Raw genomic sequence first — 72,089 nt, 5'->3', positions numbered from 1 at the left:
CATTTCGCTGTTTCACAGCTCATCAATGTGGCTAGAGGAGCAATTACCTCAAGCCAGGATCGACACTCGATCGCCCAAATGACAGCAGGAGCTTCTAACCATTGCACTATATGGCTGCTGCTATGCAGGCAGTATATATATATATATATATATATATATATATATATATATATATATATATATATATATATATACATATATATATATATATGTATATATATATATGTACATATATATGCATATATATACATACATATATACATATACATACATATACATATATATACATATACATATATATATATATGCATATATATATGGTGTTGCATCGTCCTTGTGTGCCACATTATACCAGTACACAGCTTTTGGAATAGAGCACTGTCTCCTGGCCGCAATTCTTTTGATGGTGCGGCGACACCACTCTGCTATATCGTTACCTTTGGGAAAATATGCACATCGGTCATGCACTCTAATCTCCCATTCGTGCATGAATTTCTGAAGTTCTTGACATCGAAATCAGTCAGAATTTCAAGCAGAGCACCACATTCAAAAAAGACATCTCTCAAATGTTGTATAATGCTAGATCCATCCTGTCGTGTCAACAGGCGCCATATCGTGAAACGTGTCGGGCCACAATCTGTCATGGTCAAAAAATGCTTGTCCTCATGATGTGTTACATCCATTCCTACTCGATACCAGTTGTCCTCCACCTCAAGCTTCCCTTTTTTCCATTGGGATAATGTAGGATTAATTCGCTGACACTCTCTGCACGAGCATATGGCTGCCTTGATTGATGCCATTATAGTTGCAGGCCACACTCTTCGGACAAAATATGTTGTCCTCCGAATTCCAGGATGTCCATGCTGCTGATGTATTGTACGGATCTGGTCAGGTGTTAATTGATCTGTTACGGTCGTGCATGTCTGTTGTGGAGGATCAGATCCTTGCCTCATTACATCAATCCACCTCTTTTCAAGCTATCAGCCAAATTCTGCATCAACAAAACTAAAGTAATGACACCTGCAAGCTATATTCGTCAATTAGATACTTTATTATTGCCAGTCTCCTTCATACTAAAATCTCACCTGCCGCTGTAGTCTTAATTCGAGCCTTTCCAGTCAAGATGTCGGTCAACCAGTGGTAAACACACAATGAGTCAGTGTGGAGATACATAACCTTGGCCTGCCATTGGAATGCAAGATTAAGGCCTTTTAACGTGGCATCAAGCTCTGCCAAATTTATATGCTGGGCATCATTTTTCAGATGAAGCCAGCATGCATTTTCCACAACAACACCTAATTGTTCCAACACGAAACCTGTAGCCAGTGAACTTGCATCGACCCATGCATTCAGTTTGTTTCCAGATACATGCCACTCACCCCAGGAAGGGTCGTTCCTGTGTACTCTGGTCAACGTTTCAGCCATCATTTGCTGGAGAGAATCATCATCCACCAGGTCGTCCCATCCTTTGGTTACTGCAGTTACTTGTCTTTTTAATACTCCTGTTGCCGCTCGGAGCCATCCACAGACAAGTAGATGTCCTACTAATTTACTGCAAATAGAAAACACATGTAATGTTATGACCCTTTAGGCTGTGATCATAGCGTAGTATCTGTTAACTGTGGCAAGTGGGGTCAAGGGTCAAAACATTTTTATTATTGTTATTATAGTCTTATTAACTGATTTGAGTGATGGATGGTTGCTGGATCAGTTATTATGATAAGAAGAATAAACAATTAAATTGGGGAAGAAATGATTGACGTGTGAATCGCAAAAGGAATGTGAAAATAGAAAATATTTGTAAACATTATTTTCGGGTTTTGAATAAACAAATAACTAGCTGTGGATATTAGGTTGGTCTGAGACACGTAATTAGGTGACGTAAGAGAATACGTGATGTAGTTAGTTTTGGAGAGATTCAGAGAGCTGAGGATTGACCACCAGAGCGGACAGACGTCTAGACAGGGGTGGACAGGCAGCTAGGGAGCGAGCTGTAAGAATAGAAAATGTAGACAAACTGCAGATCCTGTGAAAACCATTTGAGACAACTGTAATAAATTTATATTATAAAAATATAAAGAGTTGTTTTAATAGTTTCACAAATAAGAACAGATGTCTCAATTGGATGGTGCTGATCGTTTCATGGTTCGTCATCGAGCAGCGGGAAGATACAGAAGAACTCTTCAAGAAAACAAAAGGTATGAGGCATATCTTACATATGAACTGTAAAAATATCCCGTGTGATAAGTCTGATACAACATTATTCAGTTTACACGTCAATATCATGTGGTCCTGGCTATACAACATACATGCGATTTATAAGTTTATTATTTGTCTGTTAAAAGAACAATATCTTACATCCACTAGATAACACATGACACGTTTTAATATATCATCCCCTCCAATATAAACCAATATACAACATATATTGATTTTGGTATCCGTTGACCAGTTCGGATCGATATCGAACCTGGGTTGTGAAAAATACAATGTGGAAGCAGGTCCTGAAAATGGAATGGAGATTTCGTGTCAAGAAGAAAAAGATAAGAAAAACAATGCGCCTTGTCAATAACTCTAGAATCGGGCTCCCACACCTCCATCGCAAAGTATTACCCTCCTCCCAGACCTCTAGGCCTAACACGGGCACCCCATCTTTTAGGCGCTTATTAACCCAAACGATTCCAGTTTTATTCAAACCGCATATGCAGGCATTATATCCTCATTAATGTAGATGTTGTCAATGTAAGCTGAAGCAGCTTTTGCTGTGGTCTCATCCTGCATCAAAACAGTTTTAAGAATAGTTGTCATTATTAAGGGTGCTATGTTTAGGCCAAAACCAAAACGTGTCAAACAATATCGTTTTCCCTTGATTATCACTGTCTGAAATGGACACGTATCTGTAGGTAGGCTCTCTTCAAATCCAGCCGTGCTACATTACTCCCTTTCTGACGCCACTCTCTTAGTTTAGCAGCGCACACATCTGTGTTTCCCGTGAAAGCATCAACATGTTGATTCAATTCTCGGTAATCCATTACGGGCCGACTTTTGTCTTTAGTAGGTTGTTCAACAGCCATGAGCGGAATTAATCCTTTGGGTAGTCCCAGACGTTCCTGTGGGTATGGTATTAACCAACCATTATCAATCCACATCTGAAGTTCTTCTTCATATGCGACCCTATTCTTGGTAGAAACTGCATACTCTGGAATGGTGTTGCACAGCCGATCTGGTGCCTAGCTCATAGTTCATTTCCACTTTGCAGTTCACGCCTTTTCGTTGTCATCAAACATAGCACAGAAGTCCTTTTCTTCAATAGATATGGCTGCACAGACTTCTTTCCCTTCTCCAAGCATTACACCTCCAGTCACTGTGATTATGACGCCTCCTAGTGCTTGTATTGCATCAATTCCAATCAACATGTATTTGCCAAGGGGGTTTTCTTGCATCACCAGAACATCAACTGCGGCTGTGTCACCCTTCTCAGTACAGATCGTGACTGTCCCTTCACCACAACATGCTCGGGATAAGCCATTGATGGTCATAATGCCAACTGGTTGCTTTCGGCACATTTGACAGCAATGTGCACTAACTATAGACCGGGAACACCCCGTGTTTACGAGTCCCAAACACTGCACACCCAATGACCGGCAATTTAACACCCAATGACCAGCAATTCTGTGTTTATTGGATGGCAAAATGATTGGCCTCCCCACATGTTTAGCACACTGGGCTCGCATGCTTATTACTACCTGGGAGAGAATCCACATTGCCTCCATGCGGTTTGAATGCTGCATGTCGAATACTAGCTGCTGCAGTTGGTTCCAGTTCCTTACAGAGGTTTTGTAGCTTGGGTCAATAACTTGTCTGTTGTCAATTCATCAATTCGTAACAATGCCCGCAACAGTTTACTGATCTCCTCACGTAATCCTACTAAAAAGACACAGCTTAATATCTTGTCGTTGATCCCACCAAATGGTACAGATAACTTTCTTAGGTCGGCTAGGTACACGTCAACCGTTTCCTTGGGGTGAAGTCGCCAGCTCATGAACTGTTGCCATGCAACAAACGGATCTGTACCAAACGCTCTATACAGGTTTTGCTTGATTTCATCCTCAAGTTGCTGGTAGATTGCATAGGCCCATCCGGTTAACGTCAGAGGAATTTAATTTTGCACAGTTTACAGATTTTCTCAGCCTTCTCAACCCATTCCACGACAGATGGTAGATCTTTAGGGAGTTGAGTTAGTGCTTTTCCCTAATAAAATAAATAATTTGACACAAGCTATTGAATAAATGAACAAACAACTTCGTAAAACTTAACAAGGAAAAGGTTTATTGAAGCGAGTCAGGGTAAGATAAGTTATATCTTTTGGGCATCTTACCCTGACTCGCTTCAATAAACCTTTTCCTTGTTAAGTTTTACGAAGTTAACTCGGATTAAACTTGTCTGCCTTTGCCCGGTAGTTATTCCCAAATGGGAATCGTCGATACCGATGTAGGCAAAGAGGGAGAGTGAGGAAACAGGTCCGCTCTCTTTGGCGTCTGACTGGAAAAGAAAATAGGAGGAGTTTTTCTCGTCTGGAACGAAAGCAGATAGAGTTCCTTAGGGGGTAAGGACGGTCCCTGTGCTATGCCTCTGATTGGTCAGTATGTGCCATATCGCACAGTTAGGGGAGGCACTGACACACAAGAAAAAGAGTTCTATTTGTTTCTGCTACATAACTCCCTGCTTAGGCTGAAAGCCGACAGAGAAAAATATAGCAGAACAAATAGCAACAAAAAAAACATTAAATAAAAATGTCAATTTATTGAAGTTATTTTTTGTTTTTACGAAAAAAAATGTTCTTTTTTGTAGAAAGGAGAGAAAGAAAAGTTTCTTTTTTAACAGAAATATATAGTTTTACATAGTTTCTTTGGCCAATTGGCCAATGTATCCGTCGGCCATTATGTGTAGTGGTCACATAACTGTTCTCACATGGAGCATTTACCTCAGGTGTATGATGAAGCCGTATGTATGTTGATGGAATGTGTGGTTCATGTATTAATGTGTCCAGAAAGGCTCTTTTTACCCTATCTATGGAAACTGTCTCTTTTTTTACCACTAATGTCAAGGATAAAAGTTTCATCAGTGTGTGAAAACACGCGATAAGGGCCAGTGTAGAGTGGAGTTAGGGGAGCTTTTACTGCGTCCTTTCTAAGGAACACGTGAGTTGATGTTGATATGTCCTTCGGGACCAAAGATTTTATGGTCTGTTCCCCAGGGTGCATCGGTGGTAGCTTACTGAGATAGGCTCATAGTCTGTTGACATACAGAGCTGAGTCAGTTGTTTTATCCTCTATCGGGGTCAGCATCTGACCTGACAATGATAGAGGTGCTCCATAGACTAGTTCAGCTGCAGAATATCCCAAGTCCTCTTTGATTGAGGCACGACAGTCAAGAAGGACGACCGGTAAGTACTCACTCCATTGCTGTTGCTCAGAGTAAGCACATAATGCTGCTTTCAATTGGTGATGGAAGCGTTCTATCATCCCGTTAGAAACTGGGTGATAGCTCGTTGTCCGAATGCGTGTGATCCCTAGGATCCTGGAATAGGTGGGATTCAAATTGTACACCACAATCAAGGGTGATGGAGATGGAACTCCGTAATGTGATATCAAGCCTGATATAAGGGCTCACACTACAGATTCAGCCGAAATGTCATTTAGAGGAATAGCTTCAGGCCATCGTATGAAACGGTCTATGCAGGTCAGGAGATAAGTAAATCCCTGACTGGCCGACCATGGTCCAACCAAGTCTATGTGAACATGGCTAAACCAAGCATCTGGGGTGCTGAATGTTCCAAAGGGTGCACGGATATGCTCGTGTACCTTTGACTTTTGGCAGGATACACAGGAACGTGTCCAGGCAGTGATATCATACATCATATTTGGCCAGAAATTAGCTTCAGTGTGGCTTTGCATCTGGGGTGTGCCAGGTTGTGTAAAGTGTCAAAAACAACTATACGATGAGTCTTTGGAACAAATGGTCGAGGTGAATCCGTTGAGGTGTCGCAAATGATCTGTGTGTCCGAGGTAGGTACAGGCAGGTATGCAAATTTGCAAGTCACAAATTCAGGTGACAATGTGCAATGTGTCTGGACTAGGCTGGTCTAAGGCCATCTGCTGTAAATCGATATCCGATGGTGAGGACAGAGAATTAATGGGAAGGTGAGACAAGGCGTCTGCCGCTGCGTTCTGCTCACCCGAGATATGTCGGATATCGTTGGCAAATTGCGAAACAAAATCCAAGTGGCGTGTTTCGCGGGGAGAATATTTGTCTGGCTTAGAACAAAGTGCATATGTAAGCAGACAGTGATCAGTGTAGATCATAAATTGACGACCCTCGAGTGAATATTGGGAGTGTTTCACTGCAAGGTACATTGCCAGCAGTTCACGGCCAAATGTGCTATAACATTGTTCTGCCAGTTTCAGTTGTCGCGAAAAGTATGCAAGAGGTTGTAACTGTTGTTGGTGCTGCTGTTGCAACACTGCACCTACATCTGTGCCTGATGCGTCAACGACCAGTGAAAACTGGGCATCGGGTACAGGATGTGCAAGTAGAGATGTTGTCGCTAGTTTTGTTTTCACTTCATTGAAAGGTTTGAGCTGGACCTCATTAAGTGAGATTTGCTCATTTTTCTTCTTCCTGTTATGTGACAGGTCGGAAAGAGGAGCTAGAAGATCCGCACAGTGTGGGATAAAGTGTCTGTAGTAGTTCAACAGACTGAGGAAGTGCCTTAGTTGGCGAAGTGAAGTTGGTGGTTGAAGGTTTTGCAGAGCCTTCACCTTTATCGGTAACGAAGATATACCGTCTGGGCTGATAATATGGCCCAGGAAAACTAGTTATTAAGGTGATTTGAAAACTTAATAACGATAATAATAAAAACTCCTCTAATAAATAGAGATATTCAATTTCATAATGAAATAAGAAGTTTTATTTTATGAAATGTATTTTGGCAAGTGTTGCCCAAATCCTACCCCTTTTCAACCAATCACACTACTAATTCGAAAATTGGCCTCCCTCTCATGCGGAGAAAACAAAACAAAACAAAAATAGTAAAGGGGGGCAACTCTGAAAAAAGTTAATAACTATTTTGGATTATCTCACTTGGATGTAATGCGTATTTCTAAGAAAAAAGAAGGCGAAGAAGAAAGTTTGAATGGAATGAAGGAAAAACCATAGACTGAGGAAAATCGATGGAAAATACAACGACTCCAAGAGGCGGCGCATATGCTGGGTAATAACAATCTTTTACAACGCCACAGCATTGAACTCAATAGTATACGCGAACCATTATTAAAAGAAATATAATTTCATAAGTCAACAAATTTACAACATATACGGAGCTTTATTAAATATTCACGACTAATCACAAACATTAAAGTTGAATTTTAAAGACAGGAACCTAACTTCATCACATGTTTAGATTTTTCACCACCCACACTCAAACGATGACGAGGGGAGCTTCTGACACGATTTCTCCATTGCTTATGACCTCACTCAGATTGTTCATGAACCCACCCATGTCCCCGACACTAACGGTCAGTATGTAAGTCTCCTAGACCTTTTTCTTGCAACTTACCCTGAGCTTTGTTCATCTTCCGTTCTGTCTCCACTGGGATCTTTGAACCACTCTGTTGTATCAGTTAAGATAAAAATGAAATGTAATAAGTCCTCAAACGTACCTCTTCATTGTACAGTATATCGATATGCTATGGCTTCCATACATTTATATCAGATCTACCTCTGCATTCTGTGTTTAAAAAGGATGTGTCCTCTATAGTATCAGACCTGACGGAATGGTATAGACCATTTCATAATCTCGAAAAAGTTCCAGCAAAAACCTAACAGCCAACCATGGTTCTCTCCAGAATGTGCTGCTGCCATTGCGCACAGAAATCACTTTTTCCATTGCTTTTAATGTAATACATGTACTGAGACTAAAATCGCTTTCAGGACCGTTAGCAACCATAGTAAAAAAAGTAATAAAGAATGCGAGAGAATTGCATGCTAAGTTTGTCAAGTCCAAGGCAGCTGAGCAGCGGCTTGGTTCCCATCAGTTTTAGCAAACAGAATCATGAACAGAAGTTTGTGTTCTATCCCAAGCATCATCAATGGGGAAATCTCGTCAGCATCAGATAAAGTCAAACTGTTTGCCAAGATCTTTGCAACTAATTCTACCCTTTACGACCGAGGCCACCAACTCCAAGAATTTTCCCGTGTATCTGAAAACATGCTATGCAACATACAAATATCTGTACATGATGTTGCCAAGCTAATCAAAAATCCTGATTCCAGTAAAGCAGTCTACACTCTATAAACTTACATCTATATTGGCACGTCAGATTTTTTTACTTAAGACACACATCTCATCTCACATATATTCTTTTAAAAGAGGTAACAATAATACTCTCACGTCTCCATCTATGCTTGTTAGGAATCTTACATCTAATAATATACTTTTCTCTTTAAAATGGCCTATCTTGTAAAAGACTAATTCTTATTTCTTCGGCTCGAAATTATGCCTTTCAGATGCAGCTTTTCTTCTTCCAATATTGTAAAGTCCGCGAATAACATTATTTTCCTGGCGTAAGAGAAAATTTATGTATGCACATTTTTTAAACTGCCACTGATACCCCCACCACCATATTCTCCTTTATCTTATTAATGTATAATTCTGTTTTCCTTATTTTTCTTTTTTCTTTTTTTTACATAGGCATCACCACTCATCAAGGCCAAGAGGCCACTCGAGGATAAGGGTTAAAGAGTGTACAATATAAATTGGACAATATAGTAATCGTTAGTAATGGAGATTCGGTAAATTTGTTATCTTATATGGAACGGCTTATCACAAACTTGTTTACGTTAGACTTGAAGACAACCATATTGTAGTCAACTGGAAAGCAGCAAAACGGAAGACAATTCCATTTTTTACATTTACCTCCAATGCATTCTATTCTGTCTCCCTATGTACACATAAGAACAGTTTTTTATCACGCCCTTTTTCTGGTACTTGCCGTTACGTAGCATTCAGTGTAATATTATATATTTCTTTTCTTCTTATTTCATGTATCTTCATTTTCTTCTCTCCTGTTTGCTTTTTCTTTAATTTCTTTGTACCATCTTTTCTCTATTTTTTCTTTTTTTGGGGATAGTTTTTGTGTTCTTGTCAGCAGGTATACACCTGTATTTGTATGTATATATCTGTATTGTTGTTGTTGCACACAAACTCTTTTCAAAGGAACAGACTTGCCTGTTAAAGACGGCATTCCAATTATAGTGTTAAAAAAGCTCCACGCAGAACTAGTGCCCATACTTACAAAGTCATTTAAGCGTCGTCTTAAGGAGAAATGCTTCTCAACACCTTGGAAAATCTCATCAGTATGCCCTGTATTTAAGAATTCAGGTGATTGCCCATCTCCCTCTCAGTACAGACCAATAAGTCTCCTATGCGTCATTAGTAAGCTGCTGGAATCTGTGTTAAATATAGAAGTAGTCAACCATCTCAGCAAAAATAATTTTCTTAGTGACATGCAATATGGTTTACGTTCTGCTAGATCTACAGCAGACGTGCTTATATTTATATCATAGGATTAGCGAATCTCTTGACGAAGGCTTCCTTTCTAGTATGTCTAGAAAAGCTAGGGAGTGGTCTTGTTCGGATTCATGTGTAAATTTTATAGATGGTTCTACTGAATTTAATTTATATCTAATTTGTTCTATTTGTGTGTTTTTAGGGAGCAAAATAAGAATGTCATCTATATATCTAAAATATGTGGAGTTGTTAGGAAGTTTGTATTTAAAAGAGTTGGTTTCTAAGATTTCTAAGAATAAGCAGGCTAGTACACCACTACTCCTCATCAGATCAGAAACCGATCTGAGTTTCAAAGTACATAGAAAGACCACACACAAAAACGATTATATTCATTATTACTCGCACCACAATGATAAAATATAGACTGGCATGATTATTGTTTTTTTCTTGCGTGCCTTTAGAATTTGCAGCCCCCAATATCTTAATGATGAATTTCAATACATTACGAATGTTTTAAATAAACTACAGTACCCATCCTATTTCATTTCTTATGCAAAGAAAAAAGCTACAAAAATACACTATAATATAAACAGACAGAAAAAAATAAATAATAAAACAAATACCTCACTATTAAACAGACATCTTTTCATTCCCACCTACACTAAAAAATACAGAAATCTACGACACTCTTAACAAACTTGGTTTTCACTTGATACAAACAACTTCCTCAACAATAAGACAGACATTAAAAACTACCAAGCACTCTCCCAAAACACTCACATCCGACGCCGGTATATATTCCATCCCATGTAACAACTGTCAACAAGCGTACATAGGTGAAACACAGCGTAAATTGAAACTAAGACTTTACGAACACATAAGAGATATAAGGAATGGTAACGCCCTAAATGCACTCTTTTGCCATTGTGCAGAACACGATCACTCATTTAATTTAGATCATACGAAAATTATAAAATACGTGATAGATAGAGCTAAAAGAAGACTTTTAGAATCAGCACTAATATTAAACACTAATACTATTATGCAAAGAAAGGGCTTCTACCATTTAGCCCCTAGCACAGGGAAAATAATAATCAAAGAACAAAATATCAAAACAGATCCTGGTTAACCGTTTTTCCTTAAATATTTCAACAAAACGAATAAGTTTAGAGAAAAAAAAAGTGTACATATTTATTTAACGCATTTTTTAAAAGTGTATATATAGACATCGAACAACCCAACCTTCCCATACGCACACATATGTTTGTCCTTCCCGACATGGGTAGGATTCAAAAACTGTTCTCTTTTTCGTATGATCTATGATTTTTTCTTTTCTTGCATTTTTACTTCAATATCCTGAAGATGTCCTCTGAAATAGGGACGAAACGTTGATTATTTTAATAATTTCATTCGGTTTTTCTATTTTTCTCCAAACATAACGTCAACCACCGCTGGTATTTTTATTTTATATATATATATATATATATATATATATATATATAAATATGCCATTTCACATTGCTATTTTGCAACAAAGGTTCGAACGGTGTTTGGGACGAGAAATGCTTTCACCGCCTTTCGAAAGGATGGTATCCCTACCACTCAATATTGTTGTTTAACGGTCAATGTGAAGTTGACTACATGGGCCATATCATTCAACGTTTGGAGGTTAGAATTTCCCAACATTTTCCCCCTTCGATGCATAGGCACAAAAAAGGTGTTTACCAGCTCATAAGTCGGCCATTGGTGAAGACTTATTACAGTGGCAAATTTGCACTGACGGATATACAGATGAAACTTTCTCGGTTTTAAACAGAGCACGCTGAAGAATTCACTTAAAAATTCTAGAGGCTGTATCCATAAATTTGTGCCAACCATCTCTGTATAAGTAAAGAGAGTATACCCATAATTTAGAACTTATGGATATTTGCTGAGATTGGTTCTTTTTTCTCTCCTATTCCCTATACAATTTGTTTTTAACCCTCGCTATTAATTTTGGTTTTCTTTTCAAAAGTCTCTTTTTAATGGTTTATGTTTAAACTAAAGAAGAAAAAAAAACCTAAACCTTCAGCAATTAATTATGACACTACATTCGGTGTTCTTCAAAAGTGTTATAAAATTATGTACCCATAAACATCTTTATATATATATATATATGTGTGTGTGTGTGTGTGTGTGTGTGTGTTTATGGATATGTTTCTTTGTATTCATTTATATATATATATATATATGTGTGTGTGTGTGTGTGTGTGTGTGTGTGTGTGTGTGTGTGTGTGTGTGTTTATGGATATGTTTCTTTGTATTCATTTATATATATATATGTTCCGATATGTTTACTTGCTTTGATGACATGATGCAAAATTGCACTCATTTCCTAACTGATTTCTGCATCTGACACTTTAATGCATCTGTGTTTATATGTATGTGCATATATGTATAGGCATATATCTATATGCATAGATGCAAAATTAGATAATCACACACATATACGTGTGTCTCTATCTTTGATGCAACATACACGGTATCTTCACTTTGCATGTTTGTCCTTATATATCTGATGACACAATAAAGTTCTATGCAGCTTTTACGCCTCATTATTTTATCTAATTTATGAATTGCTCCACTCAACAAGGTGGAGCTTTATTAAATATATTTTTTCAGGATCATTTATCTCTATTATATAAAAGTCTGCGTGTGTGTGTGTGTGTGTGTGTGTGTGTGTGTGTGTGTGCGTGTGAAAATCCCTTCCTTATAGGTTTCGAAACATTTGACACTATCTTTTGAAAATTTCACACAAAGCTAATTTATATTTCTGGCAGTGTTCTGAGATAGCTTTTGCACAGAAATTCATCCGATAAGTATCGAAAATCGAAAAACTCCGATCTTAAAAATAACCTTTCTCTCTTATAGGTAAAAGAACAATAATTTTTACATAACGCGACGGTAAGGCAGATAAAATTTCAGCAAATCATTCCTTCTTTAGAACAGATTTAGTTTAGTGATAGAGCATTTGACTACAGATAAAATAATGCTCTGTTCAAGTGCGAGTGTACCTCTCCATTTTATTTTATTTTTTTATTTTTTATTAGTTCAGTTTTTAATAAAAGATGAGGTACTATTTAAAATCGCCCCAAATCATTTCTTCATTTGCATATTTAAAAACTAAACATAAATGAGAAGTCAATTTTCCAAGCCATTCTTCGTCAAGCCTAAATATCAGTTAATTTGACATTGTAAAACACAGAGAAAATTTGATGAACATTATCATTATTTTTTATTTGTTTTTTGTTTTTTTTGCGAATTAGTCCACCGAGCAAATTATTCCTCGCAATACATAATAATCAATAATAATATTGGTTAATAGCATATTTGACAAAAAAGATTTCAGAACAAAAAAGAAAAAACACAAGACAAGATAGGTAAAGTTAAGTTCCGGGTTTTAAGTCAATAAGAAAAGAGTTAGCTGTAATAGCACAAAATAGATTTCAAAAAGTTATGGATAGAAACATCTTTTAACCTTAGCTTAGAGTCTGGAAAATGCGATCTATCCTTCTTCAGGTCATATTGAAAAAGGGAAGCAAGCAGACCTAGCTGATTTTAATTCTAGGTACATAAAGATATGGTGGAGGTTGTGTGTGTGTTGGGGAGGGGGGTAATGCTTTTATTTATTTTTTTTACTTATTTGTCTATTTTTATTTTTATTTTTTTGCTTTATCTATCAGGTTTGAATCTTCAAGCTTCACCTTATAATTAAAATCCAATAATGAACTTAGGGTAATCCAAAAAAAAAAAAAAAAACGGGCCCCAACTCTAATTAGGCCCCGTTTCTTAGTGTTTTGTCCGAATGAAATGAAACTTTGGTCATAACTAGTTTATTATATTCAAAACATCACATCAAAATACAAGGATCTTTGGCCTTTTTTCTCCGTTCTACATCATATGTTCTAGATGGCCTCCATTTAGATTTTTTTTGGTCATCCTATATATATATATATATATATATATATATATATATATATATATATATATATATATATATATTTAAATAAGGGAGTAGTCACCAACAATGTGTATTTTTTAACATTATTTTATTATTTCGTGTCTTGGTTTTTCATTGAGAATTATGTTTGGATCATTGTAATAATGTTTTTAAGTCATTGAAATCGTTTACGTACGTTTCAGACGGTCTGATGCGTCCTCGTCAGAAATTATTTTCAAATGTGTAAAAATGGCGATTTTCGTTAGTTTGAAGTTTTTCCAAGGGGTGGAGGCTTGTAAGTGTTTATTATACATTGGTATGCTGAATTTTTATTGCTTTTTTTTTTTTTTGCTTTTTTATTTGGTTTGTCCAGGGAGATTTTGACCTGGCTGTAGTCAGTCATGTGTGGGGAGGGGGGACTGGCTCTTCTGAAGTAAGGGTAGGGGTGCTTTCATTCTATTTTGATATTTATTTTTTGGATTCTTATTTAAAATAGGGGATTTTTTAATGTTTCTATTTATTTGTCTCCCCATGTGGGTATGGCCAGACCCAGGATCGGTTCCTAGTGTGGGGAAGATTTTGTTCCCCAGAGGGGTGGCATTGGGGGGGTGTAGGTATGGGAGGGGGATGATAGAAGGGAAGATAGTCGTTTCAGTCATGAGGGGGTTCTCCTCCCCTGACTGAGGAGGGAGCGAGGTGTTGGAACAGATATTATACTACGGTTCTAGGTGTCTCCTAGTGTTGTTGGTTTCGAGGTTAAGTAGGGTTGGTATTGTTCAGTGTGTTGTATTAGAGATAGGGGTGTTATGTCTGTGTGTGGTTGTATGCACGCACGTGTGTGTGTTTTAATGTGTCGGTTCTGATTTATGTGTGGGTGTGTGTATGTGTATGTGTATGGGTGTGCATGTGAGTGTACCTTGCATTTCATGTTTTTGTGTGATGGTATTAGGTTCTGTTCAGTTCAGGAGTGAATTTGGTGATGAAGTTTTTTTCCTGTGTAAGTAAATAAAAATAATTGTCTGTTTAGAAGATTGGCATTATTTTGAAGCTGTTTCCACTGCATGTGTGTACGTGTTTTGAAACATAGAGGTGTCTGTTATCTGCAATTTTGATGTTGCTCTTATGTAAGGCCACTCTATTGCTGAAAGGAGAACCCCCTCATGACTGAAACGACTATCTTCCCTTCTATCATCCCCCTCCCATACCTACACCCCCCAATGCCACCCCTCTGGGGAACAAAATCTTCCCCACACTAGGAACCGATCCTGGGTCTGGCCATACCCACATGGGGAGACAAATAAATAGAAACATTAAAAAATCCCCTATTTTAAATACACCCCTCTTTCTAAACAAACATAATATAAGACTAAAACGAAAAAAATCACAATACTAAAATCCAAGAATCCAAAACATAAATATCAAAATAGAATGAAAGCACCCCTACCCTTACTTCAGAAGAGCCAGTCCCCCTTCCCCACACATACACATTAGTAACGACCGACCTCGGACAACAGCCGCCTTCCTAAGAAAGCAAATAACCCCAAAATACTATAAAACAATATACACATTCCCAAACCAATAAAAGCAAACACACACACGCGCGCACACACACACACACACATAAACACACACACACACACACACACACACACACACACACACACACACACACACACACACACACACCCTACCCCACCCTAAAGGAAAAGAAAAAACACATTAGCAGAAAGAAATAGCGACTGACTGACTACAGCCAGGTCAAAATCTCCCTGGACAAACCAAATAAAAAAGCAATAAAAAAAAAAAAAAAAAAAAAAAAAAGCAATAAAAATTCAGCATTTTTACACATTTGAAAATAATTTCTGAAGAGGACGCATCAGACCGTCTGAAACGTACTTAAACGATTTCAATGACTTAAAAACATTATTACAATGATCCAAACATAATTCTCAATGAAAAACCAAGACATGGAATAATAAAATAATGTTAAAAAATACACATCGTTGGTGACTACTCCCTTATTTAAATATACATCTTTCTTTCGTTGGAATTTATTAACCCATTTTATATAAATATATATATATATATATATATATATATATATATATATATATATGTACAGTGATGATCATATTTATTGGCACGGTAAAATAAAAGTTAAATTTTGTCTAATAAATTCTAAAAAAGGGATTAAATTAAAGAAAATAACAAAGTATATTATGTATTTTTAACTGGCCTTTCCGATGCAGCAATCGGATTTTAGAAAAAATAAATAACAAAGGAACAACAAACATAATTGCAAAAAACCCTTGTTCAAAATTATTGGCACGATTTATTTAATAATCAATTGTATAGCCTTTGGCCTTGATTACCTTCCTCAGTCGCTTTTCATAGTTTACAACCAAGTTGTTGCACTCTTCAGTAGTAATTTTAGCCCACTCTTCCTGACAATAATCCTCCAATTGAATAAGATTCTTAGGCTTCCTTTGCATTACCCTCAATTTTAATGTTCTCCATAAATTTTCAATTGGATTAAGGTCTGGGCTTTGTGATGGCCACTCCAAAACATTAATATGATTGTCCTCAAGCCATTTCTTAGTCAGTTTAGCCGAATGCTTTGGGTCATTATCTTGCATGAACCACCAACGACGACCAAGTGAGAGCTCTTTAGCAGAGTCTTTCAGGTTTTCATCCAATATTTTAACATAATCTTCCTTTTTTATGCTACCTGTGACCATAACAAGTCGCCCTGGTCCAGAGGCAGCAAAGGATCCCCAAAACATCAAACTGCCTCCACCGTGCTTCACTGTGGGTATGGTGTTCTTAGGCAGGAAAGCTTCGCCAGATTTTCTGTAAATATAAGACACTTTATTATGGCCAAATAACTCTATTTTCGTTTCGTCAGTCCATAGAACACGTTTCCAGAATGCAACATCTTTATCAATATGACGTTTTGCAAAGGCTAGCCTTGCTTTCAGGTGCATAGGCTTCAATAAGGGAGTCTTTCTCGGACGACATGCTTTTAAACCAGCTCTCTTCAAAACTCTACCAACTGTATGTCGAGATACATTCACTCCAGAGGTGCTCTGTTCATCAACAATCTCCCCAACAGAGATCCTTGGGTTTTGTTTTACTTGTCGAACAATTTTCCGTTCATCTCTTGGGGAAAGAATCCTTTTTCTCCCTCTACCCTCTAAACTCATAACATGGCCTTGCGATTTGAACTTGTTTATTATGGCTCTAACAGTGGATTTGGGAAGGTTTAGCTTCTTTGAAATCTTATCATAGCCCTCCCCATTGGTATGGCATGCTACAACAAGCTTCCTGACGTCTTCGCTGTGTTCCTTAGTTTTAACCATGGCGATTGAAAATTATAATTTAGTCACTTATAATAGTTTAAATAAATCGCTATCTAAAAATTATCTGAAAAAAAATTATTCACTGAATTAGCGTTAAACAAGCATAATATGGCTATAAAAAAGTTCAGAAAGCACGTAAACCGGAAATTGATTGATATTATACTGATACTAAAAGAAAAACAAAGCCGTGCCAATAATTTTGAACAAGGGTTTTTTGCAATTATGTTTGTTGTTCCTTTGTTATTTATTTTTTCTAAAATCCGATTGCTGCATCGGAAAGGCCAGTTAAAAATACATAATATACTTTGTTATTTTCTTTAATTTAATCCCTTTTTTAGAATTTATTAGACAAAATTTAACTTTTATTTTACCGTGCCAATAAATATGATCATCACTGTATGTATATGTTCAGTAATGTCCTATTTCAGCATGGAATTTTTTTTAAAATGTTCAATTAGAACAAAAGAATTGAATAGAAAGTTTATTTCCTAGTGAAGTTTTATCAATTACAGATACAAAAGTATCAGTAATAAGTAATAAGGAAAGGCCGATGGTACTGGCCAGAAAAAGCTAATATAATTGCATACCAGCTCGAGAATGTGATTGGAAAACTGAGTCCACCAGTTCCAGTAGGAATGGTAGATATTGGAAGAAATCAGGATGTGCTTTATTATTTTCAAGCTAAAATTTCTCAATAAATAAATCTTTTATAGCATTGTATGAGTATGTTATTTATTATGTTTAAATCCATTGATTATTGAAGGTTTTGAAGTGATATTTTGGCATGTAACACACGTGACGTCACATGTGTTATACAAATTCAAAGTTTTCTTTCAGGAAGAAAAAATATCTAGATTTTTTTTTTTTGCAATTATTTTGTTTGCAGTAATATACTAGTTTATAACCAGAAAGGATTTTTCCTCAGGGGTTTTATTGAAGAATAAAAAAAAAATCGATTAAGCATCATATGTGTTACATGGACATATGGCTAACTTTATGAAAATTTCATGTAAAAATGATTAACAACAGAAACTCAGGGCCTCAATTATTTTGAAATCTATGTCTCAATCATGAAAAATACAATTAAACATAATTCTATGTTATTTGTTAGTAAATCTGAATGCCTGAAAAATAGGCAATTCTTTCATTTTCTGACTATAATAAATAGCTGATGTTTATAGTCTCAGCACAGACAACACAGAATTGAAATTTTTTTTATTTTACTGTAGTTTAGGGTGTTGTTTTCAGAAAAAACATAACCATGCTAGAAAATATTGAATTTAAAATTCTCTAATTTTGGATCACTTTCCATGGAATGAGCCTAAAGTGATTCATTTGAAATTTAGAATAGAAATTCTGAGCATAATGATAGGTTTTACAGTCAATATATAAGAACTAGTTTTTATTAGAATAATGTTGGATTTGGGTTTGTATCAGAAATACATAAACATAAAAATAATGTTTCATTTTATTGTAAAAACTAGTAGTTGCACAAAACACCATGTGAGAAATGTTATATGTGCTAAGTGTGAAAGGTGTGTTTAGGAAGTGTTTATTTATTTTCCTATTAAAACTGTTGACGCAAGAGGAAAAAAACAAGATTACTTTATTACATAGAGGATAAATATAACTTCTTTTGATAAGTCGAAGTTTCAATCTTTTTACTTCTTCAGAACCAAGACACCAACTCTGCTAATAACTACTTTATTATCATGTACTATTGGAATGGAATGAATGTATACCAAACTAGTAGTGGGGCACTCGGTTTTGCCCAAGCATAAAATATGCTTAAATATAATATTTTAATTTATCTAGATTTCATATATATTATTATAGAGTTGTGATTTCAAAAGTAAAATAAAAAGTATTTAGGTGCCATCAGCTAGAATCAAAACTGAAACTGCAGCATTTAAAGCTGGTGACGTTACCACTGTGCCAACGTGACATAACTGACAAAAACCGATTAAAAATTAAAAATAAAGTAATATAAATGTACAAAATGTTTAACGACTTTTTTAATTTTGACTCATTTTTGACCTTTTAAAAACAATTTTAACTGGAAAAAGACACATTAAAGAACAGCCCATGAAAAATCCAACCATTTGAAGCTCCTAGCACCGCTCTGTGACTTTTAGTTTCGGAGGAGACAGAGTTTGAAAATATGGAGACAGACAGACAAACATATAATCGTTTATATATTAGATCTATTATCTAAACTTTCATACACATTTATACATATATATATATATATATATATATACACACAAAATATATCTATATATATTTACACACAAACACATATCTACATATAGACACAAACCTATCTAAATATACTTATGCGCACACATACTATATATATATATATATATATATATATATATATATATTTTTTTTTTTTTTTTTCAGAATCTGTGAGAGAATATATAATTATTTCCACAGCCAGACAACATCGCAGCTCACAAGAGCCATGAAAGCCAACAAACCGGAAGTCTAAGACTCGGGTTTTGCCCTCATTTGGGCTCATCATTTAGACATATCCGAACTCAGGATTCGAAACCCGAGCCTCTTGCATGCAGGGTAAGGTACTCTACCAACTGAGAAAACGCGCTGTACACAAGAAAGTCTTATTAACTATCATAGATCAAGCAAACTGCAACGAAATCCGACAGTGGAATGAACCTACTTTCGTCTCGAACAATGGATGTGATCATCGCAATCAGCCTTAACCCAAGTTGATGTCTCACTAGTAGCAACTTTTATACTCGCTAAGGATGTCATCACAACAAGCCTATCCTAATGAGCAATAATTATTTTCAGAATGTGTGAGAGAACATTTAATTATTTCCACGATTAGAATATATTATTTCTAGATCGTGCATAAAAAATTTTTATCCAATTCTTTTCAAATTTTAAGACAAAAGAAAATATATTTGCTATTAATTAGCGTTTGAACACACTTTATATCTTTACTTATCTTTGTATTACAAAGCATTAACTTTGAGATGTTTTATTTGTGACTCAGAAAACAAAAAAAATTGTTGGTTATTCTTTTTCAAAAAAAATATTCTTTTTGTGTCCATAATTAAAAACTTATGTTTTCTAAATAAAGCAAAATGAATACTTTATTTTCATTGACGAACGATTTGTTTACAGATTTTTTCTCATTGTCATATGCAGTTGTCATTACTTTTATTTACTCATGCATAAAAATTTTTTATCCAATTCTTTTCAAATTTTAGGGCAAAAGAAATTAATATATTTGCTATTAAACAGCGTTTGAACACAGTTTCTATCTTTATTTTTGTACTACAAAGCGTCAACTTTGAGATTATCTATTATCTATCTATATAAAATTCTCTATCTGTATAAAAGCCAAGTACGTCCAATGATGGAGTACTGCTGCCACATCTGGGCTGGAGCTTCTAAAAACAGCCTATCCTGCCTTGACAAAGTACAAAATAGACTTTGTGGCTTAGTGGGGGATGCCCTTTTCTCTTCTCTACAACTTTTCTCCCACAGAAGAGACGTTGTGAGCCTGTTTTTATTTTATCGTTATTTCCATAGGAAGTGCTCGTCCGAGCTCCAATCTCTGGTCCCCCCTCACCAATCTTTCACGAAAAACACCCGTCTAGCTAAAACCACTGTCAATAATTTCCCCCACTCTTTATCTGTGCCTAAATCAAAACGTAGATTCCATGAACAAAGCTTCTTTCTGAGAAGTGCACACCTGTGGAATTCTCTTCTGTTTGCCCGTTTCCCACCTTGTTGCGTTGTTGTATCATTATAAGGGATTAGAAGAGATGACGTATATTATATATTTGTTGTATCATAAAGGGGATCGTGTGTGCGATCGTCTAGTGGTCCAGTCTATTAAATGATATGTTCATATGCCGTTGTGTGTGTGTGTGTGTGTGTGGTACATGTATTTTTCAACATACCTTCTGCGTCGTCGATGTTGGTCCATCTGGAAACGTCTCGTCTGGAAGGGGAGACTGGTACTTGTTTTAGGCGAATATTCATTCACTCCAACACGATGAATTGGTTTTATAGTTTTTATTTCACTTTCCAGATGTCTTGCAGAATGATGGAAAATGAATCTGGCCTGTGTGGTTTCTTGATCTCGTTTCTACACACGTCAGTGTCCCCCCAGTGAAAGGGAAGAGACAACGGTGAAGCCGTCCGTCCTCTTCTAAGCCCAAACCAAATCTCCACGATTCAGCTAACCTGATCACGTGACTCACACGCAATCCGATCAGCTGATCTTGACTTACGGTCAACGTGTCTACAATATAATTTACATACCTCTCTCTCTCTCCGAGTGGCTTCCAGGCCTTGATAAGTTGTGATCCCCCCCTCCCATGTAAAAAAAAAAAAAAAAAAGAAGATATTCTAACTCTTGTCTGGAAAGATGTATGTGTTGTGTTCAAATTCCGTAGCCAAGACAATTCTTTTTTCTAATTAGCTAAAACAATTAGAAACGTTATCGATATGTACAACTTCTGCTTCGAGTGTTTATGTGAACATACTCCAACAGTTTATTTGCAAAAAGTCATTTACCACGAGCGGGCATGCTATACTGGAATGTTTCGTCATTAATAGTCGGATGCAAAATAGCGATTCCTTCAAATATACAAATCACAACAAAAATATAAAAATACCATTTTAAAGTAAGTTTTATTGTGAATCCAGTTATATAAGTTTTATTTTGATGGACGTAGGAGAAATGCACTTATTAATGATTTAAAAATTATGAGTATCAAATTAAGTAACAGTGTGCGCCTTGTCCAGTGTTGAACGTCATCGTGTCTGGTATTGCTAATGATACACATGTATATAATCAAAAAACATTATGAATAACATCCCAAGGCAGGGCAAATACCATAACCAGGGACTGGAAAAACATTGTATTTCACATCATAATCCATATCCATATCCTAGTGCCACCATATCTCGGGGTTCTACTGTGTGTGCAGATATATCGTTGGCGCCCACTCATGTCCGAGTATCGGGGTTCATCATCTGCCCCCTATCTTTTAGGATGCCTATACTTTACATGGCTTGCAGGGCCCAACCGGTGGTAGAAGAGTCGCGGGCAGTATTTGCAAGGGATTGTAGGCGGGGGATTGGGTTGTTCTTCTTCGCTCTCTTAGCCTTTTCATATTGTCTCCTTTTCTCCTCAAAATCCATGGCACCTTTGTGTGCCAGGCTCCTCCATTTTGTCCAGTCCCCAGCAGCCTGTTCCCATGAGGAAGGGTCGATGTTAATCATTGCCAGGGTGCGCTTTAACTGGTCTTTATAGTGCTGTTTAGGTGCTCCGTGTGGTTGAGTCCCATTAGTGAGGTTGTGGGGGACCCGGTGTGCAGTTTATATACTGGTTGTATAGCTGGATCCCTTCTTTGTAGGCTGCATATATGAACCGGTTACGTGAATAGACTGTGCATATGTGAACCGGTTATGGGAATAGGCTGCATGTTCGATAAGCTGGATAGTTGGAGATCGTCGTTACAGTGTAATAAAGAAAACAATAAAAAATCAGGGCACGTATTATGAGTACATTTAAGACATTTAAATGAATCACGCTGAAACAGGATCATATATTTACATATGTACAGAGGATATTTATTTACACAGAAAGGTTACAAACGTTACAGAGTGTTTGTGTGTTTATAACTAGCATGCATATAGATAAACGTTCGTTGCATGTATGCGTGCATGAATGTATGCAAGAGTTCGAAGCATACATTGGAAGTTCATTGTGTAAGAGTTTGTTTATACAAATTTCATACCTGTCTTGAGAAAAGATAAATGCCCTGTTGAGGCGTGAACGTAATTTGCATGTCACTCACATTTGAAGTTTGAATGAGGGCAAACACGTGTTGTCAGTTCCATGTCTCGAGTGGAAAGACAAAGAAGAAAGAGAAAAAAATGGAAGAGGAAATGGAGAGTGCTACCTGTTGGGCAAAGCGGAGTTACCACAGGGGCAATAACTGATGCGTTGGTTAAAAGGTGTATGCATGGATGTGTGAGTGGTTTGCTTAAATTCATGTTACATTAAAAAGGCATGTTTCTATAATACTCTCCCACCAATTAGTCGGAGACTAGAGGAGTAAGTCATAGACTGTATTGCCGTGGAGTTTATGAAGCATAGCACAGTGGGTTGAATTTTTTTATTACATTTTCACCCCAAACAAGGCACATTGCCACTGTGGTGTAGGGGGATACTATCAGGGGCAGAAGCTACTGGGGCACTATGTTAGGATTTGGGCAGCAAGATGTCGGTTCACGTTACATTTGAACTTCTGCATGTCAGTACAGTTGGGGAAGCAGGGACCTGGAATGGAATTCCAGAGTCTAGCGGTTCTGGGGAAGAAACTACTGGAGTAGAAAGATCTTCTACATCTAGGGATCTCTACTGTGTGGGAGTGGGATTTAGCTGCCTGTCGGGTTTGTCGAGGGTGTCTATGCCGTGGGGGCACAAGTGTCTGCTGTTCGTCAGAGCATTCACCATTAAAATACTTGTAGAACAGGCAGAGGGATGCAACGTTTCGTCGATGGGACAGAGGCTGAAGCTTAGATGCCAGTTCAGGGCCTATCAGATTGGCTACTCTCTTTTGAACCTTGTCTAGGAGTGAGAGACTAGCAGCAGATGCACCAGCCCAAATGTGACAGCAATGCTCTATACATGGGCGAATGGTGGCCTTATAGAGGTACAGGATATTTTCAGGTGTCAGTAGTTTTCTAGCATGGTAGAGAGAGCCTACTTTCTTCGCAGCGGCCCTGGCAATGTTTTCAATATAATTGTTCTAACTCATGTTTCCTGTGAACGTTAGGCCAAGCAGTTTGAAAGATGTACTCTCGGACAGGGAGTCACTGGCCATTGCTATTGGTGGCAGAGAAGGTTTCTTGTAATTATTGAAGGAAACCAGTTTAGTCTTGGCAGCATTGAATGTGACCATCCATTTTTGTCCCCATTCCACTACAGTTAGCGGCTGCTCCATCAACAGTTGTATAATATCGGGATGTTTGTAGTGCCATGTTGCGCATTGAAAGGGACCCTGCACTCATCCCCGATGGACTTTCCTGAGGCCACAGTCCTAGTTGAAGAAAGGTCAGCTAATGGTCTACTTGTGTTGCATGTCTGATACCCTGCATAACCGCTTGTTCAGCTCCCCCTTACCTAACTGAAACTCTTTAAAAACATGACAGTACAATAAAAAAAATAAGCTTAAACCAGGCCTAGGGACAAACAAATCCAACTTGCCTCCTCCCTTGAGGCTTGCATTCACTAACATCCGTGGGCTTAGAACTAATTTAGCTGATGTTGAAGGATTTCTCCTAACAAATACCCCGGATATCTTAGCACTAAGCGAGACTAACCTACACTCCTCAATCCCCTCTAACTACTTTAACATGCCTGGATATCTCCCACTCTGCCGCAAAGAGTTAGGGGGCTGTACTACCAGTCGGAAATGCTTCAACATCAGCTAAATTAGTTCTAAGCCCACGGATGTTAGTGAATGCAAGCCTCAAGGGAGGAGGCAAGTTGGATTTGTTTGTTTTATTGTGCTCTTTCTCATTCTCATGTTGAGTAAAATTGATTTTGTATGTAAATTGATTTGTCGTCCTTGATCATGATAATGACCCCACCCTGTTGAAATGCGGATAAATAAAAAAACGTTAGAAGTTTTGAGATACTTTTTTATTTTTTTTCATTTTTCAAATACTTTTTTTCAAACTTTTCCTCAGTTATAATCAAATCAGCAGCCATTTCTTCCAAGCTTAACGGCAAGTTACTCAGCAATTCCCACCGTTTGCGCAATCTTTTGGCGCTAAAGAATAACAAATGGTAATTAGTAAGAAGTATGCTGGGTGGGAAACAAAATTCGTTTAGCAGGATATCCAGAATTTCATTAAGCCGACGTGGAGTTACATTCTTAATCGTCGGTGCACGCGTCAGTAGTGCAACAATATCATCTTCACTACATGCTAACCGACTTTGCAGATATGAAAATTTGTCATCGTGTTCTTTTAGTGCTGCTGCATTTGAAACATGCAGATTAAACATGATTTTATATTGACGATTGCTCTGTGCTAGGGCTTGCAGCATCTTGTTCTTCTCAAACACACCTGTATCGGCCATCTGTGTCAAACGATATTCAAATACAGACTGATCCATCTGAAGAACTTGCAAGTTTGACATAATTTCTTGGTAGCTGAATCCATGTTTGACCAGCAAGTCAATAATCGATTTCAATTTGCTTAATTTGTGCGTTTCAAGATGACGATGACCCAACGCTATGGCTTCATTAACCTCCTTCTCATCACATTTTAATATATCGGCCAGGAAGCTTAGCCGAGTCGGATGAGAGCCCATCACTTTCACCTCATCTGCTAGCATAGATACATGCATTTCGTAATTCCTTTTCGAATAAATAACAGATACAAGTGAGAATTGATACTTTCGGTAAGGGAGCAAACCCTCGATTCTGTGCGTCAGTGTTTGAATATTCCAGCAGAAAACTGACTGGTATCGTACAATGCTGTCTGCGGAAAACCCGTAACCACGTAGGAGCCTGATAATAGCTTCAACTTTAGCAAACGAAAATGTGGTGACGATTCTTGTATCTTTGGAGATCATTTGAATGACTTTGCTGTCCGGGCAGTCAAGAAGGCGAGCAATTTTTTCAACTTTTTTCCATTCACTATCAATTATTTCTTGGATATTGTCCTTGTTTTTACTTAAAACTCTGCCTGAAGACCCAAAAGGTCCTGATCTTGAATGACGATTCTGGAAATATGTTAAACGCAGATTAAAGTTGTGACAGATTGGAAAATAACCTGATTTCACTGGAAATGACGGGAAATAGCAGCTTAAAGAAAAGTAAGAGGATCTCTGGAGTAATTTGATTAAAGATGATGGATGCTGTAGAATAACAGTCAACCATTTGAAACCAGATGGTTTCTGTGGTTTTAGGAAATGTCTTGTTTGCCATTTTGTAGTGCTCAAGATCATACGATGGAACATTCGGAAATAGGATTCCATAAGAAGCAGGCTCAACTCACAGAAGGAAAATTAATCTAGAAAGAGAAGAAATACAAAAACAAATTATATTTGTGGATATGCACAACATTTTCTGGAGGTAAAATCACGTTATGCAAGAAGCAAACTAGTAGGCAATTGACTGAAGAAAATTTGGTTGAAAAAATACACTTGTAGCAATATTGCAAATGTGTTAAGTAAAAGAGATTCAAAGTTTCAATGTGACAAGATGTGATGTCATGAGAGAAAGTATTTGAATGAAAAATGAAAAAACCCAATTTGGTTGAAAAAATACACTTGTAGCAATATTGCAAATGTGTTAAGTAAAAAAGATTCAAAGTTTCAATGTGACAAGATGTGACGTCATGAGAGAAAGTATTTGAATGAAAAATGAAAAAACCCAATTTGGTTGAAAAAATACACTTGTAGCAATATTGCAAATGTGTTAAGTAAAAGAGATTCAAAGTTTCAATGTGACAAGATGTGACGTCATGAGAGAAAGTATTTGAATGAAAAATGAAAAAACCCAATTTGGTTGAAAAAATACACTTGTAGCAATATTGCAAATGTGTTAAGTAAAAGAGATTCAAAGTTTCAATGTGACAAGATGTGACGTCATGAGAGAAAGTATTTGAATGAAAAATGAAAAAATCCAATTTGGTTGAAAAAATACACTTGTAGCAATATTGCAAATGTGTTAAGTAAAAGAGATTCAAAGTTTCAATGTGACAAGATGTGACGTCATGAGAGAAAGTATTTGAATGAAAAATGAAAAAATCAATTTGGTTGAAAAAATACACTTGTAGCAATATTGCAAATGTGTTAAGTAAAAGAGATTCAAAGTTTCAATGTGACAAGATGTGATGTCATGAGAGAAAGTATTTGAATGAAAAATGAAAAAACCCAATTTGGTTGAAAAAATACACTTGTAGCAATATTGCAAATGTGTTAAGTAAAAGAGATTCAAAGTTTCAATGTGACAAGATGTGACGTCATGAGAGAAAGTATTTGAATGAAAAATGAAAAAACCCAATTTGGTTGAAAAAATACACTTGTAGCAATATTGCAAATGTGTTAAGTAAAAGAGATTCAAAGTTTCAATGTGACAAGATGTGACGTCATGAGAGAAAGTATTTGAATGAAAAATGAAAAAACCCAATTTGGTTGAAAAAATACACTTGTAGCAATATTGCAAATGTGTTAAGTAAAAGAGATTCAAAGTTTCAATGTGACAAGATGTGACGTCATGAGAGAAAGTATTTGAATGAAAAATGAAAAAATCCAATTTGGTTGAAAAAATACACTTGTAGCAATATTGCAAATGTGTTAAGTAAAAGAGATTCAAAGTTTCAATGTGACAAGATGTGACGTCATGAGAGAAAGTATTTGAATGAAAAATGAAAAAATCAATTTGGTTGAAAAAATACACTTGTAGCAATATTGCAAATGTGTTAAGTAAAAGAGATTCAAAGTTTCAATGTGACAAGATGTGACGTCATGAGAGAAAGTATTTGAATGAAAAATGAAAAAATCAATTTGGTTGAAAAAATACACTTGTAGCAATATTGCAAATGTGTTAAGTAAAAGAGATTCAAAGTTTCAATGTGACAAGATGTGACGTCATGAGAGAAAGTATTTGAATGAAAAATGAAAAAATCAATTTGGTTGAAAAAATACACTTGTAGCAATATTGCAAATGTGTTAAGTAAAAGAGATTCAAAGTTTCAATGTGACAAGATGTGACGTCATGAGAGAAAGTATTTGAATGAAAAATGAAAACATCCAATTTGGTTGAAAAAATACACTTGTAGCAATATTGCAAATGTGTTAAGTAAAAGAGATTCAAAGTTTCAATGTGACAAGATGTGACGTCATGAGAGAAAGTATTTGAATGAAAAATGAAAAAATCAATTTGGTTGAAAAAATACACTTGTAGCAATATTGCAAATGTGTTAAGTAAAAGAGATTCAAAGTTTCAATGTGACAAGATGTGACGTCATGAGAGAAAGTATTTGAATGAAAAATGAAAAAATCAATTTGGTTGAAAAAATACACTTGTAGCAATATTGCAAATGTGTTAAGTAAAAGAGATTCAAAGTTTCAATGTGACAAGATGTGACGTCATGAGAGAAAGTATTTGAATGAAAAATGAAAACATCCAATTTGGTTGAAAAAATACACTTGTAGCAATATTGCAAATGTGTTAAGTAAAAGAGATTCAAAGTTTCAATGTGACAAGATGTGACGTCATGAGAGAAAGTATTTGAATGAAAAATGAAAAAATCAATTTGGTTGAAAAAATACACTTGTAGCAATATTGCAAATGTGTTAAGTAAAAGAGATTCAAAGTTTCAATGTGACAAGATGTGACGTCATGAGAGAAAGTATTTGAATGAAAAATGAAAACATCCAATTTGGTTGAAAAAATACACTTGTAGCAATATTGCAAATGTGTTAAGTAAAAGAGATTCAAAGTTTCAATGTGACAAGATGTGACGTCATGAGAGAAAGTATTTGAATGAAAAATGAAAAAATCAATTTGGTTGAAAAAATACACTTGTAGCAATATTGCAAATGTGTTAAGTAAAAGAGATTCAAAGTTTCAATGTGACAAGATGTGACGTCATGAGAGAAAGTATTTGAATGAAAAATGAAAAAATCAATTTGGTTGAAAAAATACACTTGTAGCAATATTGCAAATGTGTTAAGTAAAAGAGATTCAAAGTTTCAATGTGACAAGATGTGACGTCATGAGAGAAAGTATTTGAATGAAAAATGAAAACATCCAATTTGGTTGAAAAAATACACTTGTAGCAATATTGCAAATGTGTTAAGTAAAAGAGATTCAAAGTTTCAATGTGACAAGATGTGACGTCATGAGAGAAAGTATTTGAATGAAAAATGAAAAAATCAATTTGGTTGAAAAAATACACTTGTAGCAATATTGCAAATGTGTTAAGTAAAAGAGATTCAAAGTTTCAATGTGACAAGATGTGACGTCATGAGAGAAAGTATTTGAATGAAAAATGAAAAAATCAATTTGGTTGAAAAAATACACTTGTAGCAATATTGCAAATGTGTTAAGTAAAAGAGATTCAAAGTTTCAATGTGACAAGATGTGACGTCATGAGAGAAAGTATTTGAATGAAAAATGAAAAAATCAATTTGGTTGAAAAAATACACTTGTAGCAATATTGCAAATGTGTTAAGTAAAAGAGATTCAAAGTTTCAATGTGACAAGATGTGACGTCATGAGAGAAAGTATTTGAATGAAAAATGAAAACATTCAATTTGGTTGAAAAAATACACTTGTAGCAATATTGCAAATGTGTTAAGTAAAAGAGATTCAAAGTTTCAATGTGACAAGATGTGACGTCATGAGAGAAAGTATTTGAATGAAAAATGAAAAAATCAATTTGGTTGAAAAAATACACTTGTAGCAATATTGCAAATGTGTTAAGTAAAAGAGATTCAAAGTTTCAATGTGACAAGATGTGACGTCATGAGAGAAAGTATTTGAATGAAAAATGAAAACATCCAATTTGGTTGAAAAAATACACTTGTAGCAATATTGCAAATGTGTTAAGTAAAAGAGATTCAAAGTTTCAATGTGACAAGATGTGACGTCATGAGAGAAAGTATTTGAATGAAAAATGAAAAAATCAATTTGGTTGAAAAAATACACTTGTAGCAATATTGCAAATGTGTTAAGTAAAAGAGATTCAAAGTTTCAATGTGACAAGATGTGACGTCATGAGAGAAAGTATTTGAATGAAAAATGAAAAAATCAATTTGGTTGAAAAAATACACTTGTAGCAATATTGCAAATGTGTTAAGTAAAAGAGATTCAAAGTTTCAATGTGACAAGATGTGACGTCATGAGAGAAAGTATTTGAATGAAAAATGAAAACATCCAATTTGGTTGAAAAAATACACTTGTAGCAATATTGCAAATGTGTTAAGTAAAAGAGATTCAAAGTTTCAATGTGACAAGATGTGACGTCATGAGAGAAAGTATTTGAATGAAAAATGAAAAAATCAATTTGGTTGAAAAAATACACTTGTAGCAATATTGCAAATGTGTTAAGTAAAAGAGATTCAAAGTTTCAATGTGACAAGATGTGACGTCATGAGAGAAAGTATTTGAATGAAAAATGAAAACATCCAATTTGGTTGAAAAAATACACTTGTAGCAATTTTGCAAATGTGTTAAGTAAAAGAGATTCAAAGTTTCAATGTGACAAGATGTGACGTCATGAGAGAAAGTATTTGAATGAAAAATGAAAAAATCAATTTGGTTGAAAAAATACACTTGTAGCAATATTGCAAATGTGTTAAGTAAAAGAGATTCAAAGTTTCAATGTGACAAGATGTGACGTCATGAGAGAAAGTATTTGAATGAAAAATGAAAAAATCAATTTGGTTGAAAAAATACACTTGTAGCAATATTGCAAATGTGTTAAGTAAAAGAGATTCAAAGTTTCAATGTGACAAGATGTGACGTCATGAGAGAAAGTATTTGAATGAAAAATGAAAAAATCAATTTGGTTGAAAAAATACACTTGTAGCAATATTGCAAATGTGTTAAGTAAAAGAGATTCAAAGTTTCAATGTGACAAGATGTGACGTCATGAGAGAAAGTATTTGAATGAAAAATGAAAACATCCAATTTGGTTGAAAAAATACACTTGTAGCAATATTGCAAATGTGTTAAGTAAAAGAGATTCAAAGTTTCAATGTGACAAGATGTGACGTCATGAGAGAAAGTATTTGAATGAAAAATGAAAAAATCAATTTGGTTGAAAAAATACACTTGTAGCAATATTGCAAATGTGTTAAGTAAAAGAGATTCAAAGTTTCAATGTGACAAGATGTGACGTCATGAGAGAAAGTATTTGAATGAAAAATGAAAACATCCAATTTGGTTGAAAAAATACACTTGTAGCAATATTGCAAATGTGTTAAGTAAAAGAGATTCAAAGTTTCAATGTGACAAGATGTGACGTCATGAGAGAAAGTATTTGAATGAAAAATGAAAAAATCAATTTGGTTGAAAAAATACACTTGTAGCAATATTGCAAATGTGTTAAGTAAAAGAGATTCAAAGTTTCAATGTGACAAGATGTGACGTCATGAGAGAAAGTATTTGAATGAAAAATGAAAACATCCAATTTGGTTGAAAAAATACACTTGTAGCAATATTGCAAATGTGTTAAGTAAAAGAGATTCAAAGTTTCAATGTGACAAGATGTGACGTCATGAGAGAAAGTATTTGAATGAAAAATGAAAAAATCAATTTGGTTGAAAAAATACACTTGTAGCAATATTGCAAATGTGTTAAGTAAAAGAGATTCAAAGTTTCAATGTGACAAGATGTGACGTCATGAGAGAAAGTATTTGAATGAAAAATGAAAAAATCAATTTGGTTGAAAAAATACACTTGTAGCAATATTGCAAATGTGTTAAGTAAAAGAGATTCAAAGTTTCAATGTGACAAGATGTGACGTCATGAGAGAAAGTATTTGAATGAAAAATGAAAACATCCAATTTGGTTGAAAAAATACACTTGTAGCAATATTGCAAATGTGTTAAGTAAAAGAGATTCAAAGTTTCAATGTGACAAGATGTGACGTCATGAGAGAAAGTATTTGAATGAAAAATGAAAAAATCAATTTGGTTGAAAAAATACACTTGTAGCAATATTGCAAATGTGTTAAGTAAAAGAGATTCAAAGTTTCAATGTGACAAGATGTGACGTCATGAGAGAAAGTATTTGAATGAAAAATGAAAACATCCAATTTGGTTGAAAAAATACACTTGTAGCAATATTGCAAATGTGTTAAGTAAAAGAGATTCAAAGTTTCAATGTGACAAGATGTGACGTCATGAGAGAAAGTATTTGAATGAAAAATGAAAAAATCAATTTGGTTGAAAAAATACACTTGTAGCAATATTGCAAATGTGTTAAGTAAAAGAGATTCAAAGTTTCAATGTGACAAGATGTGACGTCATGAGAGAAAGTATTTGAATGAAAAATGAAAAAACCCAATTTGGTTGAAAAAATACACTTGTAGCAATATTGCAAATGTGTTAAGTAAAAGAGATTCAAAGTTTCAATGTGACAAGATGTGACGTCATGAGAGAAAGTATTTGAATGAAAAATGAAAAAATCAATTTGGTTGAAAAAATACACTTGTAGCAATATTGCAAATGTGTTAAGTAAAAGAGATTCAAAGTTTCAATGTGACAAGATGTGACGTCATGAGAGAAAGTATTTGAATGAAAAATGAAAACATCCAATTTGGTTGAAAAAATACACTTGTAGCAATATTGCAAATGTGTTAAGTAAAAGAGATTCAAAGTTTCAATGTGACAAGATGTGACGTCATGAGAGAAAGTATTTGAATGAAAAATGAAAAAATCAATTTGGTTGAAAAAATACACTTGTAGCAATATTGCAAATGTGTTAAGTAAAAGAGATTCAAAGTTTCAATGTGACAAGATGTGACGTCATGAGAGAAAGTATTTGAATGAAAAATGAAAACATCCAATTTGGTTGAAAAAATACACTTGTAGCAATATTGCAAATGTGTTAAGTAAAAGAGATTCAAAGTTTCAATGTGACAAGATGTGACGTCATGAGAGAAAGTATTTGAATGAAAAATGAAAACATCCAATTTGGTTGAAAAAATACACTTGTAGCAATATTGCAAATGTGTTAAGTAAAAAAGATTCAAAGTTTCAATGTGACAAGATGTGACGTCATGAGAGAAAGTATTTGAATGAAAAATGAAAAAATCAATTTGGTTGAAAAAATACACTTGTAGCAATATTGCAAATGTGTTAAGTAAAAAAGATTCAAAGTTTCAATGTGACAAGATGTGACGTCATGAGAGAAAGTATTTGAATGAAAAATGAAAAAATCAATTTGGTTGAAAAAATACACTTGTAGCAATATTGCAAATGTGTTAAGTAAAAAAGATTCAAAGTTTCAATGTGACAAGATGTGACGTCATGAGAGAAAGTATTTGAATGAAAAATGAAAAAATCAATTTGGTTGAAAAAATACACTTGTAGCAATATTGCAAATGTGTTAAGTAAAAAAGATTCAAAGTTTCAATGTGACAAGATGTGACGTCATGAGAGAAAGTATTTGAATGAAAAATGAAAAAATCAATTTGGTTGAAAAAATACACTTGTAGCAATATTGCAAATGTGTTAAGTAAAAAAGATTCAAAGTTTCAATGTGACAAGATGTGACGTCATGAGAGAAAGTATTTGAATGAAAAATGAAAAAAATCAATTTGTTTTTGACATCAAAATGCCCAACATATCTTTTTATTATATACTCGTGTGTATGTACATGTGTTTTTGAGAAGTAGATGTGTACATAGCTGATCATGTCATCTAGTGTCTCTTTTAATGCATGTGTAACACGTGTCTATGTAACTCTGTTCATTTTATAGACAGTTCTTTAAGCATCCTTGAATAACATCTTTGTCTGCTTGGCTCAGACAAATGGGAACCATATCTTCTGAATAGTTCTTTTTTCCCGGCTGTGATCTTGATGTGAGTTTTGTAATTAAAACACATTTTCTCCAAAGGAAATGCTATAATGTGAAGTTATATATTCATACAGAGTTATTTGATGTCAGTGACTTTCCTTAAAGTTACACGCATTTCTCTTGTTCTACGTCAGATCTAGTTGATCCATAAGTGCTTTCATGGACTGCAGCGACAATATCTCCTTCCGTGTCTGCTGGCCAATTAAGACTGACTGACTTTCTTCCACGGTTTTGTGAATATATGATAACTCGTTGTTCATTATCTTATGTCACCAACAAGGTCATCTTATTGTTTATTGTAAACTGTAGTTTTTACTCTCTGGATTCCGAACTACTCATAGCAATTTTAGTTCATTTAACTTGCATTCTAACAACGAAATGTTAACTGTTATATTTTGTAACATTCTTCTCTATTGAAATATTTCATATTTAGTAACATTAATAAATATATCGCAATGTTATCTTTTGTTTCCTTACATGCCTGGCAACTTGCTGCTGCCCAGGAATCACAATATACAACATTTTCAAATCTATTATACTTACGGAAGTTGCTTGAGAAATCACAGTTCATTTTGATGTCATAAATTGTTTTAAAAAGTAAACTGAAATCCAGAAGCAACTAATAGAGTTATTCGTTGATCTTTTCAGCCGCCAAGAATAGATAAAGAGCAAGAATTTGAGGAGGTTGTTATTCAAAAAAACAAGTACTACAAGTCAATTAGAGAAACAAAAAACATTTTATACCTACAGCACAATGCTAACCAGTTGTTCACAATGGAATTGCAGAACACCACATGCTATGGCATATCTTCGGACATTGCTTTAAGAAATATTGTTATGCTTAAGTTTGAAATTGAATTCACATCAAATTTTAATTTAAATTATGCAAAATTTTTTTGATACTAGACATTTGAACAATTTTGGCGAATTTTTTTAGGTGAAGATTAATAATTTTTTCAAGTGAAGATTAATAATTTTTTTTAAGTGAAGATTAATAAATTTTTTTAAGTGAAGATTAATAAATTTTTTTAAGTGAAGATTAATAAATTTTTTAAGTGAAGATTAATACATTTTTTTAAGTGAAGATTAATAAATTCTTTTAAGTGAAGATTAATAAATTTTTTAGGTGAAGATTAATAAATTTTGTAGGTGAAGATTAATAAATTTTTTAAGTGAAGATTAATAAATTTTTTAGGTGAAGATTAATAAATTTTTTAAGTGAAGATTAATAAATTTTTTAGGTGAAGATTAATAAATTTTGTAGGTGAAGATTAATAAATTTTTTAGGTGAAGATTAATAAATTTTTTAGGTGAAGATTAATAATTTTTTTAGGTGAAGATTAATAATTTTTTTAAAGTGAAGATTAATAAATTCTTTTAAGTGAAGATTAATAAATTTTTTAGGTGAAGATTAATAAATTTTTTTAAGTGAAGATTAATAAATTTTTTAGGTGAAGATTAATAAATTTTTTAGGTGAAGATTAATAAATTTTTTTAGGTGAAGATTAATAAATTCTTTTAAGTGAAGATTAATAAATTTTTTAAGTGAAGATTAATAAATTTTTTAAGTGAAGATTAATAAATTTTTTTAAGTGAAGATTAATAAATTTTTTTAAGTGAAGATTAATAAATTTTTTAGGTGAAGATTAATAAATTTTTTTTAAGTGAAGATTAATAAATTTTTTTAAGTGAAGATTAATAAATTTTTTAGGTGAAGATTAATAAATTTTTTTAAGTGAAGATTAATAAATTTTTTAGGTGAAGATTAATAAATTTTTTTAGGTGAAGATTAATAAATTTTTTAGGTGAAGATTAATAAATTCTTTTAGGTGAAGATTAATAAATTTTTTAGGTGAAGATTAATAAATTTTTTTAGGTGAAGATTAATAAATTTTTTTAGGTGAAGATTAATAAATTTTTTAGGTGAAGATTAATAAATTTTTTTAGGTGAAGATTAATAAATTTTTTTTAAGTGAAGATTAATAAATTTTTTCAAGTGAAGATTAATAAATTTTTTAAAGTGAAGATTAATAAATTCTTTTAAGTGAAGATTAATAAATTTTTTAGGTGAAGATTAATAAATTTTTTAAAGTGAAGATTAATAAGTTCTTTTAAGTGAAGATTAATAAATTTTTTAGGTGAAGATTAATAAATTTTTTAGGTGAAGATTAATAAATTTTTTAGGTGAAGATTAATAAATTTTTTAAAGTGAAGATTAATAAATTTTTTTAAGTGAAGATTAATAAATTTTTTCAAGTGAAGATTAATAAATTTTTTAAGTGAAGATTAATAAATTTTTTAAGTAAAGATTAATTTTTTTTAAGTGAAGATTAATAAATTTTTTAAAGTGAAGAATAATAAATTTTTTAGGTGAAGATTAATAAATTTTTTAGGTGAAGATTAATAAATTTTTTAAGTGAAGATTAATAAATTTTTTAAGTAAAGATTAATAAATTTTTTTAAGTGAAGATTAATAAATTTTTTAAGTAAAGATTAATAAATTTTTTAAGTAAAGATTAATAAATTCTTTTAAGTGAAGATTAATAAATTTTTTCAAGTGAAGATTAATAAATTTTTTAAGTAAAGATTAATAAATTTTTTAAGTGAAGATTAATAAATTTTTCAAGTAAAGATTAATAAATTTTTTTAAGTGAAGATTAATAAATTTTTTAAGTAAAGATTAATAAATTTTTTAAGTAAAGATTAATAATTTTTTTAAGTGAAGATTAATAAATTTTTTAAAGTGAAGATTAATAAATTTTTTAGGTGAAGATTAATAAATTTTTTAGGTGAAGATTAATAAATTTTTTAAGTGAAGATTAATAAATTTTTTGAAGTGAAGATTAATAAATTTTTTAGGTGAAGATTAATAAATTTTTTAGGTGAAGATTAATAATTTTTTCAAGTGAAGATTAATAAATTTTTTAGGTGAAGATTAATAAATTTTTTGAAGTGAAGATTAATAAATTTTTTAGGTGAAGATTAATAAATTTTTTAGGTGAAGATTAATAAATTTTTTAAGTGAAGATTAATAAATTTTTTTAAGTGAAGATTAATAATTTTTTTAGGTGAAGATTAATAAATTTTTTAAGTGAAAATTCATAAATTGGACGAATGTTCTCATCTTGGATGTTATTCTCGGCTAATGTAACCTTTGACCTCCTTAAAGTACATCTTACCAAACTTTGAAATCTTTCTATCAAACCCAGGAAAGACCTATGGTTTAAAGAATGTAAGTACTAAGTAATAATCAGTTCTAAGTGACAATCTTCTGAAAGTGTAAGGTTCAATCTTCAGTGTGGGTGATTGTAAGAATGCAATTAAAAATTATGCAAGACTTTCCTCCCTGGTCATAAATAACAGAATGAGAGCAAACTGTCACGTACATAAAGAGTTCTGTTTGAAATGCCATACAGATTACCAAGTTTGACAGAAAAATTGTCAAGTTCAACAAAATGAATGTAATACAAATGGAAAAAAAAACAAAGAAATTGGAATAGCCTGTTAGAACCAAAAGGAAATATCACTTGTAGTAGTAATTTTATTTAACATGAAGCTGCAAAGAGAAAGAAAAGTCAGAAAGGAAAAGTGACTAACTTGGCAAACTAATTTTTTTTCTAATTCAGACAATCTAACCTGAGTTCAAAGAGTGACTCAATTAGTCATGTTTTTAATATGAGGTGTCTTCAATAAGTCTCCAGACCTTTTTATAAGCGAACATTTAATGATAGTACACACAAGAAACTCTAATCCCCTTCACAATGCACTTTTTGTACCATTTCAACAACTTCTGGAAGGCCCCATAGAATTCCTCTTGTGTGAGCGTGTCAATGATTCGTGTCACAACCTCTTTCATCTTGTCTCATAACAACAGCATCTTAATTTTCATTGAGCTTAAAGAATAACCACAAGTCACAGAAGCAAGGTGTAGACAATGAGGAGGGTGAGAAACTGTCTTGATGCCCATCTTGGTCAAATAGTGTGTGAGGAGGATGGACTTTGGACTGGTGCATAGTCCTGGTGGAAATGTCACTGACCCGATTAGTGCTGGCCTCTTCTGATGTAATCTCTTCCTGAATTTCCTCGAAATCTCAACATAGTATTGCTTGTTGACTGTAGATCATGCCAATGTTGTTAAAAAAAGAGATTATTATAAGTTTCTGGGTGGATTTGCTCTATCTGGTCTTCTTGGGCGTGAGAGAGACAGCATACTTCCACTGAGAACTCTGTCTCTTGATCTCTGCGTCAGAGCAGCAGATCCAGCAGTAGATTTATTGCATGTCAACAGAGCATCAAGAACTGCAGGATATCAAGTGATCAGCTCACTCATCTCCCTGCTGTAATGACAATATCTTTCTTTCTGATCTTTTCGAAGCGCCCTTGAGACAAACTTTTGTAAATCTTTTGCAGCTTCAGTTTCTCACAAATAATTGTGTGTACAGTTCCCACACCGACATCAAACTGTGCACTTATTGTCTCTATAGACACACGATTGTCCTTATCCATGAAATTCTTTATTTGGCCAATCAAGTCTAGTGTTATGACTTCCTTCCTCCTCACACACATCTCATCATCCCTCACAGATCCCCTACCTTCCTTGAATTTCTTATGCCACTCAAAAACAGATGGTTGATTTATGCCAAGTGATCCAAAAGCAGTCTAAAGCATTCTATTCATTTTGTGGCAGATTTTCCAAGTTTACAACAGAATTTTATTACATATCCTTTATTTTAAGTGTTCCTACGTCCAAATGGCATTTTTGAAATCCACCAGATGTGACAATCAGGCTTTAGTAGGATGTAATCCAATTCCTGCTGTAGCTGTTCATTTGAACCTGAAATCATAAAAATAAGATGCATAGCAATAACATAATGAATTTTCAAGAGTCTACAACAATTTTAAATGCTTGTATAAAAAAGTCTGGAAACTTATTGAAGGCACATTATGAATCTTGTTAGATTCAGTCACTCTAAAAAGTTGTAGAGGATGAAACATGTGTCAGTGGATAATTATATATAACAATACATATGCCGCTCCCCACTTGGGGATACCAAATTGGTCAAAGGCAAAAATTATTCCATTATTTGCATTTAGGTAAAAATGCACTTTTGTATATATAATTGAATTCAAAAAGTATCGCTAACAAAAACAAATAAACAACACACACACACACACACATGTGTGTGCGTGTGCATGGAAATGCATGTATTATATATGTATGTTCATTGCATGTGGCTATGTATTGGTATGTATGCGTATATGTGGGTGTTAATTGTGTATGCATATATATCTGTAAACTTATGCACATCATTTTTTTATGTAGAAGCTATTATTTGTCTATGGTTACAATATAAATATTATTATTTATACTATTATTATTATTATTACTATTATTATTATGTCTGGTATATTTCATATTCGAAGTAGCGTAGCAAGGCTGTATCAAAAGAGGAAAGATGGTGGGAGAGGATTGAAAAGTGTAAAAGATTGTGTTAGAACCGAGATGTCATTGAAGGAACATGTGGTTAGAAGTGAGGAGTGGATGCATAAGGTTGTGGCCAATGAAGTGGAGGTATGTGAGACCAAGGCTGATTATGTGAAACGTATGGATAGAGAAAGGGCAGAGGAATTGGCTAGGAAGAAAATGCATGGAAGGTTCTTCCAGGATATAGCAGAAGTGGCTGATGAAACATCATGGCAATGGCTAAGAGCTGGGTATCTGGCTAAGAGTACTGAAGCTTTTGTTTGTGCAGGCATTAGGAACACGATTGTTCAAAAAAGTGGTTCTAGGAGAGGAAGTTGCTGCAGAATGCTGGATTTGTGGGAAGACCTCAGAGTCAATTACGAACCTTGCAGCAGGGTATTGTGGACTGGCCCAGAGAGAGTACTGCAAAAGACATGATCGCATGGGACTCTGGATATATTGAGAGGTGTGTAAGAAAGTTGCGATGAAGTGTGTTGGAAAATGGTTTGAGGAGGTGCCTGATAAAGTGAGAACAAGTGAGGATGGCAAGGTAGAGGTATGGTGGGACAAAAGTGTCATAACGACCAAGCAATTGGAATATAATCATCCTGATTTTGTTGTCATTAACAAAGTCTCAAAAAACTGGCAGATTGTAGAGTTTTCAGTACCCTGGGACAGGAATGTGAGAGAGAAAGAGAATGAGAAGTGGAGCAATTATGCTCCATTGACCTTGGAGATAAGGCGTATACACGGGGTTAAAATACAAATAATTCCGATCATAGTTGGTACACTAGGAGTAGTATCAAGTCGTCTGGAAGGACAATTGAAAAAACTACAAATCCCCGATGTTTTAGGAGGCCTTCAGACTTCTGCAATCACCAACATCCTTAGGAAAATCCTTGATCTTTAAAGCTCCTAGTTTGAAAAGTGGGTTGAGGGAAATCCTCTGGAAATGAATCCTTCCTTTCCAGAGAAACGTTGATAAACGAAATCAGAATTATTATTATTATAAATATTGCCATTATTAATACGCACAGAGTGACTTTCGGGCCAAGAGCACATACATTTAAGTACCTGCTCTGATATTGTTCTTGTATGAGAATTCCTTTGGGACCGAGACAATTTCTATTTTTGTTCAGGACTGAGACTATTTTTATTCCCATTTAATTATTAACTAATATTAATTTTAATTAATATTAATTATTAACTAATATTAATTTTAATATTATTATTATTTATTTTTGTCCCTATCCTGTGTGCTATTTTTGTAGAAGGGAGGACAGAATTTATGCCCCATTAAAACACTGACATTGTCTCTAACTCTGCCCTCGTGGGGAGTTTCATTATTATTATTTAAAACCTTTGTATTAATACTTTACTGTACTATCATTATGATAACTATTAATTACATTATTTTTACCATTTAACAATTTTGTTTCAATTTCATTATACATATTGAAATCAATTGCGTCTCATTTTTGCTGTTTGGATTAAACGCTATTACGTTGCAACATTTAAAAAAAAATAAAATAAATAAAAAAAATACAATCTTTTTCCACAAACGGCTAAAATAATCCATGTGAACTCTTTCGAACATGATTGCTAGGAATGAACGCTGTCCATATTACAAATTTCCAGTTTTTTCAACGGCTTTCTTTTTCTTTTTCATTTCGATACATTTTTGTGACTAATAGCGGATGTCCGCTTGAAAAATAAAATAATAATAAAAATATTAAATACAAAAAGTTTTTTATATATTTTTTTTAGATTGTATTTTCCATTTTTTTTTTTATTTGGCAATTTATAACTACAATAAATTAACTAGCAAATTCTAACATTGCTACAAATATAATTTGCTGATTTCTTGATGTCCTCTGATGAGAAGAATAACAAGAATAGCATTCTTTGAAACTCCACGGAATAAGGACTTTGTAAATTGTTTTTTGGAGTATTCAGTCGAACAATAAATTTTGATTGTAAAGTTCAACTCACAGTTTTAATTTTCTTTCTCTTATAATAAGCTCTACTCTCTATTGCATATTGAACTTTTTTAATTCGGTTGGGATTAAATTTTCTAGCTATAAATACTGGTATTTATATTAGATTGAAGTTTACCATTGTGTATATTAGGTAAACACTACATACCTTTGTTTTCATTAATATATATATATATATATATATATATATATATATATATATATATATATGTATATATATATATATATATATATATATATATATATATATATATATATATATATTTATATGAGGCTATTTTTAGGCGAATATGTTGACAAAGAATGGAATAATATATTTAAAGATACATAGACAATAAAATTTGGTAAAAATAAAATAAATAAATAACTTTAACCAAATAGCTAGATAAATAAATACCATTTTCCAAATTAAATAGAAAAAACAAAGATAAAACACAAAAATCAGAAGCCCACAGTATTAATGCCGGTGTCCCTCAGGGGTCCATCCTGGGCCCAACTCTTTTCCTGATCTACATTAATGATCTTCCAAATCACATCCTTACATCATTTGTAGACATTTATGCTGACGACACTACCATTTATGGTAGTACATCTAAGACAGTAAACGACCAAGTTCTCTCCAATTCTCTCTCCTCTGATCTTGAGCATGTAGTACAATGGGGAAAGGAGTGGCTGGTTACTTTTAATGCATCTAAAACCAAGCTCCTCTCTTTACATCATCAACATTCTGATCCACATCTGGCATCAATTGAAATGAATGGCTCTCGTCTTCAAGAGGCCTCAAGTTTTGACAAGCTTCTTGGATTGACCATTACTCCTGATCTTAAACGGAACACGTACATCAAATCTGTTGCCAAGGCCGCTGGAAAAATGGTGGGATCTTTCTATCGATCCAGTAGATATCTCACTGCTGATGCAATTCTCTATCTATATAAGAGCCAGGTACGTCCAAGGATGGAATACTGTTGCCACATCTGGGCAGGAGCTGCTAGAAAGGACTTGGCCTGCCTTGATAGAGTTCAAAATAGACTTCGTAGCCTCGTAGGAGATGTCCTTTTCTCTTCCTTGCAACCTCTATCTCACAGAAGAGATGTTGCGAGTTTGTCTCTGATGTATCGTTATTTTCATGGAAAGTGTTCGACTGAGCTTCAATCTATGGTCCCTCCTCGCAAAACTTTCACAAGAAACACTCGTCTAGCTGTAAACACTATCAATAATTCCCCCCACTCTTTATCTGTGCCTAAACCTAAACGTAGATTCCATGAACAAAGCTTTTTTATTAGAACTGCACGCCTGTGGAATTGTCTTCCGTTTTCCTGCTTTCCGGCTGACTACAATATGGTTGTCTTCAAGTCTAATGTAAATAAGTTCTTGATGAGCCATTCCATATAAGTTATCAAATTTAACAAATTTTCATTACTAATGATTATTATATTGTCCAATTTCTACTGTACATTCTTTAACCCTTATCCTTGAGTTGTGCCTCTTTGACCTTGAAAATGAGTTGATACCTATGAAAAAAAAAAAAAAAAAAAAAAGAAAAAGTCCAATGTGAACAAGTTCTAATTGAATCGTCCCCCTAAGTAATCCAAGTTTCAAAATTCCCACTGTTTACTATGCTAAAATCACAATGACTAATGTATACCTATTAACCCTTATCCTTGAGTGGCCTCTGGGCCTTGATAAGTGGTGACACCCTTGTAAAAAAAAAAAAAAAAAAAAAAAAAATAGAAAAAAAAAACAAATATAAAAGGATCTAGATAGGTTAAATGAATTTATATAAGTTGGTATTCATTTATAAAGGCCTTGATATTATAATTGAGTAAATTAAAATAATTTATATAGAACACTGACTATAAATTATATATGGAGTATTGTTGTCACATTTGGGCTGGTGCATCTGCTATTAGTCTCTCACTCTTGGACGCGGTTCAAAAAATAGTTGCAAACCTGATTGGTCCTTAACTGTCATCTAAGCTCCAAACTTTGTCCCATCGGCAAAATGTTGCATCCCTCTGTCTGTTTTACAAGTATTTTAATGGTGGATGCTCCAACGAACTACAAGCCCTTGTGACCCCTCGACGTAATTACCCTTAACAAACCTGACAAGCAACAAAGTCCCACCCCTACACCGTAGAGATCCCTTCTTCTCTAATAGTTTCTTCCTCAGAACTGCTAGACTTTGGAATTCCCTTCCGGGTTCCTACTTCCAACTGTACTGGCATGCAGAAGTTCAAGTGTAATGTGAAAAAACATTTTGCTGCTCAACTCCCTACATAGTATCCCTGCAACTTATGTCCCTGATAGTAGCCCCTTAACAATAACATATAGAATGCAATTTTATTTGTTAACATTTAAATAATTAAAGATTACAAGCTTATAATAATAAAATGATACAAGAGTTACCTCCCTTCAAGTGATATAAGAATGAATCAAAAGATTAAGAAATAAAAATGATCTATGAGTTACTCCCCTTAGATACATCAGGAATAGCTAATCAAGATCAGAAGTACATACAATTGAGAACAGAATAGGACAAAATAAATTAAACAGATAATTACAAAAAAAATATATTAAATAAATAATTGATAAAGTGATATTAAAATAAAATACATATAAATAGGGACAAATAAGCTATAATTAAATAAACAATAAAAATTATGAAATATATATTATGTGGTCCTTTTTTCCACGGTCATGTCATAAGCAGAAAATAATGACTGATAAGATTATTAACATTATTAACTATTAACTAACTGATGTTAGGTTTGAACCCGATTGTACCAATGTTTTTCTGATCTTCGATACAGTTTTGATAAATAAATATTAAGTTCTTATATTAAAAGTTTTTTTTCTTTATAATCGAGCACTTTGCTGAAATTCTTTCCCACAAGCAGTGAGCAATATATATATATATATATATATGAGATAGGTTAGACGCTCTTCCTACTTAAGTTAATGATCTTCTAAATAATATCCAATAATATCCTGAAGTGATTTGTTGATAACTGTTATGCAGATGACACAATTGTCTACAGCAACACTTCAAAGAACATTAGTAATCAAGATCTTACTGATATTCTCTCTTGAGTTGGAGCATGTGAAAGAAAAAAGTGTCTTGTTACTTTTACCAACTTTAAAACCAAGCTTCCACAATGCTCTGGTCTTATTCGCTCCTACCACACAATTAAAATGTATGGCTCTCTTCTTGAAGAAGAACCTTGTTTTGCTCCTTGGACTTTTTATTTCAGATCTAAAATGGAAAACTTCTATTCAAACAGTTGTTAAGGATGCTGGAAGAATGTTTGAATCATTTTACTGCTGCAGGATGAAATTTTCTACCTATAAAAAATGTGTTCTTTTGAGTTGGGGGGTGGGGGGTAAAAATAGTGAAAACAGAAAAAGACTTATCCTATTACTATGGGGAGAGGGAATCTTGCCACTTGAAATTAGGATTAGAAATTAGGATAAGTTATTTAAAAAATTTATTTTAAACTAGCTTTTTTTAAGCTGCATCAACAATAGAATGATAACTGAAAATATGTGTTTCTTTTATTTTGAAAAGGAAACTTAAAAATAAAATTGTGTCTTTATTTTAGCATCTGGGAAAACAAGTTCAGATATGTAGTTTATGCAAATAAAGTTTATTTGATTCTGATTTAAATGGATAAAAGACAGGATACTTATCCAGATTATGACCCAATCTCAAGCAACTTTGTGTCAGCATCTTCATACACGGCAGCCGCAAATAATTGATGCAAAGACAATAGATTTAAAACACGACGTAGCAGATGTCCACTCTTGGCATTTTGGATTGGTACATTTCCATGAAAACGTTTTTGTGTATCCCTCGTAGCCATCCTATATAGCAAAAAGAGCAAGTATAAATCTTTACCAAACATGATCTTTAGAAAATTGACTACATTCACATAGCTGTAATTCACTTTGACTTTTAAAATTTTCTTGTTTATATGAATTTCATAATTTCATTGAAATGTGTCGTCTGCTGATTGGATAATCACATCGGCATCTTCAGGCTGCTTGTCGGAAGATGCCAATGCAAAATCGTTTTTTCAAGTTCCTATTTCATAGGGAGATTTTAGGGAGAACCGGTTTTAAAGAATCATTTTTAATGAAAACGTTTTCAAGTTTATACTTAAATCCGAGACGACGGCAGAAATGTAAAAGAAATAATTGAAAAGCATAACTTAACAAAAGAGATATTTCATATGTTTAAAATGGAAACATAGAAAAACAGAATATTTGTTCATATTTTGTGCGTCGTTGCAGAATAAGGGTGATTCATTACTTGAGACATTGAAAAAATCCAAGTCAATTTATTCACGAGTCTGAAAATCATAACCTTATTTCCTCACTCAAGTATATAAATCATATATGATTAAAAGTTATTAATAAGAATCAATCTTTCATTTGTTTTCATTGTAGAAAGAAAGTTCAGTGAGAAAAGTTGGGAGTATTTAAATTGAAGTGTATACCCTAGTTGAGATAGCAATTTTTAGTTTTGTCATGGATTTTGGCTCAACTGTTTATTGAAAAAATAGTCATCCAAGGTGAATAAAAAAGGAGAATTTTTATAATTCTGAAAAAATACATCTGATTGCTTAGAATGCTTTTATTTGAATTTATTTAAGTAGCTATGGATGTGCAGACATGCACAGAAACCATTCTAAGCATTTTTATTTTGGACATCAAAAAAGTAAACTTCGTTAGCTACATGCAGACACAAAGTAGCCAGAAATTTGGTCATAATCTAAATAAGTACTTAAAGAAAGAACATAATTTTATTTTATATCTACCTTCGAAGTTAGAACTAAAGCTAAAAAAAAAAAAATGTAAAATTAACATACATGCATGTGCGTAGAATTCGAAGATAAAATTAGTACAAAGACGTTTAATATCCGGTCAAAGAAATCACCCCACCCCTCCTCCAAATATGGATAGCCGTTGTTTGTGGAAGTGCTGTCATGCGCGGAGCAAGTTAAGTGTTATCCTAAATCATCCTAGTCCTAAAAAATACTAACTTTGTTATTTCTTCTCTTTTAAATTTCTTATTTCATTTTGTAATTTGTAATTATGTGCATTTTAATAATTTATATATGCATTTGTCTTTTTGTTTTCTTTGCTTAGTTTTAACCCCCCCCCTCCACTACCACCAGCAAAACTTAACCACGTTCTCTTCCAGCTTAAATGATTAATTCCATGCTCTGTACTAAGGCTAGAGATAAAATACCATTAGGCAGGATGAATTTTTCCGAAATTAACACAAACATGGATTTATTTTATCTACCTTCGAAGCTAGAAGAACTAAAACTAAAAAAAAAAGGGAAAATTAACATATGCACCCATGTGCGTAGAATTCGGAAGATAAAATTAGTACAAAAACGTTTCTTATCTGTTCAAAGAAATCACCCCACTCCTCCTCCAAATATGGATAGCCGTTGTTTCTGGAAGTGCTGTCGTGTGTGGAGCAAGTTAAGTGTTATCCTAAATCATCCTAGTCCTAAAAAATACTTTGTTATTTCTTCTCTTTTAAATTTCTTATTTCATTTTGTAATTATGTGCATTTTAATAATTTATATATGCATTTATCTTTTTGTTTTCTTTGCTTAGTTTTAAATCCCCCCCCCCCCAGCAAAACTCAACCACGTTCTCTTCCAGTTTAAATGATTAATTCCACGCTCTGTACTAAGGCTAGAGATAAAATACCATTAGGCAGGATAAATTTTTCCGAAATTAACACAAACGTGGATTTATTTTTTTCTACCGTAGAAGTCAGAAGAACTTTATTCAAGTAATATACTTAATATCTACAATTACTCTATGCTCACTTGTATTAAGAAAAAGGCCTCGTTGATATCTCTACCAAACCACTGGATATAGCTTATAATTAACTGTTACTATAATTGTAACTGAAATCTACAGTGATATTAGCTGCATCACTAGGACTTTTTTCTGAATAGATACAATTGTTTTGTCCCCAACCTTTACGACTGCCTATAAATATGAATTCCGAATCACAGCGAAATAATTGTTTCTCTTTACCTCCAAGACGACTGCCTATGTCTAACCTGCATGCAAAATAGGGGAAAAGAAGGAAAAAATTTTATTCCTTTCTCTCAATACTTGAAACTCTAAATCCTAATGAAACTTTACTGTATTCTGTAGTAAGTTAATAACCCCGGCCCTTGAAAGCTAACAATCTGCTCCCCCCTCTAGCTGCCACTAAAACCCTACATTATACACACGTCTTAGCCTCAAGCTCCTAACTTTCACATGTTAACCGCCTAACAGTCATCACTAAACATCTATACATTTCTACCTCTGACATGATTCATTCCTATCCAGTTTGGTACTTACCAGCCAAAGTATGCACTCAGATGCAAAGCGATGCATCTAAAACCAAGCTTCTATCTTTACATCATCAAGGTTCTGATCCCTATCTGGCATTAAAATGAATGGCTCTCGTCTTGGGGAGGCCTCAAGTTTTGACAGGCTTCTGGGCTTGACCTTTACTCCTGATCTTAAATGGAATATGTACATCAAATCTGTTGCCAAGGCCGCTGGAAAAATGGCCGGATCCTTCTATCGATCCAGTAGATATCTCACTGCTGATGCAATTCTCTATCTATATAAGAGCCAGATACGTCCAAGGATGGAATACTGTTGCCACATATAGGCAGGAGCTGCTAGAAAAGACTTGTCCTGCCTTGATAGGGTTCAAAATAGACTTCGTGGCCTGGTGGGAGATGTCCTTTTCTCTTCGCTGCAACCTCTATCTCACAGAAGAGATGTTGCGAGTTTGTCTCTGCTTTATCGTTATTTTCATGGAAAGTGTTCGACTGAGCTTCAATCTATGGTCCCCTCTCGCCAAACTTTCACAAGAAACACTAGACTAGCTGAAAACATTATCAATAATTTTCCACACTCTTTATCTGTGCCTAAACCTAAACATAGATTCCATGATCAAAGCTTCTTTCTTAGAACTGCACGCCTGTGGAATTGTCTTCCGTTTTCCTGCTTTCCAGCTGTCTATAATATGGTTGTCTTCAAGTCCAACGTGAACAAGTTTCTGATGAGCCGTTCCACTTAAGTTAACAAATTTACCGAACTTCCATTACTATTGATTACTATATTGTCCTTTTGACTACTCTACACTCTTTAACCCTTATCCTTGAGTGGCCAATCGGCCTTGATAAGTGGTGACGCCTATGTAAAAAAAAAAAAAAAAAAAAAAAACAATTGCTTCTTCCTAGATGGTTTTGCAAATCCAATACTCCCTGTTAAGCAAAACGCTCGATGACTCTTAAGTGAAAACTGAAATTATCTCCCTTCAATAGTAGAAACACTAACACAACTTCTATCTATTTGCATCGACTGAAAACTTGCCCTAATATCTATTTACTTAATTATACATACGGAATACGTCATGACTTAAAATGAACCTCCAGTTAGACCCTTACTGTACTGCACCTACATCTTAACCTTCGTAAATCTAAATATACAGTGACTGGGCAAAATTCTTAGCTCAATTCCTAATACCTACTCACACTATAACGTTATCCTGTACCTAAACTAACATAAAGTTAAAAAAAATGGAAAAACCTAAAGGTAAAAGTCTTAATCTACACTAACACCTTTCTAACAAGCCTGCTCACATAACTGCTTCCACTGCATGTCCCTAAATCACTTTGAGGAGTGTAACTATTCATTAGATATATAACCTCTACAAACTAACCCTGTAACATTAACTAACCACGCGGGGTTGCAGAAATACCTGGATTAGGACCCAAGCGCGGAGCAAACCCTCTCAGGGCTGATGGGCCCAGTAGATCTTCCCAGATCACCCGTCTAGGAGAAGGAAAACTCTGAAACTAAACCAAAGGGGAGGAAGGCCTCTCCAGTCTTGGATGACAACATTCCTAAAGCTGGTGACTCAAACAAATTACCAGTTTGCAAACCTAAATTGCTTAAGGAGTAGATAGGCTCTGTCTATCGCCCGGCTTCCATGCTCCTTCTTTGCCTATTAGTCAGGCACAGAGACACTATCACAGTGAACCGACAAAACACTTATGGTAGATCTTGTTTCTTGTCTAGGGCAATGAATGCCGTTTCCTCACTCCCGACACATCCCACCCCTCAAAACTGGGCACTTGGGAGTGCTTGAGTACCACATATGCCTATGCAATTAGATTGGGCTGACCTTCTTCTGATGGGTTGAGGGTACTGGATTGACAGTTCCTGGCTGCTGTTTCCGACTGGTAGTACAGACCCCTAACTCTTTGGTAGAGCATAGAGCGGCTGCTCCATCAACAGTTGTATAATATGGGGATGTTTGTAGTGCCATGTTGCGCATTGAAAGGGACCCTGCACTCATCCCCTATGGGCTTTCCTGAGGCCACAGTCCTAGTTGAAGAAAGGTCAGCTAATGGTCTACTTGTGTTGCATGTCTGATACCCTGCATCACCGCTTGTTCAGCTCCCCCTTACCTAACTGAAACTCTTTAAAAACATGATGACAGTACAATCAAATAATAAACTTAAACTAGGCCTAGGGACAAACAAATCCAACTTGCCTCCTCCCTTGAGGCTTGCATTCACTAACATCCGTGGGCTTAGAACTAATTTAGCTGATGTTGAAGCATTTCTCCTAACAAATACCCCGGGTATCTTAGCACTAAGTGAGACTAACCTACACTCCTCAATCCCCTCTAACTACTTTAACATGCCTGGCTATCTCTCACTCTGCCGTAATGACTCTGACAGACATATGCACGGACTTGGAGTCTACATTCGTAACACCCTCCCCCTGACTAGAGAAACAAACCTAGAAACGGACGATCAAGCCTTTATGTGCTTTAGACTAAACATGCAACATAACATTAGCTACTTTTATTTTCTCTACCGCTCTCCCTCGACCCAGGACTGCACCATAATAAACAAAGTCTCTGACAGCATAGACACAGCACTCTCCCTCGACACTAGCGCACAAGTACATGTATTTGGTGACTTTAATGTTCACCACAAAAACTGGCTTGGATTCTCTACTCACACAGAGGCAGCACAAAACATAGCTTCGCTATATTTCCACTCCCTATCACAAATGGTTATGTTTCCAACCCGTTTCCCTGACCAGCAAGAACAACACGCATCACTTCTAGATCTCTTTCTGACCACAGTTCCCGAGGAGTGTATAACAAATGCTGACAGCCCACTCGGGAACGCTGATCATGCAGTGATAATGGTCGAAATCGCTCTAAACTCTAGACCCAAAACTCAAGAGCCAGTGCTCAAAACAAGATATTATAAAAAGGCTGACTGAGAAGCCATCAGATATCTTATCAGAGATGCTCCATGGGGAAATATTTTTTTCTCTTCCTGCTGAACAGTGCGCAAATGAGACCACTGAATAGTTCAAAAGAGCAATTGAAGCACATGTTCCCATGCGGAAATTTCATAGCAAGCCCCACTCTCCCCAATGGTTTACTTCTACTTGCGCAACTGCCATTGCTCAAAGGCAGAATGCATACCACAGATTTAACCGACATAAGTCCAGATCAAACAGACAGAAGTATATAGAAGCTAGAAGTAATGTTAAGAAAGAAATAGCAACAGCTAAGAGAGAATTTACTAAAACCACTAAAAAACGCATTGAAGCACAAAAATTAGGAACTCGTGACTTCTGGAAAATCTACAACAGTGTAGTAAATAATGGACAATCAACAATTCCTCCACTAACCAACAATCACAAGGTTGTTTGCTCAGCAACCGACAAGGCTAATATGCTTGCCAGCCAGTTTGCCTCAAACTCCACACTGGACCCTTCCAACCACCCCCTGCCTGACTTTCCTTTGCGGACAGACGCCACGCTAGACTATCTAAAAATCACCCCTGCTCAGGTACATGCTATCATAAAAAACCTTGACACTTCAAAAGCATGTGGCCCTGATCTCATCCCAGCTGTGCTATTAAAAAAGTGCTCAGCCGAAGTAGCTCCAGTTCTCTCCAAACTCTACAACAAATGCCTTAATGAATCGTGCTTTCCGGGCTGTTGGAAAACTGCTTCTGTGGTACCAGTATTCAAGAATTCTGGCGAAAGAACTGACCCATCAAATTATCGCCCCATCAGCCTCCTCCCACTTTTCGCCAAAATATTTGAGACCATAATTAATCATGCTCTAGTACGTCACCTTACAGATGCTAAACTTCTGACTGACAAACCATATGGATTTAGACAAGCCCGTTCCACAGCAGAAATCCTCACTGTAATCTCTGAACATATATACCATTCACTGGACAAAGCGGGGGAGGGCAGAGCGGTAGCTCTAGATATATCTAAAGCTTTTGACAGGATATGCCATGAGGGTCTCCTCAGGAAAATTATTTTATACGGTATCACTGGTAGAATACTTAACATAATTAAATCCTTCTTAGATAAGAGAAAAATCCAGGTTGTCCTCGATGGTCGTACATCTAAACAGTGTGATATAAATGCGGGAGTGCCTCAGGGGTCTATCCTTGTTCCTAATATTTATTAATGACCTCCCCGACAAAACTGCCTCTGAGATGGGTATATATGCTGATGACACCACACTCTATAACAGGCATGACAGAAAAACAAATGAACACATAGCTTAAGAAATGGCAAACACACTAGAGGATGATCTCCAATCTGTAGTGGAATGGGAACAAAAATGGATGGTCACATTCAATGTTGCCAAGACTAAACGGGTTTCCTTCAATAATTACAAGAAACCTTCTCTGCCACCAATAGCAATGGGCAGTGACTCCCTGTCCGGGAGTACATCTTTCAAACTGCTTGGCCTAACGTTCACAGGAAACATGAGTTGGAACAATTATATTGAAAACATTGCCAGGGCCGCTGCAAAGAAGGTAGGCTCTATCTACCGTGCTAGAAAACTACTGACACCTGAATGTATCCTGTACCTCTATAAGGCCACCATTCGCCCATGTATGGAGTATTGTTGTCACATTAGGGCTGGTGCATCTGCTGCTAGTCTCTCTCTCCTAGACAAGGTTCAAAAGAGAGTCGCCAATCTGATAGGCTCTAAACAGGCATCTAAGCTTCAGCCTCTGTCCCATCGATGACACGTTGCATCCCTCTGCCTGTTCTACTTTAATGGTGAATGCTCTGATGAACTGCAGACATTTGTGCCCCCACGACGTAGACACCCTCGACAAACCCGACCGGTAGCTAAATCCCACCCCAACACAGTAGAGATCCCTAGATGTAGAAGATCTTTCTACTCCAGTAGTTTCTTCCCCAGAACCGCTAGATTCTGGAATTCCATTCCAGGTCCCTGCTTCCCCAACTGTACTGACATGCAGAAGTTCAAGTGTAACGTGAACCAACATCTTGCTGCCCAAATCCCAACATAGTGCCCCAGTAGTTGCTGCCCCTGATAGTAGCCCCTACACCACAGTGGCAATGTGCCTTGTTTGGGGTGAAAATGTAATAAAAAAATAAAAAAAATTGCATTCAACGTCAGGGTTTGATAAATCTGAACTTGATATTACGAAGAGTAATTCAGTTAAATTTATCTTGTATGGTTCCATCGTGGTCAGAGTGATAGCCTTTCATTAAAAAAAAAAAGTAACATGAACACCACAGTAAAAAATTAAAACAAAGAAAAAAAATATGAGAAAACCTGTTCTTTAATTAATAAACAAAATAAAGAAAATTCGGCAATGTTGACTTTATTAGTTGGCAAGATAGCATCTGTGAACGGATGGAAAAAGTGGAAGGGAACACCAATTTTAGCAAAACGAAATTAGTGAGTCAACTGTAGAGACTAGCAAGAAAAAACAACAACAAATCGACTGCGGATAAAAACAACTAATAACTAAGAAATGTTTTTCTTTTTTTGTTTCAACTAGACTGAAGTTTCACATAACATTTTAATAAACAAAAGATACCATAAAAATTGAATTTCATCTTCCTTTCTCTGCATAACTGTGAGAAATTCCACATACAACCACCATCTTTCTTTTAGGCCGGCCATGCAGCTATAGTAGCCGGTCTGTGATTGATTTAAATTTGAATGTGTCAGGTGATTTGACTTGGCACCTTTTTTGTATTCATGCGTTTATTTTTCAGTCTAAGAAAGAACTCAAATCAACGGTTCCCTAACTAGGAAGCCAAGACAATTCCTTCATGGACACCAAACAGTCGGTGAACGAAGGACACATCTCTTACAAGCAGAAACAACTAATTTTGCTGAACCTATTCAAATCAAGGAGAACATTGTACTACTGGTTGGCATGTTATTATCCAATTATTGGATCTTATCTCATTTCTTCTTGAGTCCAAGGGGCTCACATTATGCCTGATTATAGGTGCCATCATTCCCGCCATGTTCTCCATGATCTTCATGGATCCTTCCAAAGGAACAACGAACTAACATTCCAACAATAGGAATTTGAACTAAAGGCTCCATGCGTATGGGAGCAAATCGGGCCACCGTTTTGCAAAAGGACTATACCAGAACCGAAGAACTTTCATTGCTGTTATTTGTGAATAAATTTTGAGTTTAAAGGTATGGCTTTTGTTTGTGGAATTTCTGCAGAAAATTGAGTCGGAAAGAAATTTCTTACACTTCTCATTTTGTTGAAACCGATGAAAAAAGAAAAAATGATTTTCTTTGTGCAAACGTTTAGATTCTCATTTTTTACATAATGGCTAGTTTAAATATATTCTCAGTTTTTTTGCAAAGTGTAATAAGATCTCATTTTTTTGCTAACGTAATGATTAGTTATAATTTGTGTAAATTCTTGATTTAAGACAAGCAGAATTTTTTTCATAATTTGAGCAGATTAAAAGATAAAATTTTTTTTTCTGTTTCATTACATCAGAAAAGTAATTTTATTTCATTAATGTTAACTTCTGTCGCTAAAAACTAATAAGACTTAGTAAGTTTCGATTGACGATATGTTTGCACTCTTAAAAAAGTAAGAAAAACACTTTGGAATTCTTCTTACATTTGAAATTGTGTTAGATAATAATTTAATTTGACCTTGAAATTGGGGTCATAAGTTACTAGCGTATTATAATTGCATCTTTTCGAATTAAGATCCCACGTGGATCATTTGTACGTGACTAAATTGGAAGAAAAACACAAAAACTTTGGTTCAAACTCTGTAGACGTAAAAAAAACCCACAGGAGTAAAGAAATTGTTAATGATTTTTTCCCCGCAATTTAAATGTTAATGATTTTTTTTCTGCAATTTAAATGTTAATTGTAAAGTCACACTTTGAAAGTGTTTATTGCACACATTGGATATTAATTTGATTTTAAATCATTGATTAATTTAAATTGAGATTAATTGCTGGCGGCCATTTTGTTAAATAGAGATTGCTAATGTTGATTGTAATTGTGATGCCACGTTTAATGTATTAATTATTTTGTGCTGCTGTTATCAGTTTTCAAATGAGTTGAAATTTTATTATTAAAAAAAAAATCTTTAGGGGACAGGAAAGGGTTTAATTCCTCCCTTACCCCACTTGTTAGGCATCATTGGTAGCTCTGGAATTTCGAATTCGGTTATAAATGTGTAACTCGATTATATTCGTTAGAGCTTTGCCCAAATTTGGCTTTATTAATCGCTGGTGGCCATTTCGTTAGCATGTTTATTTGTGATTATATAATTCTATTTTGGAATAATATTGGCAGTTTTCGCCACCGTAATTTTTGCAGATAATTATATCTCGGTTGTTATTAATTGTTATCGAAGAATATGGCCCTGAAGGAACTTATGACTAAATGTGAGGCCAAAAGACTGCACATAAATTGTGCTGTGAATTGGTTAGAAGTTAATGACCCTTCACCAGATTTTTCAAGTCCCGAGAAGCAGTAATTAGAGTTTGGTTAAGGAACTTGGATGACCTGATAGACCAAATTCTAATCAAGACTCCAGAAGATGAGAAATTGCAGCTTTGCGAGGTTTCGGAAAGGTTTTCTTCAAAAATCAAAAATTGCTTCGTTAAAATTAAAGTTAGATGTACCTCAAGTTATGCAAGCTTCGATGGTTATGTCTGTAAAAATGCAATTGGACTGCCAGAGGTTTTCCGGCATATCCATAGATGATAAATTTTCGTTCAGAACATTTCTGAATAAATTCGAATTTTGCACTGATAGTTTAAATAAAGCTGACAGACTGTTAGTGCTGAAATCAAAACTAGATGGGGATGCATTTGATATAATCTCCAGTCTAGATGTAACATCAAATAATTATGATGTAGCCCTAAAATTGTTAAGGGAAAATATTTAAACCCTGATTAGATTAAAAACCAGGTTTTTGAGGAAATTATTCCTCCTCCGTCTCTTATAACGGATTTTAAAATTTTTAAGTTGTTTCTCGAAAAAGTTTAGAGAGATTTGACTGAACATAACAAGTCCTATGGTACTGATTTTTTTGCTGAGGGTGGGAGCTCATGGGCATTGAATGTTCTAATGTTATAAGAGAATTGATGAGTAGAAATGGTGAAAGATTCTCTAAATAATATTATGTGTTTGAAATTACGGAATATTTATTAGCTGCCTCGCTCAATGTTCGGTGGGATATTTGCATGCCAAAATTGGCGCCTTCTTCACCTAAGATGAAATCAAATATGGTGTCTTCTTCCCATGTGAGGTGAAGGCCACTTTATTATGTAAGCTATGCAGATTACTGTAGTAAATTTCATTCCTTTGAGGTGAAATGCCAAAAGGCTAAATAGTTAAAATTATGCATTCGGTGTCTGGGTGAACACTCAGAGGCAGTTTGTCGTGGAAGTAAGGGATTTCCTTACCCGTGTGTTGTCTGTGGGTTGAAAAGCCATTTTAGTGTTATGTGTCCTAAAGAAAATAAGTCCTTTGTGGGCCGAACAACATATTCTGAACCACAGAACAGTATTTTTCCCATCCTTAGAATATTGATGAAAGCACATAGACGACCGATATATTTCTTCTGTTTGATTGATACTGGGAGACAACGTTCGTTTTTCGCCCAGGAAATTCTATTTTAATTGTGTTCTGTTAAAACCATAAACCACAAAAAGGTTGATATGGCGGTGAACACGTTGATTGGCAGTGACTCCTTGAGATTGCAGGAGTACAATATATCTGTAAAAATAGTTGATCAAAATCCTTTTAAATTTGCGGCGTTATTTTCCAGAGATTTAAATTTAAAATTCGAAGTGGATAATTTCGATAAAGTTGTCAACAACTTATCTTAAGAAGGTTTCCGGCTCTGTCCCGGTTACAAGAATTTAAACGGAACTCCCATTAAGGGGATTATTGGTTTGGACCTTCTGAGCAAGTTAGATAATCTCATATTAGTTGAGTATCTTAATGGAAACGCATGGCAACATGGAAATTTCATAATTCTGTTTGGCGAGAGCCGACATGTTTTGAATAAAGATTCACCTTTAATTGTGAAATCCCTCCCTCAATGCAACAGCTATTTGATCAATTCTGTGCTAAATCCGACACTCTCTTATGAGGACAGATTGAAGCCTTTCTCCGAATCCACAGTTGAATGAGGGGTAGAGACGTTGCTCAGTCTCGACTCATTAGGAATTGATGAAGAAGTTAAGTTATCGGCCGTGGACAAGGAAAAGATAGAAGAGTTTAAAAACTTCATCATATGGGAAGAGGGGAAATATTACGTAAACTTACCGTGGCATCATGATAGAATCCCATTGGTAAAAAGTAACTTTGTGACTTCCTTAAAGGTAATGGACAGAGTGGCAAAGTCCTTAGAAAGGAAGAGAATGTATTTGAGGATTATTAAGTGTTTGAGGATTATGAGGAATGTTGAATACTGGAGCAGTTTTTTGTCCCGCCGGGGAAGTATGAAGATTATATTTGGGTTCCTCATAGACCCGTTATTAAGGCGGGAACTGGAGTGACAACAAACATTTATCCCGTATTTAACTGCTCCCTGAAACGTTGGGAGGGGACATCAATTAATGACCCTACATGTGCATGAACTTATCTGCTAAATTATTGGATTTATTGCTGGGATTCAGGAAAAACGAATATGTCCTTCTAGGTGATATAAGGAAGGCCTTCTTACAAATTCACCTTAAATCGGAAGAGGATAAAAACAGATTTTGTTTTTTCCTTAAAAAAGGTGACAAATTATGTACTTACAGGTACAAAACAATTATATTTGGGTTCAACGCTAGCCCCTTCATTCTGAACTTCATTTTGAAATTCCATGCAGAAAAATATGCAAAAGATGCAGCATCGCATGTTATTTCCAACAATTTTTATGTGGATAATCTTGTCACCACCAGTTATGATGTAGAGTCCCTACTTGCTATTTATGACAATGTTTGTAGCAGATTGTTAGAGGCAGGCTTCGATTTATGATCCTGCAATTCTAACTGTTCTAAGATACAAGATAAAATGTTGGAGGATGAAACTATTTCTTCTCCCTTCCCAGCCTTTGAGACGGTATTGGGTTACCTATATGATCCTATTCGGGACACATTCAAACTTTCTCCCACTTTAGTGGACCCTGAGGTCAATACCAAACGGGGGATTCTTTCGCAAATATCAGGAGTATATGACCCTTTATCTATGCTTCTCCCTGTCATGATACAGGGGAAGATCATTGTCAGCTCGATCTGGAAAAGCAAGTTGTTGTCAGATGAGCGGATACACAAAGAGCTCAATAAGCTGTGGCAAATCCATCCCAAGGATCTAAATGATTTGGGGAAGTTTGAATTTCCCAGGCGTGTATTGTCAGAAAATCAGTCTGTTGAATTTATTTGCTTCTGTGACGCGTCGAAAAACGCATACGGATTCGCCCTGTATGCGAAACAGGGAGCAAATTGTTCTCTGTTGTTCGCAAAGGCCAGAGTGGCCGCAATTAAAGGGAAGTCAGTTCCCACTTTGGAACTATTGGCTATGTTTTTAGCCCTTAAGGTACCTCCTCAAGTTTTGGGTGCTCTGGGGACCCTTAACATTGATAATTTCTCCCTGATGTCAGATTCCCAAGTTGCCCTCTCGTGGGTCCTGAACGGTAAAGGATCCAAGAAAAATATATTCATTGAAAACTGAATCACAAAGATCAAAACATTTTCAGAAGATATTAATATTAAATTTGGCGTTCTACCAAAATTAAAATATGTTTCTTCGTCGGAAAATCCGGCAGATCTTCTAACTAGAGGTATCAATACTTCTAAATTTTTCCAGTTATTAAATTTCTGGATGTATGGCTTGGAATGACTCAATAGAGATGGCAGTGATTAGTCAATCTCACCCTTACCTTGTCTAAATGAAACTAATAAAAAAATTGTATCATGTTTGTACTCTCAGGAGACATGTCCCGTTGGATATTACAAGGTATTGCAGCTTATCTAAGGTAATCAGCGTCTTAGACAAAATGTTGAAATTTTATGATTTGTTATGTCACCATAGTGCTAACAATTTTAATAGGGGCAAATGATTGCTATTTGCTAATATGCAAATGGAGGCCTTCTCCCATGAACTAGGTTACTTGAAAGAACCATGCGGGGCAAGTGCCTTCCCCTAGGTTAACTGCCTGAGGGTTATTCCTTGATAAAGATGGGTTAATTAAAACCAAAGGAAGGATACAGAATTCTGATATTCTGCCTTTTGAGTGTTAAGTTTCCCCTTTTGTTGGGAAAAAATCATTATTTAACAAAACTGGCGATTAAGGAAGTTCATCTTAACTGTTGCCACATGGGGGTTAATTCAACCCTCAGTAAGTTAAGGCTGTCTGGGGTTTGGATCCCTCAGGGCAGACAAGCCGTAAAAGCCCTCGTGCATACTTGCACCGTATGTAAAAAAATAAATGCTCTGCCTTGTAAGGTACCTGCAGGGTCAATATTGTCTGCTCATCGGGTGAACTTTGTTCGCCCATTCAAACAAGTCGGTGTGGATTTCACCAGTCAATTTTCTATAAAAGGTTAGAGGGGTAGAAGTTAAAATGTACATATTACTCTTTACATGCATGAGTTTGCGTGCAATTCACTTGGAATTATTGCTGGACATGAGCACCCGCTCTTTTATGCTGGCCTTCATTAGATTTACCAATTTATTTGGTATCCCTACGCATGTATATTCCGATAATATGAAATACTTTGTTGCGTCCAGAATATTATTATTGAATGTGCTCGAATTGGACGAGTTGAAGGAACAATTTAAATCCATACACATCGCGATAGAACAATTCCCCTTTACTCTGCCTGGCAGGGAGAGACTTATTAAAACTGTCAAACAATGTTTGAGGAAACTGTTGGGCAGAAGAAAGTTGGATTATTTTGAATTTCTGATTGCACTTTCTGATGTGCAAAAGGCAATAAATGACAGACCCCTCACTTATATTGCTTCTGCCGACAAAGACTTTAGTATTTTAACTCCGAATCATTTTCTTCAAACAGGATATCAACCTCGTTTGCTTATTAATAATTATAATGCTGAATTATGTCCTGACCCTCAAATAGGACTGCCTTATTACATTCCCTCAAAATGAGGCATAAATTTGTTGAAAAATTCAATCATATCTGGCATAATGATTACCTCTTGTCATTAAGAGAAGTCGATGCCAAAATTGGAAGCAATTGTGCCCCCAAGTTATCTATTGGAGAGATAGTACTTATTAAGACTCCCAACAAAACCAGACAATTTTGGAATCTTGGTAAAATAATCAAATTAATTACTGGAAGCGACAATAACGTTCGTTCTGCGGTTATTCTTAAGAATGGGTGCGAAAAGGTTAATTCCTTAAAAAATCTTGTGCCCTTGGAAATTAAGGGTAATGATGATATTGCATCAACTGAGTTTATAGAAGAAGGAGGTCCCTTTTTCTATCCAACCTGTTTTGTTCCCAATGATGGAACATCACCAATGGTGTGCTACGATTCCTGTGACAGCTGGTACCATTTCATCTGCATAGGAGTTAATCAGGAAGATAACTTAGGGGAGTGGCTTTGTTCTAATTGTAAGGATAAAGCTCCCCAGGTCAGTCTATATAGTGAAAATTAGCTAATGTCTGGATGCATGAGAATTTTGAAGTTTAAACTAAAAATTGACAACAGACAGTGTCACACATATATTAATATTAAAAAAGTTTAATTGAATTAAAGTTGTAATTAACTTGTATTGGGAAAAAGTAATGATTATCCATTACTTTTTCCTCTCCTCCTTGGCAGTGTAATATTAAGAAAGTTTAACTGAATTAAATTATAATTTTTGAATCTCAATTTTGAATTATCAACAAATAACCATATTAAAGTTAAGAAATTTAACTGAATTAAAACATTAAAATTATAAATCTGTCTAAGTTAAGACTTATGTTTATCGGATTAACTTGCTATCTGTTGTTTATCCGACCGTTTTATGTATTAACTTGCATTGGGAAAAAAGTAATGATTATCCATTACTTTTTTCTCTCCTCCTTGGCAGTCTGTGAGAAATTCCACATACAACCGCCATCTTTCTTTTAGGCCGGCCATACAGCTATAGTAGCCGGTCTGTGATTGGTTTAAATTTGAATGTGTCAGGTGATTTGACTTTTTTGTATTCATGCGTTTATTTTTCAGTCTAAGAAAGAACATGGAATGGTATAGACTCAAACCAGTGGTTTCCTCACTAGGGAGCCAAGACAATTCCTTCATGGACACCAAACAGTCGGTGAACGAAGGATACATCTCTACAAGCAGAGACAACTTATTTTGCTGAACCTATTCAAATCAAGGAGAACATTGTACTACTGGTTGGCATGTTATTATCCAATTATTGGATCTTATCTCATTTCTTCTTGAGTCCCAAGGGGCTCACATTATGCCTGATTATAGGCGCCATCATTCCCGCCATGTTCTCCATGATTATCATGGATCATTCCAAAGGAACAACGAACTAACATTCCAACAATAGGAATTTGAACTAAAGGCTCCATGCGTATGGAAGCAAATCTGGCCACCATTTTTCAAAAGGACTATACCAGAACCAAATAACTTTCATTGCTGTTATTTGTGAATAAATTTTGAGTTTAAAGGTATGGCTTTTGTTTGTGGAATTCATTTGCTTCTGCAGGGAGGAAATTGAGTGTGTAGGAAAGAAACTTCTTACATAACAGAACAAAACAATGAAATGAAAAAACAAAGAATCTTTTTTTTTGTTCTTTAAATAGACCTGTAGTTTCACATAACAATTTCATAAACAAAAGATACCATGAAATTGTTATGTGAAACTACAATCATATTTGAAAATAATACTACTACTACTAATAATAATAATATAAAAAACGAAAAAAAAGTCTCAGATTTTTCATTTCATTGCTTTGTTTTAGTAATTATGCAGAGAAAGGTAGATGAAATTCAATTTTTATATTTTGTTTATTAAAATAAATTAAAAAGTGAAACTACAATCTACTTGAAAAAAAAACAAAACAAAAACATTTCTTGGTACTCATGCACTTATTGGTCCATGCTGAAATAATAGCGTTATTATTTAAAAAACCATTCTTAACATGGGGAGGGTGTTTTGTACCTATTCTACACTTTAACCTTACAATTGAAGAAAAAAACATATCATAAAAATTTAATTAAACTTTGAAATACGATTTAAAAAATAGCACGGATCAGTATTAGTAGGTGTATCAGAATCGGCCATTAAAAATGCTGTATATTAATTTGAATAAATCAACTTATTATCTTTCGAAGCTTATAACTACTTGAAAAATGTAATTCAAACCCTAATTTTTTTTCAATTAAAGGAGCAAAGACAAAATTAAAAAAAAAATAACAAGTTTAATAGCAAACTATGCAATATTTGATTTTTTTTAAATCGGTTTCCTTTAAAAAAGATTTAAAGAAAATCAACTAAATTTTACTTACTTCGATTATAAAAAATATATATAAATTCCCAAAAATCACTTACCTATAAAAAATTCTATTCAATGTGTACTTTCATTGTTTATTGTTAAGAATTTATCCATATTTGTACTTATATTCCATGTCCTTTTTAAATAAAATACTTTTTTACACAAGGATTCCAAAAAAAAAACAAAAAAAACGCGAACTCAGATTTATTGACTGTTCAAATAAAGGGAGAGAAATCTCTGATTTTTTTCGCAATTATCTTACGATGACTTATAAACGCCAGAATTAATATCTCTTTTTATTGTGTGCTGTTAACAAAAATTAGTATTTTTGGGCCTCCGTAGTTGAAAAAAGCACACATTCACTTATAAATTTTTGCCGTTAAACAAAAAATTCAGTCGACCAATTTTTTTCTTCTTTTAATTCTCTTAATGAAATACACAAGTTTTGATTATTATATCTTATTTCTACTTTATCGAGTGATTTTTTTTTAAATATCTAAAAAAGAAAACATTGAACGAAATAGAAAAAAATGCCGTTAGCATCCAGTATTTACTTGACGATATAAGCATAACATGAGTTTTCATACAAAAAAAAAATAAATAAAATAAACGTGGTTTGAATAAAGAAAGGTTTTACACTTTGGACTTTACAGGTAAATTTCCAAAAACACTTCTTTTTTTTGTTTTAAATTAGAATATTTTATTTATTGATCTTTTATCTTCTATTTGTGATATACTTTGGTGAGTAAATTAATTATTTAAATTTTAATAGACATTTCAAAATGGGGGGTGAATAAAAAAAGCGTTTGTCTAAAATATTATATTCAGTTTATTGGAAAGAGCATAAAATTTAACATTGACCCTGAAATTATCGTTAAAAATTGAACCAATAGAAAAATTTTGATAGATTTTTGAAGTTTAAAAATTGAAAAACAATTAACTCATAAAATTCAATTGATTTTATACGTAAAAAAATGGCTGGTTGAATGTGCACCGGCACTTTGTAAACACTGTTTTTTAAAAAATAATATTTCTATTATTTTTTAAACAACTTTAAGTATATTCCATACAGAAAATAAACAACCCACTTTAAAAAGAGAAATTACGAGTTTTTTTTATATTTTATTCATAGTTTTCTGTTAGGGGTGGCCAAAATTCGGTACTCTTCCATAATTTGATCCAAATTCTCGTGAATTCCCGTCAAGCATGGATCGGGCGAGACCGGCAATTATCGGTGTCGCCCGAGTGTTGTTCAAATGTTGAAACACTAACTCGACTTTTTATTTTATTTATTTAATATTTTTATTCTGTTATGTTTTTAGTAATTTTTTTTAATTTTTAAGGGGGCGGGAGTGACTTTTTATTTTCTGATTAGTTATTTATTATTATCTTTTTTAATTCAATTTTTGGGTGTTTTATTAGCCAATGAAAAAGTGCTATCTAAATGGAAGCAGACGACATTTGAATTGGAAGAAAGCGACTAAACCAAAAAAAAAGAAAAAAAAAGAAAAGCTGACAAATATATTTTCAAACTCGACAAACAGAAAAATGACAGGCAAGAAAATAAATCTATACATGTTAGAAAAAGAAATGAAAACATCGATGCAGACAATTTCATATTGTCAGAAGAAATTGCTGTCCCCCAAAAATGAGGTGCAACAATTGCACAATTGTAAACACAAATGTTTACTTAAAGATCGTGTGTAAAGCATGGTTTCTCCTGGAGATGTACAAATGGACAGTGCCACCAAAAGAACTTGACTGAACAACAAGTATTGAAAAAAAAAAAAAAAAACAAGGAAAAATACGGTTACAAAAAAGAAAAGAAAACAAACAAAAAAACTTGTACTTACATTTAACAATTATATGGTTAAAAAATCTTTTGGAGAAAAAACAAACTTTCTGTTGATAAATATTTTGAAAAAAAAAGAAAAAAGTAAATACTAAAATGAAATAAACATATTTTCATTTTTCAAGTTTTTTTTTTGTTATTTCTTATTTGCATTTGTATTTTTTTTTTTTTTTTTTTTTTTCATTAGTCTGCGTCTGTTACGACGCTCGGCTGACACCGATAATTGCCGGTCTGGCCCGATCCATGCTTGACGGGAATTCACGAGAATTCGGGTCAAATTATGCAAGAGTACCAAAAATTTCCCCCAAAATTCTGATACACCTAGTGCATTAGCACCCATTTCTTAGTTATTAGTTGTTATCAGCAGTCGAGTTGTTGTTGTCTTTTCTTGCTAGGCAGTACAATCGACTCGCTAATTTCGTTTCGCTAAAATTGGCGTTCTCTTCCACTTTTTCCATCTTGCCGACTAATAAAGTGAACATTGCCGAAAATTCGAATAAGAAAATTATTCAAGCTATCGTTTGATGCGTATGTTTACTGTTTTGAAATTTACAAATATAAACGGTACATGCACTTATTGATCCGTACTGAAATAATAACGTTATTATTTAAAAAGCCATTCTTAACATGGGGAGGGGAGGGTGTTTTGTACATATTCTGTACAATTGAAGAAAAAACATATAAAACTTTAATTAAACTTTGAAATACGATTTAAAAAATAGCGCGGTTCAGTAAGTGCATTAGCACCATATAAACCATTGTTTTGTAAATAACTTGAACATTATATTATTGAAATACACAAGTCAATTGAATCGCGAATGATTAAGAAACAAACAAAAGAAAAAAATAAACTCACCAAAGTTGAGACATAAGCGGACAGGAAAGCGCAACTAAAAAAATAAAATAAAACCGGAAACTAATGTAAAAAGTAATTTAGAGTGATCTCCCTTAACATTACATGTTTATCTCCCTTGAATTTTGCCTTTTTTTTTTTTCTTTCTTCCATTTCGAATATAAGAATAGCTTTCAGATTTAAAGGATTTTATACGATTTTCAGGCTAGGATTATTACGTTGTATCTGTTCGGTCTCATGGAGGCAGTCACCTTAAGCCCCCCTTTTTTTACTTTGTGGCGGCAAATTGTCATATCGACGGAAATAACTAATTGAGATTTTTTTTTTTAATAATCGATTTAAAAATAAAAACTTTCTTAACAAATAATGGTTATACTGAAGTTTTCAGTTTTAAGTTGACTCTCATTGAAATAACATTATTTTAACTAAATTAAATACGCCGACCGACATTTACTGTGTATTGGTAATTCTGGTCACACATCTCACTCCATTCTTTGTGGTGCATCGTCCATGTGGAACCTTACCTTCACCCACACTCGGTCGTCCGTTTTGAAGACAGCCTGCTTTTGATTGTGTGCTCGCGGCGATGTTCCATTGATTCTTTTCAGCCGTATATAATACCGATAGACCTTGTTGGCAGGTGCTGTATCAGAGAACATGTGACTCTTTGACGTGATGTTGTATCAGTATACTGCTTCCAATATGGTACACCGTTCTTTTGGCTGCCATCCTTTTTAGAGTTCTGTGACATCGCTCGATGATGCTGTTACCAGAGGGAACAGTGTAATTGAAGTAGGATTCTTCACTCATCTAGAAATGTGTTACATAAGCTGTTCCAAAAGGCAGTGTTTATTATCCGTCAGAATCGTTGTCGGCAGACCTCACTCATAGAAGAGCGTCTTTAGCTGGTTGATTACACTTTTCACGTTTTGCCGAGGAAGGGGTTGCCAGATGGAAAACTAAGTGGCCAGCAGTAAATGTAAAACATGGGCTCCGTTGCAATGGGTAATACCTATTGCTACTCGGAGCTATTTTTAACACTTAAAGCCTCCTCTGACCAGTCCATGGGTGATGGATCGATCGACATTGACACTCTTCACATTCTCTGACGACAGTTTTCATGGTGGCTCTAGAAACTTCAGGGTCAATCTGTTTCGCAAAATAGAATGCCCGTCTTATTACATCCTTCATCCGGCTTTAAAGGTACAGAAGAATTTTTGACTCCAGCACATGGATATAGGGTCGTGCGCGCACACGTATGATATAATATCTCCAGGATGACATTATTCTGCACGCGCTTGGCCTAGAGAAGGGTAAGGGACTTTACTCTCAAAGATGGCTACTCGGCTGGTCCCTATCAAGCTTATTGCCTGAATCCAGTCGAGTGTAATTAAATTTAATTATCTTTTCCTGAATCTCCAATTAAAACAGAGGCGAAGAATGCAAAGAAAAATATGAGGCAAAAATTTAACATGTAATGATGAGGAGGCCAGAGGCAGAAATATAGTTTATATATTTTTTGTGGGGTTTTATTTATTTTTTATAAACAAACAAACAAAATAGTCCAGAAATTAAACCAGCAAAAAAAAAAAAAGTTCGATGATGGAGAAAAAAGGCGGGTTTCATTAGTTCCCTCAAAAAGGGGGCGGGTGATCAGTTCTGAGATGGAATCAACAGTTTGACAAAATGTACATTTGCGCCGATAAAATCTGATCGATTATTATGCCGGGTTGCAAACAACATAAGTTACTTTTTTGATGGGGGAGAGACGAAGAAAATTTCACGAACCCTTTTCTAACATTCAAATCCATTTGACAAGATGCACAGGGAAGAAAATCCTTTTTCTTTTTCATGTTATTTCCATTTTGTTCTTTTTCTCTTTTTGGAGCGAAAAACATCCGTCGCTTCCCATTGGCATCTCAGACTCCCCTCTTTTTTCTTCTCTCTCTCTCTCTCTCTCTCTTCCTTGGCTGCTCCTGGTGTTCCCTTTGTGACCTTCGAGCATGACCTTACATCAATTCTAAAATTAGCTTGACCCTAGCAACGTCGCGGTCATTTATTTGTTCGACTTACGTCCACTCTTAGGTCTGTTTTTTCTTCCCACAGCATTTTCCAGGCCAAGGACCGTGACAGTCTTACATCATGATGACTGCTTTGTTGGTAAACAATCTTCATCTGCTTAAACCCGATTTAGCTCACAGATGCAGTCCAGGCAGGTGTCACAGGCTCAGTGTGCTTCTTAATTGAATCATACCACATCTGAGACACTGATTGACACATATGCTAAGGTCTTGATGTCAACCTACTATTTGACGCACGCCGGATCTTCTTTGTGCACTCTAGTAAGACCCTCTTTAATTATGTTGTTGAGACAGGCATCAGATGTTCTCTGCTTGATGAATGCCACGTCAACGTGAAGCTAACTACTCACTGAAATATGCCCAACTAACTTTCCACATGATGAAAATATATTCTGTCGTGTGACAATACAAGGCATGTCCGGAATTTTGTTCCCTCTTCTCTAATATAGAACATTATCCTCTCCTCAGACCTGCAAACCAACACTCATGCACTATTCTGTTGCCTCTCCAGCACTTTGGTAAGGAGGCCAAAGCTGTAGAGATATACCGTCACATGTGTCCTGGGCACAACACTCTCATCTACTTATACGTCATTAATGTAGGTAGATGGTGTCTGCTGTATGCACTTGTCCTTTGTCAAAATAGTATCAAAATCGTTTGCATGATGAACGATGCTAAATTGATTCTAATCTCTATGCGAGTCAGGCAATATCTTCGTCTCTTGATTAGTACAGTTTGATTAGTATACCACAATGATTAGTGCACGTGTACTTATGAAGGTCTATTGCCACAATTCTTTCAACTTTTTATGCATATGTCTACTTGAACGTAAATAGGTCCATGTGCCCATTTATTTCCCGATAGTTTAGTTGAGCACCTTTTATTTGTTCTATTGAATGACTGCTATTAATGGAATCAGATCATTTGGGCGCCCACTTCCTCTTGTGGGTAAGGAACCAACCACCCATTAACAATCGAAGCTTGTAGTTCATTATTATATTCTGCATGATATATATAACAACCTATTTTCAAAAGATGAGAAGAAGTCAGAATCTACCAATACTCCGATCTAGCCCATTGGATTTTACTTTTATTATGGGGAGCACTTCTAGTTTATGTGGGGAGGGAGTAGTGCTGGCCTCTCGCTCTTTCACTCATTTTCTGAACACCTCGATGTCCTTGTTGCTAGCACCAATAACAGTATATCTCCAGAATTATCCATCTTGCTTTGCCACCAGGCTACCGACAGTCTCTAGCTAAGTGATTGGAACCTCCACACTTGTGGCACTGCACTGCGATTGCCTCCTGCTGGTCGGGGGTTAAAGATGGGTCCACAGGCCCACGAAGAAGAACTCTGTGTTGTTCAGTCACTACAGCAACAGGCTCATCCACCTGTACTTCTTCTGTCATGAGAACTCGATTCCTAGCAAGAATCTGTTCTGAGGTTATGTCACTGAGCTATTTTTACTGAAGTGGTTGACCACTTTTCTGTTTATTAAAGATTCCAGCAACTTACTCATGATGGACAGGAAGCTGATTGGTCTATACTGAGGAGATGATACACGAAATTGTTATATAACTGAACTAGGGAGTCTTGACACGAAAACGCAACTGAGTCGTCGATCAGAGGGTTGTTCTTTGATTAGACAGGCCAGGTCATGTAGATCACTCAAGTATTCGTCCACAGTTAATCAGCCAAATGCCAAATGTTTTCCCTGTCATTTACATTTGGTTATTTGTTAAATGAGATAGTTCTGGAGATTTTGGAAAATTATAAAGGACTGATCAAAAATGAGCAGAATATTGCCTGCCCTGCCTTAGAGTTTGGCCCCCTTTTAATTTCAGTAACTTTAGCCAATTTATGTGGCTGGTCTCATTCCCTCTATAAAACACACCACACTCTTCGTGTCTTCTTCTTCTTCTGGTTTCCCTGCGCCGGTAGCAGAGAGAGCACAGTTTTTGTTTCTTTGAGATGAAACTGTAGTGTTACTACAACACTAACGTGTAGATATACTCGAGTCAACTCGAGTAGATCTACACGTTAGTGTTGTAGAAACGCTACGTGTAAATCTAAAAATCAACTAATGGTCAGATTTTTAATAGTTTTCACTTCTAAATTAATCAGTATTTAAAATGCAGTTTTTGTAAAATATTTTCAAAATATTATAAAACTGAAGAGTTTTAAAATTTTAACTATTGCATTCGTAAATAGAAAATGGAAATGAATTCCATAGTTTTAGTTTTTTTTGTTAATTATGGCATTTCTCAATAATATTTAATATAATCAGTTGAATTACAAAGAAAAAATTCTCCAAAATGATTAATTTTTATAATATATTAATTCGATAATTCTGAAAAGGTTAATTTTAAACATAGAAGCTAGATCACGATTTCACAATTTTTTCAAAATACTTTAATATAATATAGAAATGATTATTAACAATTTTAAAATATCAAATTCAATAACAATTAAAAATATTTAATTGTAAATATCTCTGTAAATAATTGTTGGTTAAAATTGTTTTTAACGTTTTTTTTTACCAAGAGATAGTGTCCATATTAAGATATTTTGTACAATAGAAAAATTTAAGTATAAGGCTCATTGTTGATAAGACTAATCAAATAATAGACACATGAAAACACCTCAGCATGACTACAAAATGAACATCTAACCAAAGACACAGAATCGTTGCTGACAACTGAACAGAACAACGCGACCAGAACGAACTATATCAAAATCAAACTAGACATAACACAGAAAAGCAGTAAACTGTAAACGGCATAAAATTGAATGCAGTAAAAAATAGTCAGCAGAACAACAACAACAAAAATAAACAAGCAAAAAACAAACAGATACAACTGCATGGGAATTACAGTCCTCTGCAAATTATACAATCATCTGTACATTGAATATGCAAACAACTGGTATAGATAAAAACTGGAGATAGTATTAGAAAACAAAAGTCACAGAATACTCTGGAACAGGTACAAACAGAGAAATTTATTAATGCATGGATGTGGAGATAATAGTGAATAAGAATAAAAAAGCCGCTATCTCAACAGACCACAAAGGTCAAAGATGCAGAAAAACGAAATTAATGCATGGAACTTGCGAAAAAATTTAAAAGGCGGAAATGTGCATAATACAAATAATTCAGAACATTTGTACAAAAAATGAAACAAATAATTAGTGGCAAAGGGAAGAGTGATACTATATAATATTCGACAACAAATGAAAACAGGCGAAATGTTAAGATGAAACCTTAAATGCTGAAATCAACTAGCATAAACAACATATTGAATTGAATAAAAGAATACAAAACAAATAAAAAGGGCTTGAAACCAACAAAACAAAACTCTTTGCCAAGAAATTTGCAACAAATTCTACCTTTTGTGATCAGGGCCGGCTACTCCCCATACTTCCTCCTGTGACTAAAAACACACTATGCAGGATACAAATTTATGTACATGATGTTGCCAAGCTCATAAAAAACCTTAATTTCAGTAAAGCAACTGACCCCAACAGCATTCCAGTCATAGTGTTTAAAAAGCTTTGACCGGAAGTAGCTCCCATACAAAGCTGTTTAAACATTGCCTTAAGGAGAAATGCTTCTCAACATCTGAAAAACGTCACCAGTCTGCCTCGTATTTAAAAATTCTAGAAATTGGTCATGTCCCTCTCAATATAGACCAATCAGTTTCCTATGCGTCATGAGTAAGTTGCTAGAATCTGTGATAAACAAAGAAGTGGTCAACCACCTCAATAAAAATAACTTGCTCAGTAACATGCGATATGGTTTCTGTTTGGCAAGATTTACAGCTGATGTATTAGCTGTTATATCACACAGGATTAGTGAATCTCAAAACAAGGGCATCGTTTTGTAGAGCAATAGCTCTTGACATATCAATGGATAAAGTATGGCATAAAGGTGAACTTTACAAGATCACCAGCTATGGAATAGCTTAAAATGTCTTCTCAATACATTATTTCTCTCTGATAGGCTTTTGAGAGTAGTCGTTGATGGGTAGAAATCAGAAACTCATAGTGAGCCCAACTCTCTTTCTGATCTTCATCAATGATCTCCCAAATCACATTCTTAGATCATTCGTACACATTTATGCAGACGTACGTAGACGTAGACCTATGGCAGCACTTCAAAACCAGCAATGACCAAGATCTTTCAGCTTCTTTCTCTTCTGATCTTGAGAACGTGGTACAATGGGGGAAAAGTGGTTGGTTAATTTTAATGCATCGAAAACCAAGCTTTAAACTTTTCATCATAATCGTTTTAACACCCATCACGCCATAATTAAAATGAATGGTTTCTGTTTTTGGGAAATTTCATTTATTGACAAGCTTCTGGGACAGACCTTCACTCCTGATCTGAAGTGGAACATATGCATCAAATCTGTTGTCAAGATCGCTGAGAGATGGTTGAATCACCCTACTGCACTAGTAGATATCTCATTGTCGATGCAATTCTCTATCTGTATAAGAGCAAGATACGCCCTTAAATGGAGTACTGTTGAAACATCTGGGCAGAAGCTGCTCGGCACCCACTATCCAACCGTGATAGAATTCAAAATCAGCTTTGAAACCTAGTAGGTGATGCCATTTTTTCATTCCTGTAACCTCTTTCTCACAGAAGAGATGTTGCTAACCTGTCTCTGCTCTATCATTATTTTATGGCAAGTGCTCGACTGAACTCTAATCTATGATTCCCCCTTGCCAAACTTTCACAAAAAACATTCAACTAGCTACAACAACTATAAACAATTTCCCCCACTCTTTATTTGTGCTTAAATTTAAACGCTAATTCTATGGACAGATCTTCTTTTTGAGAACTACCCACCTGTGGAAAACTATTCCACTGCAGTAAGAAAGTAGCCTTCAAATCTAATGTAAACAAGTTCTTGTTGAGCCGTCCCCATAACTAATCAAATTCTACCCAATTTATACCATTAAAGATTACGACACTACCACTTTACATTCATTAAATCTTATCCTCGAGTGGCCTTCAGGCCTTGATAAGTGATGACTCCTAAGTAAAAAAAAGAACACCCATTAACCTAACATTCACTAATCCCGCAAAAACAAGTAAAAACATGCATTACCTTCGATCAATACTGGTCGTAGTAGATCAAGAAAAATATAAAAACCCAAGGAGAGAGATAGTACCAACTAGACCTCCATTAGATTGATGAAGGGCACTGGAATATTGGAAATACTTATTGTCACTCAAATTCCAGAGAAGATCAACTGCAAGAAATAAATGTTATAATAGTTCATAATTTATAAATGGTATCAAAAGACAGTGAAAGTGGTGGGAAATTTCTGATACATAGTCTCTGGTTTATTATCAACAAGAATTTGTGTGAGAACTTGTAGTATGGTTCATATGTAATATGAACTTCTTTGTTTTTGTTTTATTCATACCACATTGCCACTAGT

General features: G+C 34.7%; 1 protein-coding gene across 1 annotated transcript; it reads right to left on the bottom strand.

The window, feature by feature from the left end:
- Positions 1-22,502: 22,502 nt before the first annotated feature.
- On the bottom strand, positions 22,503-65,665 carry LOC145263163 (uncharacterized). The gene is made up of 2 exons (XM_080120179.1): positions 64,560-65,665; positions 22,503-25,987 (listed from the first exon to the last, which is right to left on the bottom strand). Exon 2 carries the CDS (start codon positions 25,950-25,952, stop codon positions 24,609-24,611), a length of 1,344 nt encoding a protein of 447 aa, XP_079976305.1. The 5' UTR covers positions 25,953-25,987; positions 64,560-65,665; the 3' UTR covers positions 22,503-24,608.
- Between the last annotated feature and the right edge of the window lie 6,424 nt (positions 65,666-72,089).

Source organism: Euprymna scolopes, chromosome 38 (assembly GCF_053919585.1).
Source record: "Euprymna scolopes isolate OS-2025 chromosome 38, ASM5391958v1, whole genome shotgun sequence".
Taxonomy (NCBI): domain Eukaryota; kingdom Metazoa; phylum Mollusca; class Cephalopoda; order Sepiida; family Sepiolidae; genus Euprymna; species Euprymna scolopes.
Note: the sequence above shows the minus strand (reverse complement) of the source record. Positions and strands in the feature narration are given on the sequence as shown.

Bases quoted from the DNA above. Each gene is read 5' to 3' on its own strand.
- LOC145263163 (XM_080120179.1), bottom strand. From the start codon at position 25,952: ATGGAATCCTATTTCCGAATGTTCCATCGTATGATCTTGAGCACTACA.